We start from the raw sequence: 72,089 nt of genomic DNA on the forward strand, positions 1-72,089 counted from the left end.
TGGGCCATGCAAGGTGATATTCAGACAGATGGTGCATACCTTGGTCAAAGAGGTAGGTTTTAAGGAGCATCTTAATGGAGGAAAGAGATGTAGCGAGGCCAAGAGGTATAGGGAGGGAATTCCAGAGCTTAGGACTTTGGCAATTGGCGGCACAGTCACCAATGGTAGAGCAATTAAAATTGGGGATGCTAAAGTGGCCAGAATTAGAAGGACACAGAAATCTCAGAGGGTGTGGTGTTGGAGGAGATTGCAGAGTGGGGGTGGGCAAGGACTCATTTGAAAACAAGGATGAGAATTTTAAAATTGAATTGTGGCTTTACTGGTGGCTAGCGTAGGGAAGCAAACACTGGGTGATGGGTGAATGGGGCTTGGTGCAGGTTAGAATGTGGGGTGGTGGTGGCATAGTGGTATTGTCACTGGACTAGTATTCCAGAGATACAGGATAATGCTCTGTGGACCCAGGTTCAAATTCCACCAAGACAGATGGTGAAATTTGGATTCAATGAAAATCCAGAATTAGAAGTCTGATGATGACCACAAAGCCAATTGTTGTAAAAACATATCTGCTCACTAATGCCCTTTAGGGAAGGAAATCTGCTGTCCTTGCCTGGTTTGGCCTGCATGTGACTCCAGACTGACAGCAATGTGGTTGACTCTTACAATGCCCCCTGAACAAGGGCAATTAAGGGTGGGTGATAAATGCTAGCCTAGCCCACATCCCTCAAGTTTATAGGGGGCTGATACCATGTCTTTTAGAGTAACACTTCCATTGTTTCTACAAAATTATTGACTGAATGTTATTCCAATTGGTAAGCATTGTTTCCATGGTGATAATCTGCTGCTGTAATTGACATGGAAATTGAGGCTGAGTGTTGATAACACTTTTAAGTATGCCATGTTTGTGATCATCAACAGTGATTTTAATCTATTTTCATTCCAGTTATACTTAGAGTACAAAATGCCACAAAATCTTTGATTTCAGAACTCTGTATGGGAATGGATTAGCACGTTGTACTTCACCTCTGGGACTGGGATTTCAATAGAGCCCAGACTAATGGGATAAACAGCACTTCTCACTGCTGGCTGTAAGTGTCTTACATGAAATTAGTCTGATCACTCTCAACCCGGTGTCTGGAAAGCACAGGCCCATGGCACAAGCTGGCCATAATTCAGAACAAATGATCGATCTCACACTCAGAGGAAATGACAATAGATGCTGTGGGAGCAGAGAATTCACCCTGATGCAATATTTCCTTGAGAGTACTCTTCTGAGACTGCTGTTAAGGCATATTGTGGAGCAGTGTAGAGGAAGCTTTGTACTACATTAGGCCAAGTAACACTTGACACACTTGATCGGGAACTACTTGATGTTGACATTTCAGAATAGGTGAAAATATGCACCATTCCTCAGCACTCAGTCCTCACCTTTGCAAGTACAGAAATTCACTACATATTTAGAATTTAAATTCAATTGGGAGGCTTGAAATGCTTTAACAAAGTTTTATGTACCTCAAATCATGGAGGAAAAAAATCCTTTTAAGGTTAAAATGTAAGCAAATTGAAATCTCCCTTTGTAAATTTGAAATTAAGAAAGAAAGACTTGCATTCATATAACGCTTTTCATGACCACTGGACGTCTCAAAGCATTTTACAGTCAATGAAGTACTTTTACAGTCACTATTGTAATGTAGGAGATGCAGCAGCCAATTTGCACACAGCAAACCCCCAGCAATAGCAACGTGATAATGACCAGATAATCTGATTTTTTTGTGATGTTGATTGAGGGATAAATATACCCCCTGCTCTTCTTTGAAGAAGTCCTATGGGATCTTTTACATGCACCCAAATGGGCAGATGGAACCTTAAGAACATAAGACATAAGAAATAGGAGCAGGAGTAGGCCATTTGGCCCCTCAAGCCTGCCCCGCCATTCAATAAGATCATGCTGATCTCCCCCAGGCCTCAACTCCTCTTTCGTGCCAGTTCCTCATAGCCTCAACTCCTCGATATTTTAAAATTGGTTTAATATCCCTTGGTAAAGGAGCACCTCCAACAGAATAGCACTAGAATACCAACCTTGGCCTTTGTGTTCAAGTCCTGGATTGGTACTTGAACCCAGAGCTTTATAACTCAGAGGTAAGTGTGCTACCAACAGAGCTACTCAAAAATAATTTTTTAGTAGAAGTGCAGATATCATCCATACATGTTGTAGCACCTGCTAATTGCATTTAGGCAAATTCTAAATGCTGCTACACTGAGCAGTGAGTGAATCAGTGAATAGAATACCTGGAGAACAGTCAATCCTGCTGCTTTCACAGACCTCTTAGCATCATCTTATTGGCAGACATCTTGAATGGGGGACTTTATCCCCTTTTCCCAGCTGTAAAAGATGCAGGTACAGGGAAAAGGAAGAGAGTACAACAAATAGATAAGATGCTCACATTCATGGAACCAATTTGAAACCGCCTAATAATTTGTCAAATCAAATATTATCAAATTGGATCTTTTCCTTCTGATTGAAAAAAATGGATAATTATTTCTTTCTCCATAGACTAAAATCTCTGATTACACTACACTGCCATAGCTAAGCAGAAGGTTGTAAGATCACATTCCCCACTGATGAGATAGCTCTTCAGATGGAAATCTTCCACCTATCTGATATTAGCCTGCAATTCCTCTTCTGTTGTCTTCTTTCATTTCACTGCATCTGGCTTAAACGGTTCGCTCCAAGAATTTCTTAATGCTTTACAATTATCTTTCATGAACTCGGCAATGAAGCTGTCTCTAAGGAAAAAATTGCCCCTTAAATGATTCAATTCCTGTGTTTGGTAATTTTACAGACAAAGGTTTTTCCCTCTAAAATGAACAGAAAGAAGAAATTTACCCTATTCTTAGTTTTCAAGTTATCACCTCCTTTGTGCTACCACATTAAGACAAAATGGGGCCTGTCATTATCTCTTCCACCAGAGAATGCTCAGTTGGGTAATAAATGAATCACTCTGGTGAGTAATATTCTTGTTCTTTGGACTATTAGAATAGTATTAGAAAGTTTTACTCACACCAAGTTTTTCTTATACATTTTCCCATTGGAATGTATTTTCAGATTTATCCCATTAATTGCCAACATTTGAAAATTTTGCACAGGAAACTCCAAGTTTGATTGTTTCAAGTCATCCTTTTAATGGTATTGTGCCAGATTTTTTTTTAATTTACGAATTAAGTTCAGGAAACAGGTGGAGATATTGCGAATTTCTCTGTTAAAATAGGGAATGGTGGCAGGTATCAATTGCCTCTTTATGTTTTCTCTTTAGAAAGCACATTGTGCAACCTTCAACAAGTGATGTGTGAAATGTGAGATTACAAAAAAAAAGAACTCATATTTTCTGTATTCATTTTGATCCATCTGAAAGCAATTTAGTTTAAAATTGTGGATTTTAGAAATTACCTCTTAATTTTTACAAAGCAGATGGAACTATTCAGCATAGTTTCTCATGAAGAAAATAAATAAATTAACTCTGTCTTTGAAATTGATATCCAAATTAAACATATATGTTCATAAGGCATTATTACCTAATTGAACATGTGCTGAGCTGTATCACTTAGTTACATCTGTTTTTCTGCCTGCTACATCCAGACTTAACTTCAGGGGAGACGTAACCTGTAGAACTAGTGTAAAACTGGCAAACTTGTGAGCCTGTGAATGGTTATAGCAATAAAGTAATAAAATAAATGTGGCCTGCAAATTCTTCTTACTAGGGGAGCTGGCTTTTATGAAAAGTGAAGCATCTTGAGCCTAAATTATTTTTAAACTACACTTCGCATGGTTTAATGAAATCCAAAATTCAGGATTGTTTCATGGTGGAATATAGCACTGTTCATGAGGGTTATACCTTACATTTTATCCTAGATGATAGATAATAATTGATGCATTATTTCTTAACTCTGAAAGTGCACTGCTGATGTCACATGACCTCAGGTCAGCAGAGTCAATACTTTCACTATTTTTACATTACTAATTTACTGGTATCTACATTTTTAAATTTTGCTACTGCACTAATGGGTTATTTTGTATGAATAAATAAAATGTTAGAAATGATTGGATTTGTTAATATAACTCAACCAAATGGGTGGCTTATAGCCCTTAAACTTCAAACTTAAGAGCTACCTGGTCCTTATAGAAACATAGAAAATAGTAGCAGGAGTAGGCCATTCAGCCCTTTGAGACTGCTCTGCCCTTCGTTATGATCATGGCTGATCATCCAACTCAATAGCCTGCTCCTGCTTTTTCCCCATATCCTTTGATCCCTTTTGCCCCGAGAGCTAAAACTAATTCCTTCCTACAAGGTTTTGGCCTCAACTACTTTCTGTGGTAGCGAATTCCACAGGCATTTAACTCCTGAATCTATTTTCCTTGTTTCTTTGCACACATTTTTTAACTGAGTCTTGTATGTCACCAGTCTTCTTTAAGTTTCTTTGCTTTTTGTAATTCCCTACTACTTCTTGGTTCCCCTGAGCCTTGAAGTATCTCCAGTAAAGAAGGCAGTGGAGAAAGTGTGAGCAGGCACTTCACTACCTCTTCCATTGATAGGCAGCATCTTCATCATCCATTCTCCAACTGAGATGGTATGTTATGTTCACCTGCTCCCAGGCCTTGGTCAATGACACTTTACAACAGATAATAGATGTACTTGCTCTCTGATTTTCATCTTCCTCTCTTTGAGGAAGTGCTTCCCAGACGGGTCAATTGAAATGAGAACCTCATTGTTAAAATGTGCAATTCTAATTGTTAAGCTACTGCAATTGGAAGAGAAGATAGATTAACAAAGAACTTGCCAAATTGTTGGACAGTGCTCCCACCTCATTTTACACTGTTTGGCTGAGGTTTGGGATTGCAGGAGCTGGAGGAAAATGATTCCAGATGGAGTCAACAATTGAAAGTCTGCAAAATGGAGGTGACAGTAAGAAAATAGTGCAGAGGGAGCACCAGTATAATAGGATGTTGTTCTGGTGGATGTGGGTGGGGAACATTTGCAAGAGGGAAAGTGCGTGGCTGAGATATCCATCCAGAAAATACCACTCAGGGGCCACATGGCATAAAGGTCACTCTATGAAATTAAAAGAGTAAAAAGCTAGGGGCAGAAAAAGATTTCTTTAATAAAATTGCTTGAAGTTAAGGGGTTGAATAATTGAAGGCATAAAAAAAATAAAGAGACAAACGTTGGGATGGTAGAGGTGCAAACTGGACCACAGGGTTGGTATATGAAAGATTCAGCAGAGAAGAAAGCAGCAAACGTTATGCAAGTAGAGAGACAAGGAAGGGGGTTGGCGGGGCAAGAAAAAAACAAAGGGTAACTGTGTTAAAGTGGAAGGCAGGGGAGATTAAATGGCAAAAGGGATGATTGTACAAGGCTAAAGGAGATAGTATCATGGCGAGCAAAGAAACCAAAGGTCTAGAGGAGGTGTATATGGAAGTAACAGAATCATCACCAACATCTGAACAAATGATCGTTAAGTAGGTTTGATCTGAAATGATTGAACTTAGTGCTGAGTCTAGAAGGCTGCAAATTTGTTTCTATTTCAGATTTCCAGCACCTGTAGTATTTTACTTTTGTAAACCTGTGTAAAGGTTCCTCGCTCTGAATTCTTCACTCACAGTCCTTCACCAAGTGCCTCAGACTGCTAGATACCATTCTCTTTGTCTGATTGACAAGTTGGCAATCCTTTGCCCTGCCTTTCACTTTATCTCTCTTGCTGCTCTCCTCCCTTGACTTTATCTTAATCTGTACTGTTTGTGCAAATGCTCCTTTACCTTTGTACTCAATTTTTATTTCAGACTTTTTTTTGAAGCCCAGTACGGAGGTGCTGGAGAGGCAAGACCTGGAACTGCTCAGTGAGTAGCACATGGGGTCTATGCAACTCTTCTTCCTCACTACAGATTGTTTTATCTTAATCACTAAAATGCAGTCCATATTATCACTGATGTTGTTGCTGCTGGTAAATCAGTCAGCATTCCTAAAACCTATCCTTGATATAATAGCAGCAGGGGTTAAACGTTATCTCTTATTTATCAATGCAGCTAAGGGTTTCTGCATGTCAAAACATTTACTAAATAGTGTCGCATGAAAAGCAATTCAGAGCAAGATTTTAAAGAACTGAGACATATGAACTACAGAACAAAAACTCTGCATAGAAGACAAGGAGAAATGTGGGATCACTCAGGTTCTGAAGATCATAGCCAATATAAACTACATAATTTTTTCAGACTAAACAATTGTCTTTCTTATAATTTTCTTTGAAAGTTATACTCTCTTGGTTAGTGATCAAACCCTATTATTAGTTTGGTTCAGCATGGCCATGTATTCATTTTCTTTCCAGAGGTTTTTCCAAAATTTGCTCTCCAGCCAGGTTGGGTCCGATTAGTTTCCATCCAGATATTTATTTTTTAATATTTGGCACAATGAGGAGGGAAAGAAAGTAGGTCACCAGTCAATTTTATTTCAGCAACTCCATGGGAAATATTGGTAGTTCATGCTACCAGTTTTCTGTTCATTAACTCCAACCTTGGTGTAAGCCAGACATCCTGATCAATCCACTTCTGATTTAAATGCTTTGGTCTAGATTTCGGGACATATGTTATGTAGTTAAGATCCCTGTGGGGGAACAATAAACCAAAATAACCAAATTTACTGAAGGATCCCTCCAAATTAAGAAATTACCGACAAGATTTCACTTTTTCTAACTTTTACTTTAACTCAAATCAGATTAATGTAAATCAAACATGAGTTAATAGGCAAATGATACTTCAAATAAAAAGGTAAATTTCACTTTCAATAGTCTATACGACAAAGATATGGCTTACACAACCACAAGCACTTCCCATCACTCCCCACACACATGTAGTACCATGTGCAGTTCCAAAGTACTCCACCTCGGCTCTGCTATGTAGGATCTCTCACTTTCTCACTCAATAGATTTGGCCCTCGAGTCTTGTTCACCAGCAGCTATGTTCTATCCGAGGTCCCCAGATATGGTTAACACTGACATAGCACATATCTATAAATCTTCTCTAACTTGGATCACATCAGTCCACATGGCAACTGCTCCATTTCGGATGGTGAGACAGGAGTGTAAGGGTAAGAGGGTGAGTCACCTCATGACCGGGCACAAGAGAACGTTAGGCAATTGTGAGGGATGGTGTTGCTGTATCCTCCATTGTACATGCATTGATCTGAAGCCAATTCTGGAGGCTTGTGTTAGGAAAGTCAAAACCCTTTGATCTTTATGTTCTCTCATTTATTGGCAAGGCCTTCCCCTTCTGCATCACCAGATTGTGCAGAAGACCACCATGACCCAGAAGACCCTCAATGAGGCATATTGAATTGGCCCACAGGAACAATCTCATCTTTAAGAGGTCTAAGGTCTGCTCGATGGCTCGGATCACCATGTGGCTGGGTGTTGTATTTCTCCTCTGCCTTCATCCTGGGGTTCCTCACTGGAGTCAGTAGCCATCTCTTAAATGGGTAACCCTAATTGCCAAGAATTCAACTTTGAAATTGTGTGGGGAGAATGAAAAGCTCAGACACATGGAAGTGCCTGAGTATGTAGGCATTGTGGCTGCTTACAGCTTACTGAGCACATATCTGCAGGATGTGTTAGTGGTGGTCAATGAGGGAATGGAATCCCTTCTTGTTAATGAATGCCACTAGCTGGCCTGTGAGAGCCTTGAATGCCACATGCGTGCAGTCTATCACACCTTACATCTGGGAGAATTCAGTGATGGTGCTAAATTCTTTGATTCTCTCTGATTGACTGTCTGGATCGGTGTGATAATGGATGCATTGGCTGGCCCTCCTGTAGAAAGCATTGGTCATCACCTTGATGCTCTAATGAGCTACTGATTGAGAGATGCCACACATGTCTCCAGTGGGCCCCTGGAATAAACTGGAAGCGTACAAATTAAGAATCATAATCACCTTCACCGGCACTAGCTTAGGATGACTGCCAATACCAATGGGGCTCAGCTTGTCTATCAACATGGCACAAAGAGGCACAGTCTTCAGTGACACCCCACTCCAACATTTGGAGATAGCTCATCCTTTCTGTCTCCTGTCTGTATACCCTTGCTATTGGATACCTCCTTCTCTCAATTGGTGGCTGCTCACAGTTCCCTCTGAGGCCTTCTGCTGCTTTCCCATCCTAAGGTTGCCTCTGCAGGTGGCCATGAGGTTGCGCTGTCTAAATCCCTGCGGCTGCTTCTTGCTCCCTGTTAGCTGCTCTTCCTTGCTGGATGACTCACCTCCTGAGTGGGCGATGCCCATGGCAGGTGGGCACTGCCAGTCTGAAGGACTATTTTCCCAGATAGTTCCCCCACCCAACCCCTGTCAATTCCCATTCGATGGTCCCAAGTGCCAGCAGCCAGATGGCACTATGGAAGCTTGACCGCAATGCCCTGGCACCTGAACTCCCTGTCCTGACTGCAAAATGCTCTGGCCACTCTACCCCGACCATCCAGTGATGACATGTGCCTCACCCGACAGCTGCTGAAATCAGCAATGACATAAGCTGCCATCTTCTTGCTGCCCTGATATACCTACCCGGGCTCCTGCACACTTATTTCCAAAATTGGAACAGGCCCATAAAATCCTGATCAATCACCACTTCAGTCAGTTTAACTACCTTTTTTTTCAGCCGTTCCTACTAGACATCCTGTGTCCTCCCTTGTAAAATCAATACCTGGTGTAATGACATTGGAAATCCATGCCAATATCACCCCAAGCAATTTAATGCAACCACCCCCCGCCGTTCCCCACCCCCCACCAGGCCCCCCACCCCCCCGGCACCTCCAAGGCTTTCCGCAAGGAGGCCGGAAAATTCTGACCATTGAATAAGTCCTACAATTAAATAACCCAACCTGTTGAGTTTAATGCTGGGTCTGAAGGTTATGCAGCCCAGTGCAAACTGATGAATAGGTTTTCTGCTGCATTAGAGCTACTATGGCACTAGGTTCTGAATTAAGGTTCTGATGCCAGTATGTCTGATTTCCAATTAACAATGTAGGTGGCAGAATTCCTTTGCTCTAGATGGAAGCTAACATGCAGGAAACTGATTCATCAGCATTTCGGAGGGTGAGACAGATCATCAGGACTGCCCTGCTCCCGGCCCACGTGCAGCATTTGTATTTATGCCCATGCAAATAAATTCAGAAGTGTAACTGGGCTGACCTGCTGAACCCAATATTGTTGATTAGAATCTTATTTGATTGTATTGTTAAGGTTGGATGCAAGAAGACAACCTGCTGTTGTGAACGATAAGGAGAAATTTTATGCATTTCCCCTGTTTACTCATTTTTCTAAGTTGCAAAGCTTGCGCGAAAGTGGTTTCTGTCACACTTCTGACAATGTAATCCAGGGAGAAGTGGAGCAGCTCCAAGGAATTTCCTGGCCATAGATATTTCACCTGTCTAACATAAGCAAAGCATTGGCTGTCCAGTTGGCTCCAGATGATAAAAACTAGACAGCAGTGGGCAAAGTTCACTCATACATATGGAGCTCCTTCGTCCCTGGCCATGGAACAATTCACAGCCCAAAATGAAACTACAACCTTTTAGGGTATGAATGGGTTTGAAGTTACTTTTTGGGTTTTTTTTTTACTGTCACTGAGAGTCTAATGCAGGTGAAATGAAACATAATAACAGCCAGCACAGAGGATAATATTGCAGAGGTGTGGGAGCTCTCAGCATTAAGGGGAGGACATGTAAACTATGCTGCAATATGAGAAAAAGAATGGCTTGTACATTTTTAATGCAGTTGTTCAGTTTAAAGGTCTTGGGCTACGATAGTTACATTAGTACATATAGAAAGTCACGGTACCAGGAATGATTACTGCAATTTAATTGAAGGGCTCAGATGAAATGTTAAATTCCAGTTATCCTCCCTTTTTACAGTTTTTTTTTATCTATAGCATCAGATTACTGCCTTGAAGCCATTTGATGATTTGGAGGTTGCTCAATGGTTTTATTTGCATATAGTTCACAAGGTATGATACTGACTTCACAATCAGCGAGGCCCCGGTTGGATTTCCCCCCTCCCCCATCATTATGGAGTTAGCTAGCCTCAGTTGGAGTGACAGTAAAGGGTAATATCATTGGCCTCAGGGATAGGGATGAGAAAAACTCCATCAGGGTTTCTCCTCCTATTCACAGTCCAATATGAAAAGTGCGCTCGTGGTGTTGGTCAGGTTTGCCTATGACACTCCCCTGAATAGTTTCCCAATGCTCAATATATATGCTCACACAAGAGATACATTCACTCGGGCAAGATACTGAAGGATTGGCAGAATCCCTGGAATTGCACTCAATCATGAGTGAGTGTCTTCAGAAAGGAAGGGGAGAAAATAAGAGAGAAAAATGATTGAGCCATAATATAAATGACTTTTTATTGTCTGTAAGCATTAGGTAAATAAATATAGGGTGGCAGGTAATATACATAAGGGCCTCACCCTGCCATTACTGGTATTAATCCAGCAGTAAGCAGCCTGTCGCCAAGCAGCGTGCACAACAGGTGAAAGGGTACAGTCAGCTTTTCACCTCAGCAGGGTCAAATTTTGTTTTGGAGTGTGTCTGTATTTATCTTAGTACACAGACCTGTTAATTTTTTTTTGCATGGACCTGCTCACACAGTAACTTAAAGGGGCTGACTTGTGTGCAGCCTATGTGGGGACAATCAGGTTTCATGTAGCTATACATCGGAGGGTTAAAAGTCACTAGAGCGAATTTCTGATCCATTGGGCGGAATCTTGTTGAGGCATCAGGGGTCTCGCCTGAGGGCTTGAGAGCCGGTGAGAAACCCGCTGTGCCTCTCTTTGGGAAAGTCCTCTGAACCACAGGCCAAACAGGCAGTGACGAGGCCACTGGCAGGCCTTCCCCTGGAATCAAGACTCCGGGGTGGAATTCTCACCTAGCGAGAGCTGCCAGCCAATCAGAGGCTGGCAACTCTTGCGCTCAGTAGCTCAACTGTGGAGGCTGTGGTTGCTGCTGAAAGGAAAGGCACCAGGGTCCTAGGGTTGCAGGGAACCCAGGCCACAGGTAAGTAATATGGGGATGGATGGTTTTGTGGAGGTGAGGGTCACAGGGAGAAGGGGGCAGAGGAGACAGCAGCAAGGGGGGGGGTTGGCCCTCAGCAAGTCCCACCATTCCCAATGTGTAGTTCCTCAATCGGGCACTGAGTGCCTTTGATCAAGGGCCCAACCCTGCTGAGGGGCCAAGCTGGCTATACAGGTTCACCTGTTGTGCATGCTGCATGTTGACAGGCCTGATTGTCACTGGTTTAAAACCAGTGATAGCAGGATGAGGCCTTTAAGTGGTCATTAGTTGGCCACTTAGGGGTCTCAATTGGTGGCAGGGCAGAAAGGTCAATTCTGGTGGAGGAGGAAAGACAGTGGGGTTCAGGCATGACACCATCCTGCCTAATTTCATGACCTTCCCGCCTCCAAGCTCACCACCAGTGAGAGCAGAAGATTCCGCCCTGTGCTACATTACTTCATGGCCACTGCCATTTTAACAGTTGGTTGAAGATCCTGCTGTTGGCAAGTGCGATTCTCATGAACAGTTTGCATATGGAGTACCAGAAGGTAATTAGGAACCTAACTTCATTTTGCTGCTGAAATGTGTAAATTCCACCCATTAGTTGTTCTGCTAAGTAAAACCTAGTGAGATTGGTGGCAGATGCATTAGTCTGCAGGATTATATTCCAATGAACCAGTAATCATCTCCAGCTACTTTGATCATTATGAGGTTGTTGCAATTGGAGTTATCCATGATTTTCAATATTGACCATTTCTTATAGTCTCCCAAATTTACTGGCTGTTTAGAAGTTGCCAAAGTTTATAGTGATGGTTTCTTTCGGTGCCTTGTGCTGGATGCAGGAATTGGAGGAGGGAGAACAACAGCAATGACAGCTGCAGCAGAGTTCTTAACAAGCAGCAGAAGGGCTCAGGGAGTATAGTAGGTGAGGTGGCCTTACAGGCCCAACAGGGGATGGATGCAATGTCTGAGGAGCAGAGCATGAGGAGGCTGTGCTTATTGAGGCAGGCTTTTTTTATTTGTTCATGGGATGTGAGTGTCACTGGTTAGGCCAGCATTTATTGCCAATTCCTGGTTGCCCTTGAGAAGGTGGTGGTGAACTGCCTTCTTGAACTGCTGCAGTCCATGTATGTAGGAACACCCACAGTGCTGGTAGGAAGGGAGTTCCAGGGTTTTGATCCAGTGACAGTGAACAAATGGCAATATAGTTCCAAATCAGGATGGTGAGTGTAGATGGCGGTGTCCCTATACATCTGCTGCTCTTGTCCTTCTAGGTATTAGAGGTTGTGAGTTTCAAAGGTACTGTCAAAGAAGCCTTGTTGAATTGCTGCAGTGCATCTTGTAGATGGTACACGCTGCTGCCATTGTGTGTTGGTGGTGGAGGGTGCGATTGTTTGTGGATGGGGTGCCAGTCAAGTGGGCTGCTTAACTGTCCTGGATGGTGTCAAGCTTCTTGAATGTTGTTGGAACTGCACTCATCCAGGCAAGTGGAGATTATTTGATCACACTCCTGACTTGTGCCTTGTACATAGCGGACAGGCTTTGAGGAAAAGGAGATGGTTGGCACTGACTCCAAGAATGTGACCTCATGCAACAAGACCTGCAGCCTGCTGTGCCAGGGGCCATGCCAATGAGCGTGAAGGTGACTACCACCCTGAATTTCTTTGTATCAGGCTGCTGGTGGGAGTCATCCCTCTGGTCTTGCAGTCATTGGTCCATATGTGTATCAAGCTATATAAATACACTCCATAGAGCCAATCAGTACATTTCCTTCCCAACTGATGAAAGCAGCCACAACGAGACGGCCTGTGTTTGGCAGCAGTGACTTGCTTACCTAGAGTGCAGAGTGCTATTAGCTGCATCATGTTGCCATCAGGGCACTGGAGGACCAGTTGGGAACCTGGTTATTCTCAAGAGATTTCAATTAAGGTCCAGCTAGTTTATGATCACAACAAGTTCTGATGAAAGGTCATTCGATGTGAAATGTTACCGCTGTTTCTCTCCACAGATGTTGCTTGACCTGCTTACTTTTGCCCAGGCTTTTTGTTTTGATTTCAGATTTCCAGCATCCGCAATATTTTGCTTATGTATTAGAGAATAATGTACGTCTGTGCCAGGTACCCAGGGAGCTGCCACAACTCATTCATCATGTGACTTTTGCACATCCCACACTTTCCCTCAAAGCAGGGGTGTCAGAGAATGGCTGCTGGGTGACAGAGTTACCAGCCAAACACCCCATCCCCAAACCCCTTACTATCTTGGCTCTTGGCATCCTTTTGAAACCTCACAATACCTGAGCAGCTCAGATATAACCAGAGCTGTGCTGGCTTCTAAAACAAAGGTTTAGGTTACTCGATAGGTTTGAGGGCTCCCTGCAATGTGCATTGGCCCACATAATTGAGGTCTTCTGCAATAAAGTTGTCCAGAGAGGATTACAGCTGGAGGAATCTTCATCTGACAATGAAAAGCTGGCTGAGGGAAAGGCTAAAGCACAGGGGGGAAAGGCAGCAACAGGCTTTTCAGGGAGAATGAAGCGAGGGACAATTAATTGCACAGTGGATCAGCTGAATTGTTCAGTCCTCTGTCCTGAACACTGAAACCAAGCCCGTCTGTACACCTCAGTCACCACTCCCTTAATCCTGCGTTCTCTAACATAAAAAACATTCAGCCAATTTTCACATCTTTGACTTCCTAACGAGGTAAATCCTTAAGCTGTTTCACAAACACACTGCAGACCAAAGTGCCAAAAGTGTTGAAGATTTTAATATGTATCCAAATGCAATCAGCTGTGTCAAATGTCAGCACACGGTGCCTTTTTAAAACAAGGTTTACTCACTCTACCAATTCTACAAAGTGCTCCCTCAGTGGAGCTAGTGATAACAAGCTGCTGTGAATGGTGTTGGAACACTTCAGATACTCTTAGCCGGTGACCTCTAGGATCCTGAGTTCTTGAGGTCATGGCTGCAGTTTGTAGTTCCTTAGCCTCTATGGGGGTCAGGCTGGCCCAACTGGTTTTCTGGTGCCATGGTGGGTATTGGCTGTGTGGTTGGTGAGGTAACAGACATACTGATATTCTGAGAGGGATTAATGCTTATTGGCACTCATCTAACTCTGTGAGAGAACAAACTGTAGGGGATGGGTAGACACCATCAAAGCTGCTGTCCACATGGTGCTGCAATTCATCCATCTGGTGCCCCAATCTATCCAAGGTGAGTAAACATGGGAGCCTCGAGTGTGGATTGGAGCCATCTGAACACCCATCAAAGCTGGTCACATAGACTCCAGCTGCAGGGCCCAATTACAATGACCCTGGAGGTGACCACATGCCCCAAGGTAGATGGTAAAGTAGAAAAACCACACAAGCAGTGGAACCCTCCATACTTTCTGTCATAATGGTCAATGTTTTTGGAAGGCCTACCAATTCCTCACTTAATTTCTGGTGTGCCTCAAGCATTTTACTTTTCATGGTTTGGCCCTGAGGTCTGCATCCCTGTCCCACTCATCAGAGTTAAGTCAGCCTCTGGTGAATCCACTTCAGAGCTGTCCCTGCCACCATTACCTGCATCAGCTCACTTGTCCTGTACAGGCCCCACGGCTCGCTATCTGTCCACCGGGGATGCCAATTTCTGTGCTGGTATCTGGGAGAGATGTCGTATATGAATGTGTTTCCTCAATTAGGGTTGACCTCAGTAATTAACAACCTTACGAAAGAGTCTAAAAATCTGGGGACTATCTTTCTGTTCTTTACTGCCATTTGAATGGCACATGCGAACTTAGAAGTTGACTAATTTTTATGAAAGTCAGTGAATGCAGCCTTCCTTTAAGAGGAGCATTCACCCTTTAAGTGTAATGCTGCTTCATGGCTCTTGCCAGAATTTATGCAAATCTGGGGGGCAGGTGGCCCACTGCTGAAATGATCAGCCAGTCAGCCTGCCAATAATATTATAAGGAGGCCAGCCTTTAAAATTAGCCAGGCTTCACATGGAGGACACCTCTCAGGTTCATCATCAATCACGGACCTCTCCCCAAGCACCAAACCCATTTCCTGGGAAAATAATCCTCCAGATCTCAATCACAAGCTGCAAGAGCAAATGGCCACTATATGCTACTCGTGCAGATCCCATGTTTCGCAGAGCATCAATAGAGGCCTACAAGCAACATCCTTTTATTTTGTAGTGCACGGGCAATTTGCTTAAGTGCACAGGCCCTTTTTAATTTTTTGTATGGCTGGGCACACGCAATAATTTAAAGGGGTCAACTTCTGCATGGCCTGAACGGGAACTTTCAGGTTGCTGCGTACAGATGCAGCTTAGAGGAATGTTGCCTAGGAGCAACTTTTCAGTTCATCCTCTAGGCAAAGGATGATGTTTGGGACAGAAAGACAATAGGAAGGGTTGGGGGTGGTGGGGAGGGCGATGGTGGGAGGTGGAATACGAAATTATTGGGAAATCATGGGGAAAAACTGAAGATTTTAGGTAAAGCACTCTAAGTATTTGCAGTGATATTAATACTGGTGTGAGTGTGAAGACTTGTAAAACTCATCCTCATTCAGTGTAGTTATGTTAGTTTGGTGTATTGTGGTGTGCATATCCTTTCCACTGGTCTTCAGTATATTCTGCACCATTGTGAGTTGAGAAGCACAGGATATATGAGCTGATAACACGTGGCTAAATAAGACAGCTTAATGAAGAAGGAAAACAATATACTTAACCTGAATTGAAGAGTGTCCACAATTTTTTATTTGTTCCCAATTTATTATGGTGATTTGGAATTATGTCTGGGGTAGCTCATTTCCGTTCCATTCCATCAGTGAAGACATTCTTGACCTTACTGATTATTCTGATCTCAAGTGGAGTTTTCACATTGTCTACAAAACTAAAGCTGCCTTCGAGAATCTCGGTTTCCTCTTCTGCGTCAAACATTTCGGCCAGAATTTTCCCGTTGGCATGTGGGGGCGGGCCCTGCGTGCCCACGCGTAAAATGATGCTTGGTGACGTCGGGCGAGCGTCCAGATGTCACGGCGCGCCATCACGATATTTGGGAAGGCAGGTGCGGTCTAAGTTCAGATGCGCTCCCTCCAGTTAAGGCCCTTGAGGTAGCAATTGATCTTGATTTTCCGCAGCCCGTGCGATCTTCAGGATGTCACACGGGTGCAAAGGGCAGGCGGGTAGGAGACATTTATATAAACCTCGTCCATGGGAGGGATAAGAGGGGTGAGTGGGGTCGCGAATATGATGTTTGAGGGATTTAAGTGTGAAAGTAACTTTTACTTGCCTGAGTGAGCAGGAAGACTTTAAAGCTCATACCAGCTGCTAGGACAGGAATAAAGGCCTTGATCAGGACTCTACATTGGAAGTAATTTCTGGGGCCTACAGCTTTCAGGATGCCTTCCCTTAGCCTGGGAATAGGAGCTGTACTCTCCACTGGAGGCACCTCCTCTGAGGAGGAAGGGAGGGCCAGAAGGGGAGGAGGCCAGGAGTCCACATTCAGCCTCCAGGGGAGCCACCTTTGGGGCGAGAGGCAAAGGCACAAGGGGTGCAGGACCAACAGGAAGTGCAAGGCGGAAGGGGCCGCAAAAGATGCCACTATCCTGCTGCCAGGGTATACAGGCGGTGAAGCAGCTACCTCAATATGTCTGAGGTGCAGTGCCAAAGGAGGCTCCATCTCTCAAGGGAGACAGTCAAATCTCTCTGTCAGATGATAGGCCCTGAGATCTCTGCTAACTGACACCCCATGCCAGTGGCTCTAAAGGTCACAGCTGCCCTCAACTTCTATGCATTTGGCTCTTTCCAGGGGTTGGTGGGTGATCTTTGCATGTCTCCCAATCAGCTGTCGACACTTGTGTCAAGCAGGTGACAGACGCACTATTCAGGCGTGCATTGATGTTCATCCACTACCGCTGGGATGATGCCAGTCAGACACAGTGAGCCATTGCTGGCTTCCCCTGCATCCAGGGTGCTATAGACTGTACACATGTGGCCATCAAGGCACCAGCAGGTGAGCCCGGTGCCTTCGTCAACAGGAAGGGCTTCCACTCCGTGAATGTGCAGATAGTGCGTGATCACAGGATGCTGATTCTATAAGTCTGTGCAAGGTACCTAGGCAGCTCCCACGACGCCTACACCCTCAGACACTCCCAGGTGCCGGGGCTCTTCAGTGCTCCAGCTCGGATGGGTGGATGGCTGCTGGGTGACAAGGGCTAACCCTCAGAATGTGGCTCACGACGCCTCTCCACCATCCAAGAACAGAAGCTGAGCAGCGGTACAATAGGAGCCACGCCTCCACAAGGGCTGTGGTGGAGAGAACAATTGGTCTTCTCAAGATGCGCTTCTGATGCCTGGACTGCTCAGGCGGTGCACTCCAGTACCCCCCAGATCGTGTGTCACTGATAGTGGTTGCATGCTGCACTCTGCACAATCTGACGCTGGAAAGGGGGGATGCTGCGGACGAATAAGATGTAGACGCAGTGGCTGTGGCTGTACATGATGAGTCCAGCAATGAGTCCGAGGATGAGCAGGCACAGGGAAATGCTGAGGGGGTAGACACTGACCCGGGCATACTGCAGGGAAGCAGGGTCACCCGGGAGGCTTTAATCCAAAGAACCTTCAGCTAGCACAACACAGATGGACCTCCAGGACAATCCTGGGCTGTCAGCTCCATACTCGATACCTGAGTGCTAAATCAGCCTGGATTAACTAAGCCCCTTATCAATAAAGCTCAATGTCAAACAACTCACTCATAACATCATGGCTTCTTGTACATGTGCAGAAGTAAGGAATCACCCTGAGTCATGGCAACATGTCAAAATTTATTGAGTAAACAAAAGTAAATTCATAAAGCAAAACAAAAACAGTGTTGGACATCACACCGAATCTTCAACTAAGTACTATGGGCCAACATAAAAGCACCAGTGAAAAGCCTGTGGTGTGCCTAAGGTGCCATAAATTTATGCTTATGGGTACTATGTCTAGGTGCTGCCCCCTCGCTGGCACTGGCAGCTGAGACAGCCTGCTCCCTGTGCTGTCCTGTTGGCCTCGATGACCTTGGCAGGCATCCTCTGGCCTATGGAGCACTTGATGGCCCTGCCTGGGAGGGAGCAGCCAGTTCCACAGCTGACTTCTCCCCAGTCGCCGCAGCCTCATTGGATGCCGCGGTCACTGGCAGAGTGGCAGAGAAGCTGCTGCCCTTATCCGAAGCGCCCTGAGAGGAGCCTGCAGAGACGACAGGCAGCTGCTGCGCCGACGTGAGGTCGCTTCGGACCTCCCTGCTCATCGTAGATGGATGGGAACCGAGCTGGGAAACTTGATGCCCAGACCATCTCCCACATTGCCAATGACCAGCTGAGCTCAATGCCGCTGTGAGGGCTTGCAGGTCCGAGTGCATCCCCAGGAGGACCCGATTTTTCTCCTGGAGGCGCCTCTCCATGAGAGTCGCCACTCTCTCCATGGAGGAAGCATGGCGCTCAGCCATGAGGCTCATTGCATTGGTGATGCTCTGCGTGGACTCCTCCAGCATGGGCACCATGCCAAGCATAGTCTCTTTTATCTCCGCCAGATCCTCCCCCATACCTTGCTGGACTTCCAGCGTTAGCTGCCTTACGGACGGCTCCAGAGATACATCATCAGTCACCGACCGAGCAAGTACCTGGTCCCCAGCAGTCCTCCGCCTGCCGGCGCCCTGGGCACTCTTTGTCTCTGCCCGCACCTCAAACAAGTGTGAAGCGCCCTCACTGTCATGCCCCAGAACATTAGCTGATGATCTAATTCCCACTGAGGTGCTAGTATCTGTGCTGGTGCCTGCCTGGCTGAGATGATGTGATGCTGGAGTGTGTATTTGGTCGGGGGCTTCAGGGGTGAGAGGTGGGCCCTTTGCTTCCTCCTCCTGGCCCTGCTCCGGTGATGCTGAAAGGAAGAAAAAGGACATTTGATTAGTTACAATGCAGACAATATCAACTTGCATGCCGCTCCTCCAGATCATTATGCGCTCATCCTTCCATAATGAAGGGTAAACCCACGTTGCTAACTTCAATTACAGAGCATTCAGCAGTGCCATGGTTTATGTGACACACATGGTGATCTGACTGTTGGCCAAACATACCTCCCCGTGGTACCCCAGCCTCACCACCACCGGTGGACCTGGGGGCCTGACACCTCTCAATGTCCATGGCCTGCTGCTTGAAAGCCATAAGAATGGCCAACTGGGCCTGCCTTCCGCCAGTCTGCATTCGCTCCGACAGATTGTGCGCAGTCTTTTCCTGAAAAGGAAAGTGGAGCATTGATTAGTCCAGCCTGCATCTGAATTCCCATCACATCCCTGCCAACCCAGCCAGAGTGGGACATTGCAGGACTCCAGTTCTTCAACGCCCCGCAGCTGCCGCACACTCACCCAAACAAGCCAGGGCTGACCCCCCACCCCCCCCACCCCCCCATTGGCCAAATGCTGCCTCCTTCACATGTAGGACCACAAGGTGCCGCTTTGCTAAGCAAGGAAGCACAAGCATGTGGGGCGCAAACACCAGAAGATGGATTGGTGCCACGCCAACTGGAAGCTCCCCTCTCAGCATTTTAACAACCTGACTTTGACATGCTTCCCAGTTCCAGCGCTCTGCCTAGGTGCAGGCCCTCGACTTTCAACCCCATTCTACACACTGGGTGTCAGTGTCACACATGCTGCCGATACAAGACACATCCTAGCTCAACCCTCTCAGGGTGAACTGCGCATGGGTAATATTTTCTGTCACACCCAGCGAGGGATCCATGCCATGAGGGATTCAATGACGTTACTGTACTCAGAGTTGGCAGGGGTGTGGTGATGTGTGGGCGTTGGTGGGGGGGGGGAAGGGTGATGGCTGCATTAAGTGACGAGGCAACGTGGTACTCGCCCTTCCTGAGTGCAGGAGATCATTGAACCTTTTATGGCACTGGAGCCATGTGCACCGCACCACATCATGGGAGCTAACACTCTTGGCCACCTCCTCCCATGTACATTTGGTCAGGTGGGGGTGGCCTCCGCCTCCCTCCCTCGCAAGAAGGACCTCCTGCTGCACTGCCATCTCCTCCAGGAGGGCAGCTAGGCATGTCTGAAAAACGAGAGGCACACTGCCCCACTGCCCTAACCTCCGGCCTGGCCTGCCCCGAAGGCCTACCCTCCAGCCTGGCCTGCCCCGCTGGCCTACCCTCCGGCCTGGCCTGCCCCGAAGGCCTACCCTCCGGCCTGGCCTGCCCCGAAGGCCTACCCTCCGGCCTGGCCTGCCCCGAAGTCCTACCCTCCGGCCTGGCCTGCCCCGAAGGCCTACCCTCCGGCCTGGCCTGCCCCGAAGGCCTACCCTCCGGCCTGGCCTGCCCCGAAGGCCTACCCTCCGGCCTGGCCTGCCCCGAAGGCCTACCCTCTGGCCTGGCCTGCTGTGATGGTCTACCCTCCGGCCTGGCCTGCTCCGCTGGCCTACCCTCCAGCCTGGCCTGCTCTGCTGGCCTACCCTCCGGCCTGGCCTGCCCCGCTGGCCTACCCTCCGGCCTGGGCTGCCCCGCTGGCCTACCCTCCGGCCTGGCCTGCCCCGCTGGCCTACCCTCCGGCCTGGCCTGCCCCATTGGCCTACCCTCCGGCCTGGCCTGCTCCGCTGGCCTACCCTCCGGCCTGGCCTGCCCCGCTGGCCTACCCTCCGGCCTGGCCTGCCCCGCTGGCCTACCCTCCGGCCTGGCCTGCCCCGCTGGCCTACCCTCCGGCATGGCCTGCCCCGCTGGCCTACCCTCCGGCCTGGCCTGCCCCGATGGCCTACCCTCCGGCCTGGCCTGCCCCGCTGGCCTACCCTCCGGCCTGGCCTGCCCCATTGGCCTACCCTCCGGCCTGGCCTGCCCCGCTGGCCTACCCTCCGGCCTGGCCTGCCCCGCTGGCCTACCCTCCGGCCTGGGCTGCCCCGCTGGCCTACCCTCCGGCCTGGCCTGCCCCGCTGGCCTACCCTCCGGCCTGGCCTGCCCCGCTGGCCTACCCTCCGGCATGGCCTGCCCCGCTGGCCTACCCTCCGGCCTGGCCTGCCCCGATGGCCTACCCTCCGGCCTGGCCTGCCCCGAAGGCCTACCCTCCGGCCTGGCCTGCCCCGAAGGCCTACCCTCCGGCCTGGCCTGCCCCGAAGGCCTACCCTCCGGCCTGGCCTGCCCCGCTGGCCTACCCTCCGGCATGGCCTGCCCCGCTGGCCTACCCTCCGGCCTGGCCTGCCCCGATGGCCTACCCTCCGGCCTGGCCTGCCCCGAAGGCCTACCCTCCGGCCTGGCCTGCCCCGAAGGCCTACCCTCCGGCCTGGCCTGCCCCGAAGGCCTACCCTCCGGCCTGGCCTGCCCCGAAGGCCTACCCTCCGGCCTGGCCTGCCCCGAAGGCCTACCCTCCGGCCTGGCCTGCCCCGAAGGCCTACCCTCTGGCCTGGCCTGCCCCGAAAGCCTACCCTCCGGCCTGGCCTGCCCCGATAACCTACCCTCCAGACTTGCGTCACTCTCATTGCCCCTCTGCAGAGCCCTTCACCCAATCATTGCGAACAGCCTTTCCAAGACTGCCACCTTCCTTTATACAGACCGCTGGGTCACCATTGAACCCGGTGGACCGAGCGTGCCGTCTGCCGCCTGACCACTCCTGCTATCTACAGGAGTCTTGAAGTACGCTGGGCGGGCCTTTATTGGTCTGCCTGCGTAAAATGGCGGCATGGACTCGATTGCGGGCGGTGATCGGGTCTGCGCCTGCCCGCGCCCGTTCCCGACCGGCCCGTCCGACATTGGGAAAATTCTCCCCTTCCTTTTCCTTAATTGTGCAACATTTAACTCTATAAGTACTGCACCCAGACCTGTGGATGCTGCTATTGTACCTTTCTTGAACTTCTGGACAGGTTACAAGAAAAAAAATTGTCATCTGATGATGGAATTCTTCTCCCACCTCTAGCTTCCAGCCCCCTCTCTCACATCACATATCGCTGAACATTCTTCTCTTCCTCTGATCATAGAAGTTTACAGCACAGAAAGGAAGTGGTTAGGCCCACCACGGCTGTACTGTGAAAAAATCTATCCAGTCTAATCCCACTTTCCAACTCTTGGCCCAATAACCCTGCAGGTTATGACACTTCAAGTGTGTATCCAAGTACTTTTAAAATCCGATGAGGGTTTCCACCTCTATCACTCTTTTAGGCCGTGAGTTCCAGACCCCGACCATCCTCTGGGTGAAAATGTTTCTCCTGAATTGCCCTCTAACCCTTCAACCAATCACTTTAAATCTATGCTGGCTGGTTATTGACCTCTCTGCTAAGGGAAAGCCCTCCACTAAATCTGCCCTCAGTTTCAAAGTAAACAACCCAAAGCTATTTAATATTTTCTCATAGCAAAAAATTTCCCAGTTCTGGTAACATCTCATAAATCTTTTCTGTACCCTCTCTTGTGCAATCACAACCTTCCTGTAATGTGGTGACCAGACTGTATGGTACTCCAGCTGTGGCCTAAATTAGAGCTTCATACATTTCTAGCATAACCTTCATCCCCTTATATTCTATGCCTTGGCTGATAAAGGAAAGCATCCTATATGCATCTACCAGTCCTGCTCTCAGGGATTTATGGACATGCAAACCGAGGTCCCTCTGTTACTCAACATTCTCAGTACCCTACTATTTATTGCATATTCTCTTGCCCTGTTTCACATTTCTCTGGATTTAATCCCATTTGTCACTTTTCTGCCCATCTGACCAGTCCATTAATCTCTCCCTGCGCTCTTTAGCTTTCTTCATCACTATCAACCACACAATTTGTGTATCATCTGCAAACTTCTTAACCATGCCCCAAGCATTTAGGTTTAAATTATTGATAATATCATGAAAAAAATGGACCCAGTACTGAGCCCAGTCACAAAAATGCTTGTCGACCATTGCCTTTTGTGCCCTGCCATTATGCCAATTTTGGATCCAGCTTGCCACTTTTCCTTGGTTCTCTGGGCTTTTCTGGCTATGCCACATGGGACCTTGTCAAAAGCTTGGCTGAAATCCATTGGGACTACATCAAACATGCTATCCTTGTTGATCTTTCTTGTTACCTCTTCAAAAAATTCAATCAAGTCAGTCACACAACCTCCCTTTAACAAATCCATGCCAACTGTCCTTGATTAATCCATGCTTCTCTAATTGATGACTAATACTGTCCATCAATTTTTTTTCCAATAATTTGCCAAGCATTGAGGTTAGGCTGAAAGGCCTCTATCCTTTCTCCATTTTTAAACAAAGGTGCAACATTCACAGTCCTTCAGTCCTTCAGTCCTCATGTACCTAGAGAAGAATAGAAAATGATGGTCAGAACTTCTGTTATTTCTTCCCTTGCCTCTCTTAACAGTTTGGGGTATGTTTCATTCAGACCTAGTGATTTGCCCACTTTCAAAGATAATATTTCCTCTCTCACTATGTTTATCCCATCCAATATTTCACATTCCACCTTCTTAACTACAATGTTTACCTGCATTGATCCATGCCTTTGTCACCTCCAGAATTGATTAGCTCAGAGCGTAGTGTTTGGACTGCAGCTGTGCAAGAAAGCAGCTCACTGCCAGGTTCTCAAGGGGCAATTAGGGATGGGCAATAAATGCTGGCCTTACCAGTGACACCCACAATGCACGTCACTATGTTAGTGTGCAGTACAGCAAATGGAGACAAATGGAATGTTGTCATTTATTGCAAGGGGAATGGAAAATAAAAGTAGGGATGTTTTGCTACAGTTGTACAGGGCATTGGTGAGACCACATCTGAAGCACTGCATACAGTTTTTGTCTCCTTATTTAAGAAAGGATATAAATGCATTAGAAGCAGTTTAGAGAAGGTTCTGATACCTTGGATGGGGGTGCGGTATGAGGAAAGGTTGAACAAGCTGGGTCAGTATCCATTGGAGTTTAGAAGAATGAGAGGTGATCTTATTGAAACATACAAGAATCCTGAGAGGGCTTGACAGGGAGGATGTTGAAAGGTTGTGTCCCATTGTGGGAGAGACTAGAACTAGGGGACACAGTTTAAAAATAAGGGGTCTCCCATTTAAGACTGAGGTGAGGAGAAATTATTTTCTCTCAGAGGGTTGTGAGTCTTTGGAATTCTCTTCCCAGACAGCTGTGGCGGCAGTAGTGTAAATGAATATTTTTAAGGCAAAAGTAGATAGATTCCTGACTAACAGGTGAGTAAAAGGATACTGGGGTAGGCAGGAATGTGGGGTTGGGTCCACAATCAGATCAGCCATAATCTTATTGAATGATGGAGCAAGCTCATGGGGTCGAATGGCCTAGTCCTGCTCCTAATTCGGACGTTCATATGAATGAATATAAAAAAACACATAAATTTTAAGAGTTAGGACATCAGGAGCCAATAAATAACAACAACAATATATAGCATCTTTAATATAAAGAATGTCATAAGGTACTTCATTGGTGCATTATAAAACAAAGTATGAGCTGCATAAAAAGATATTCGGTCAGATGACCAAAAGCTTAGTCAAAAAGGTAGGTTTTAAGGAATGTTTTAAAGAACGAAAGTGAGCTAGAGAGATGCGGAGGGTATTCCAGAATTTGGAGGCTAAGCAACTGTAGACAGAACACCAGTGGTGGAGCAATTAAAATTGGGGATGCACAAGAGGCCAGAATTAGAGGAGCACAATAGTGCAGCAAAGGGTACAGACTTGGTGCAGGAAAGGATATCAGCTGCAGAGTTTTAACTGAGCTGAAGTGTGTAGAAGGTGAAACATGATATGCTGACCAAGGGAGCAGTGGGATAGTTAAATCTAGAGGTGACAAAAGCATGGATGAGGTTGTCAGTGGAAAATAGGCTGAGGTAGGGGCAGGGGCAGGGACAGACAATATTGCAGTCCTGGTAATGGGTGGTCGTTGTGATGGCGAGAATATGGTTTCAAAAGCTCAGCTCTAAGTCAATTTGGATACCAAGTTTGCAAACAGTTTGTTCAGCCTGAAACAATGGCCAGAGGTAGAAATGGAATTAGTGGCATTGGCACAGAGTTTGCAGCAGAGGCTAAATATATAGCTGGTGGAAATTGCTGCTCATCTAAGACTGGATGTTTGACAAACAATCTGACAACACAGAACGGTGGCGAGGTTGCAAAAGGCAGTGGAGAAGTAGAACAAGATTGAGCCATATATTTAGCAGCACTCTGAAAATCCAATGACTTAAATTATTGATTAAAGTCAGTTACCTCCTTTCATTCATTGATTATGCATGTGTCAGTGACAAAGAATAGAAGCCTTCATTTGTTACATATTAAGAATTCAATATCACTGCTGAGGCTACTATTACCACTTTAGTTTTCTTCCACAAGATCAAATGTGTTTGATTCAGTCCCCTGAGTTCACTTAAAATGAATAATGAATTTTAGTAATTCGGCTAAGAGGAGTCACATGTCAAAGGATCCAAATTAAATAACATGGTCTTAATGCAGGAGATAAATAGCAGTACCACTTTTAAATAAAGCTTTTCTACACTTTTGCTGTCTGACATAAAGGACTGAATTTTAACCTTTGGATCTGCTCATAGTGCGGGGAAGGCCAGCAGGGGGTCAGAAACCAAAAGATCCTGGAGCAGGTTTTTGTCATATGACTTTTTATTTCAGCTATAACATTAGCATCCCATTTCTGCATTTCTTGACCATTTGGAGCAGGTGAGCTTGATGAGAACCTACAACTGACTCTTGAAACCTCAGAATTTAAAGGGATCCCAGTAAGGAACAGAATGGATCCATTCTACAATTGTCAAGAGAGAAAAAGCAACTGGAGTCTCAATGTGAATTGGCTGACCCTGGTTCTTGGAGGCATCCCTGGAGATTATGCTGTACACTATAAGGCTTTGTTGTGAATGCCTGGTTCATAATTCAAAAGTTTTAAAACATACATTTTTGTTTCATGAATTAAAGTTTTAGCTATAGAAAAATGGGAGCAACTCGTTGAGAAACTGATAAAGGCAATCCTGAAGTAAATGCAATCAAACAAGCTTGGAGTTAATTACAGTTAAAAGCTAGCCTGTGTTTATCTTGCAAAGCTTGAGTTGCAAGATGAAAAATCTTGAACAATGAATGATCCATTTTGAAGCTTGTAAAGGTGACAGAGTTGGAATTTTCAGCTCTCCCCCTCCGCCCCCCAGGGCAGGATCTCCCACGGCAGGGCTCGCAAGCCATTGAAATCTCCGTTCGCGGCTGGAAAATTTCAGCCAGGGAGTCTAGATAGAGGGCAATTACATCCATTAGAAATATATATTATTCATATGGGTCACAGAATTAGAATTGTGCTGAAGGTAAAATAACAAATTTACTTTTCTGTTTTGAGAACATCCCAAGCATGCCACATTGCCAAAGAGATAATAATTCAGAGTGGAGCCTTGGTTAGAAGGTTGTTTTGTTTACTTTATGTGTGTGTGTTTCCTGACAGTAGCAAGCAGTTCAGTTTGGGAACAGACAGGGGCAGTTGCAGCTTTGCCCTAGGTGTAGGCAGCAGCTCATTGAGTTGCGAGAGCAAAACAAAATAAATGTTAGTCAGTTAGGCCTGTACTTCAAGCAGAGAGAATACTAACTGCACCGCTTACCACATGGAAGGCGGGTGGAGCTTTACCTCAGTTTGGAATTTGTGAGAAAAAAGAAGTTGGAAGATTTGCTCTAATTTGCAGCTTGTGGAAGAAATCTATAGTGGTCCTCATAGAGCCTTGTGGCAGAAGGCAATTGCCTTGAATAGTTAGCTTGGAAACAGCTGTACAGAAGCTGTAGAGACAGATAGGTAAAAAGCAGTCTGTGAATGCCCAAAGCCAGGACAAGGAGCTGAAGAGTCCACAGTTGTGAGGCCTGCAAAGAAAATTGGAGGATTGCTTTGTAGAAGATAAGTAATGGGTGTCAGTGTGATGGAGAGATTATTGACCTTGGGAAAGCTTTGTGTTCAGGAGGTGAGGGGAGCAGTGGGTTCAGCACTGGTATTCCATTGACAAAGCATGGCCACTGGTCCATGTGGAAGGACGTTGAGAAAGTCAAGGTAATCAGGAAGAGTCAGCATGGTTTTGTGAAAGGGTAATCATGTTTAAACAATTTATTGGAGTTCTTTGAAGGAGTAACATACTTTGTGGATAAAGGCAGGCCTGTAGACATGGATTTCCAGAAGGCATTTGATAATGCGCCACATCAAAGGTTATTGTGGAAAATAAAAGCTCGTGGTGTAGGGGGTAACATATTAGCATGGCTAGAAGATTGGCTGGCTGGCATAAAACAGAGAGTATGCATAAATGGGTCTTTTATCTGATTGGCAGGATGTGACGAGTGGACTCATGAAGGTGTCTGTGCTGGGGCCCCAACTTTTTACAATTAATATCAATGACTTAGATGAGGGGAGTAAAGGTATGGTAGCTAAATTTGCAGATGACACAAAGATAGATAGGAATGTTATTAAGAGGACATAAGGATATAGATAGTTTGAGTGGGTGGGCAAAAATCTGGCAGATGGGGTATAATGTAGGGAAATGTGAAGCTGTTCACTTTGGCAGGAAGGATAAAAAAACAGAGTATTACATAAATGGAGAATGGCTGTAGAATTCCAAGTTGCAGAGGGATCTGGGTGTTCAGGTGCATGAGTCACAAAAAGTTAGCTTCCAGGTACAGCAAGTAATTAAGAAATCTAATGGAATGCTATCCTTTATTATGAGAGAAATTGAACACAAAAGTAAGGACATTGGTGAGGCCACATCTCGAATATCGTGGGCAGTTTTGATCTCCTTATATTAGGAAGGATGTAAATGCTTTGGAGGCAGTTCAGATGAGATTTACTGGATTGATACCTGGAATGAGTGGGTTGTCTTATGAGGAAAGGTTAGACAGACTGGGCTTTTTTCCACTGGAATTTAGAAGGGTGAGGGGTTGATTTGATTGAAGTATATAAGATGCTGAATGGCCTTGACAAAGTGGACATGGAAAGGACGTTTCCTCTTGTGGGCGAGTCCAGAACTAGGGGGCACAGTTTTAAAATTAGGGGTCACCCTTTTAGACCACAGATGAGGAGAATTTTTTTCTCTCAGAGGATTGTGCGACTTTGGAATTCTCTGCCTCAGAAGGTGGTGGAGGCGGGGTCATTGAATATTTTTAAGGCAGAGGTAGATAGATTCTTGTTAGGCAAGGGAATCAAAGGTTATCAGGGGTAGATAGGAAAGTGGAATTCAAAACACAAACAGATCAGCCGTGATCTTATTGAATGGCGGAGAAGGCTTGAGGGGCCAAATGGCCTATTTCTGCTCCTATTTAGTATGTTTGTATGTCATGTTCCAGGAATTGCCAGCAATGAAGTGCCGTGAAAGATTGAGCTTCCTAAGGAAGTGGTGCTCAGTCATGTTCAGAAAATTGTTTCCCTGCCTCTGTTGGGGGCATTGCCTCCTGTGAGCTAGAGCCTGAGTCAATCCATCCTGTCCTGTGGAGTGGAATGTAGCTGATGGGTAGGCAGCTGCTGTTTCTGCTGCTGCTGCTGGTGTTGCTGATGCTGTTCCTCAGTGACACGTATAAAATTCTTACAGGGTGTGAAAGGGTAGATGTGGATAGGATGTTTCCCCTGGCTGGTGAGTCTAGGACCAGGGGACACAGTCTCAGAATAAGGATCAGGCCATTTAAGACTGAGGTGAGAAGGAATTCCTTCAATCAGAGGGTGGTGAATCTTTTGAAATCTCTACCCCAAGAGGGCTGTGGAAGCTCAATCATTGAGCATGTTCAAGACAGAAATCGATAGATTTTTGGATACCAATAACATGAAGGGATAACAGGGGAAAATGGCTTGGTGGTAGATGATCAGCCTTGATCTGTTTGAATGGTGGAGCAGGCTCGATGGGCCAAATGGCCTTCTCCAATTTCCTATGTTCTTATGTTTCCCTTGTTCCTCATCAGAGGTCCCAGGTGGTTCTGCACAAGTTGCTCCCATATTGCTGAAAAGGCTGATAGTTGGAAATTGCACTCAAAAAATGTCCAAGGTAACAGAATTGACCTCGAAAGTCTTGGAAATCACCGAAAAGCAGTGAAAACACATTTTCAGAACAAAAGTCTTTCATTCAAGCAAAGGAGCAGCTGTCATAGCTCTGTATTGAAAGGTTTTCCGGTGTGTTAGTTACTCAGCTCCTGCAATGTCTGCTGTGCACTCACCTTGATAAACCTGGCAAGTTTCAGACAGCCCAAGAATCCCTCATGCTGGCAGCTAAGGGCAGAATCCAGGTTTAAAACTGTGGTCCATTGGATTTTTGCAGAGTTAAATCTTAGACCTGCACACTTACAAATATACCCTAGTTAAATAGGGTATAAAGTTGTCAGTTTCTGTTGGGTTCTGACAGGCTAGTGCTGTTAGCTTCATTAATATCCAACCCCACCCCATCCTGCATGCACGAATATCCTGATCCCACTTCTCCACACCTCCCCCCCCACTTTACAAGTTTAAAAAATGCCCCTCAAAAGCTCAGTTCTTTGACCCTTAATTGGGACATTTATGATGAGTTCGTATCAGCAAACCAGTTTCTGTATTCTTACCATGTCTTTGCACATGCCACAGCTTTGCAGGTTGATGTCACCAGTTGTTGCAAATACTAGCATCAATGCAGAAACCAGGATCTGAAGTGTATTGTAAATGAACATAGTGTATTCTGAAAATGACAGCACTACTATTATCATTTCCAATGTAATTATGGGTCAGCTTTAACTAACTGAACTTGGGTGAATCATTTCATACACCTAGATTTTCCATGTGGGGGTATTTTCTGATCTTCCACCATACCTTTGGCAGGATTCTAGGTGAAATAACATAACCATTGTCCAACCATGTGAGTCTGCACTCGCCCGGTTCAATTTTTACCTATATAATCATAGCCAGAGAATGACCAGGAATGGCTTTTCTTCCCATTCCTGCACCAATATCTCTGATATTACGTCCTTTTTCTCATCTACCTGCTGCCCCTTAGCAACATCATCCGAAACACAGTCTCAGTTTCCAGATATATGCTGACGAGACCCAGCTCTACCTCACCACCATCTCTCTCTGCGATCTCTAAATTGTCAGATTGCTTACCAAATGTCCAGCACTGAATAAGTAGAAATTTCCTCCAATTAAATATTGGGAATACCACTGTCTTCAGTTCCTGCAAACTGTGTTGCCTATCCACCGACTCCATTCCCTGGTAACTGCCTGAGGCTGAACCAGAATGTTTGCAATGTTGGTGTCTTTTTGACCCCAAGGCATGGCTTTTGAACACCTATTCATGCTATCATTAAAGCTACATATTTTCATTTCTATAACATTGCTCGACTACACGCCAGCCTCAGCTCATCTGCTGATGAAACTCTCATCCATGCCTTTGCTACCTCTAGATCTGAGTATTTTAATGTACTCCTGGCCAGCTTCCCATGCTCTACCCTCTGTAAACTTGAGATTATCCAAAACTCCTCTGCCATGTCCTAACACGTTCCAAGTTCCATTCACCTAATACCCCTGTGCTCAGTGACCAACATTGGCTAGTGGTTAAGCACACATCAAATTTTAAAATTCTCATCCTTGTTTTCAAATCCCTCCATGGTCTCGCCCCTCCCTATCTCTGTAAGCTGCTCCAGGCCCAGAACCTTCCAAGATTTCTGTCCTCTCTAATATTGGCCTCTTGGGCATCTCCAGTTTTATTCGGCTCAGCATTGTTGGCCATGCCTTCAGCTGCCAATGTTATATGCTCTGCAATTCCATCCCAATATTTCTCTTCCTCTTGGTCCTCCTTTAAAATGCTTCATAAAACAGTTTGATCTCTTTGACCATGTTTTTGGTCATCCTACCCAATTTTTCTTTTGTGGCTCTGATGAGGAACTAGAGGAACTTCTTTTATGAAACTCCTGTGAAGTGCCTTGGGACATTTTATTACATTAAAGATGCGATATAAATACAGGTTCCTGTTGTAACCAGCCACTTGCATTGTTTCTCCAGGATAAGGTCTGTTTGGCCTTGAGTGCCACTGCTGGTGTTGGCTCTTCAACTGGACCTATCTTCTCTAATTCTAATTATCTGGATTGTCCACACATGCTTTTATATTCATCATTTACAAATGCTTATTCAATTATCTTTTATGTGATGTTATATTTTTGCCTCAGCAGCCACTGGCAGTAAAATATGTAATTTTGCAATGAATGAATAAATCCTGTCACTTTTCCATCATTATTCTGTGACAGACTTTAGTCCACAACTCTTCGTTACCAACTCATCAACAAATGAAAGCAATCTTTCAGTAATTAGCCTCTCAAACCTATTCATAACTGAAAACTATTACGGATGCTACCGGTGTCCTAGATGACCACATGTGCAGGAAGTGCTGCCAGCTGCAGAAACTTGAGCTCTAGAGCTTGAGCAGCAGCTGGATTCACTGAGGCGCATCGGGAGGCTGAGAGCTACATGGATAACACATTCAGAGAGGTGGTCACACTACAGCTTAGGAGCCTGGAGGCAGAAGGGGAATGGGTGACCACCAGGCAGTCCAAGAGAAGTAGGGAGTGCAGGAGTCCCTTGGGGTTTTCCGTTTTGGAAGCTGGTGAGGGTGCTGGTTCTTCAGAGGAGTGCAGTCAGAGCCAAGTTGGTGGCACCACGAGTGGCTCGACTGTACAGGAGGGGAAGAAGGAGAAAGGAAGAGCTATATAGATAGTGGAACAAAGAGGCATTTCTGTGACTGTAGACGTGACTCCAGGATGGTATGTTGTCTCCCTGTTGCCAGGGTCAAGGATGTCATAGAGTGGCAGCAGGACAAACTTCTGGGGGAGGGTGAACAGCCACAAGTCATAGTCCACATTGGTACCAATGGCTTAAGTAGGAAGGGGGATGTGGTCCTGCAATCAGAATTGAGGGAGCTAGATATAAAGTTAGCAAGCAATATAGCAATTTCTGGATTACTCCAAGTGCCACGTGCCAGAGAGTACAGAAATAGGAGGATAAGGCATATGAATGCGTGGCTGGAAAGATGATGTAGGAGGAAGGCCTTTAGATTTCTGGGACACCGGGACTGGCTCTGGGGAAGATGGCACCTGAACAGGGCCAGGACTGAGTTCCTTACGGGCCGTTTTGCTGGTGCTGTTAGGAGGGCTTTAAACTAACTCAGCATGGGTGTGGGAACCAAGTGAAAATATTAGAGAGTAATACCAAGGTACACAAAATACTGGGAGGGACAGATAGCACTAATATAGAGAATAGTAAGTTAATAGGTGAAATTGGGGTGAGGGAGAAAGTAACAAGATCTAAATCAGGGTTACTATGCAGGTTTGTGAATGCACGGAATATAGCAAAGAAGACTGGGGAGTTACAGGTGCAGGTTGCTATGTGGAAATATGATGTTGTAGCGGTAACAGGGACCTGGCTCAAGGAAGGGCAGAACTGGGTGTTAAATATTCCCGGGCACAGGGTGTTTAGAAAAGATAGGAAAGAGAGGAAAGGAGGAAGCGTAGTAAATATGGTTTTATTTAGTGTGTAATATATCTTTAAGAATAATACTTGTTAGGCAAGATCACATGATCTATAGAAACCAATAGGAGAGTAGCTCGAGCTACCTCAGCAGTCAATGTAGAGATAGAGTTAAAGTTGAAAGCACACGTGTAGTTGCTGCTGAATATATTGCAAATAAACTTAGGGCTGAATTCTCTGTTTATCGGGCGGGTGGGCGCGGCTGAATCGATGGCGGGCGCAGAGCCAATCGCCACCGGTGAAACGGGCCGTGCTGCCATTTTGTGCGGGTGGGCCAATTCCGGCCCAACCATCACGTTTCACACTCCCATGTTCGGCGGGAAATTCAAATCTGCAGCGGGCGTGTTCAGACCGCGGGTTCCAATGGGGAACCGGCAGTCTGTATAAAGAACGGCCAGGCAGCATCCTATAGGCTGTTCCCCATGGCCAGTGACCGGGCTCCAGAGGAGGTGAGGGCAGACGAGGAGAAGGGGGGCAGGCTGCAGGGTAGGCCAGAGGTGGGAGCCACTGTGCCTGCCTTGCTGCCCTCCTGGAAGAGGTGTCAAATCATCGGGAGGTGTTGTTTCCGGAGGATGGGAGGAGGAGGGCCCCCACGTGACCAGGCAGGTGTGGCGGGAGGTGGTAGAGGCAGTAAGCTCTCAAGATGCTGCCCGGTGCACTGGAACCCAGTGCCGCAAGCGCTTCAGTGATTTGTTGTGCTCTGGAAGGGTGAGTACCATGTTGGCCTTGGCCATTTTACCTAGCAGGTAGCCTTAACCTTTGAGGCCCCCCCCGCCCTCACCCACCCCCACCACCAGCTACGTCTTAGTGTCGTTTCTGCATTGGGCATTTGGCACATGCTGGGTGGGCAAACAGATAGTGACCATGCTTACATCAGCCTTAGTGGTTGAGGAGAAGGTGGGTTCTCCCTGCAGCATATGTTGGTGTTTGTCGCATTTGAGTAGTCTGGGGGCAACCTGCAGGGGAGGCAGCTAGATACATACTCAGAACTCCAACATATGTCTTATTGATGGTGATGAGATGGTGGAAGGGGAGCCTCAATGTGTCATGGCCAAGAGCCATCTGCTGGCCTTGGCGCCACAGCTAGCTTTCGCCTCCTTGCCATGGGCGCTAAGACCCGTGTGTTATTCAAAGTGATGAACGCTGAATGTGTCCAAGGTGGCCATTGGGGGAGGGGGTTGGGACCAGCCGTACTATCTTCTGGGGAATGATCACCAGTAGTGTGGACAGGAGCCGCTGGAGGCCTTGGATGGGCCACTGTGGTTGGGGTGCGGCGTGCGCGTGCAGAGTACATGAGCGATCAGCCCCAATAAATGCTCTGCTCTGTTCTGCAGACAAAAACTGAGAGCAATATCCGGGAGTGACTGTGGACTGGTGGTGGGCACGCTGTGCAGTACCTCACCATGTATGAGGAGCAGGCCATGGAGCTGGGGAGGAGGCAGGCAGCCAGGTCGACAGGTGTCGGCGAGGCTGAGGTGCAGCGGCCAGGTATTTGAGGGTCACAGTCCCATCCACTCTGTCTCCCCACCATCCAAAGTACTGATGGTTGCTGCAATCGTTAATGCAGCAACACTGCTTATTCACAGACTGACACAGTCAGACGTGTGGGTCATACACAAAGGTACCTTGGCCCCTTGAGGATGTGCGTCTTCAGCACCTTCCAAAGTCGACTTATCCCATTTGTGATCACTTTCCCCATAGCCTAACATGCCATGGCATCGCTGCTGCACAGCCAAAGACTTACATCTCAGGAGGGTTTGTACCTCCATCATCCTTCCGGCCACATTACTCTGTCCAAAAAGTCCTCAGCACCTCACCTGTCAATCTCATGGCACTCAACTTAAATAAATGCTACCACGTTAGTCATCCCTGCGCCAAGGGGAAATGTTGCTTTCTGTCCACCTGTTCTATGCCCCTCATAATGGTAGGAAGGTCAATAATGTGACCTGTCAATCTCCTGTGCTCCACGGTAAATGTCGCAAGTATTTGCAATGTTTCCTCATCACTGCAACTCTCCAGGCCAGCATGCATCCAGGTCAGGAACCTCTACACTCTCCCCACTCCAATGCCATCACTCCCATGAAGCGCTGGTCATAACTGAACGCAGAAATGTAGATGTGGCCTCGACAGTGTTTTCTGCACTTGCAACATGATCTCCCTGTTCCACATTCTATTCCTCGGCTAATAAAGGCAAGTTTGACTTTGACCTTGTTAAACGCCTTATGTTCCTGTTCTGCTACCTTAACGGGTCTGCCCAGCAAGGTCCCTGTATTCGTCGTGACTTCCCACAGTTCTACTATTGCTCATGTATTACTGTACCTTGTTTGTTTTGCCCAAGTGCTTAACCAAACACTTATCCACATAACATTCCATGTGGTATTCCTTAGGCCATCTGACCAGGCTGTCTGTATGCATGTGTAACGTTTGGGCCTCCTCTTGACTATTTGCCACCCCATCAATATTGGTCTCCTTAGGTTCTTGAAGGTTGAGTGCATTATGAGCCTGGGGGGGGGAAAGGGATGAAAGGTGTTTGTGACTGAATGCTAACTAATGCACTGTCCTTGTTGTTAATTTCAGCATCACCACTGCATGGCCACCACCAACATGTCCAGAAACCTCCTCCACACCTGAGGGGCATCACTTGCAACTTGTGTCATATCAGTTCAGCGAGCCAGGCACCAGACCAGCGACTACCACATCGGTGGGGATTATGACGTCGGCTAGTGTCCCGTGGCACAGTGGAGAGGGCACTTCACAATCGCAGGAAGAGATGGCACGGACAGAGAGTGCCAATGGTGCCAGCAGCCGGAGGACTGCAGGGGACCAGGCACATACTGAGTTGGGCCATGATGATGTGCCTCTGGAGATGTCAGCCATGCAGCAGCTGCAGGACAAGCGGCAGGGTGTGTGGGAGCATCTGACGGGGTTGCATGAGGGTGTGCTTCAGTTGGTCTCTGAAGTGGAGGACTACAGGCAGAGTGTCAGTGAAGGCATGAACCTCAGGACAGAGCTTCAGGCTTCCTCCATTGAGTGATTGGTGACTCTCATGGTGAGGGGCTTCAATCAGATTGAGAATCTTCTGATTGGTTATGCTCTGACCTACAAGCCCTCACAGCACTAATGGCCACAGGTGGTCATTCCCAATGTGGGAGATGTTGTGGGCACCAAGTGTCGGCGCTTGGTGCCCATCCATCTGCGGTGAGCAGGGAGATCCAATGTAACCTCATGTAAGTGCAGCAGCTGCCTGTCGTCGCTGTGAGCTCCTCTCAGGGCGCTCCAGATGAGGGCAGCAGCTCCTCCACCCCTCTGCCAGTGACCGTTGCATCCATTGAGGCAACTGGGGAGGTGCCAGTTCTGGAACTGGCCAACCCCACCCAGGCAAGGCCAGCACAGGTTCCATGGGCCAGAGGACACCCGCCAAGGCCAACAGGACAGCAGAGTCAGCAGGCTGTCTCACAAGCCACTCTGAGGTGATGGGGCGGCACCTAGACGTAGCACCCGCAAACGTAAGCATAAGGCATGTTTGGCACTCCACGGGTTTGTCACTGGTGCTTTTGTGTTGGCCCTAGATTAGGGAATGTTTCATTATGTGCGTCAGAGCGATGTAAGTTGTTTACTTTGGTGGCAATAAAGTCCACTTTTCTGACCATGGCTGAGGGTGTCTCCTTTGTGCTGCATTTGTATGTTTCACAGACATCTCATGAGTGTTTGAGTGGACATTGATGTTTCTGTACTAAGCCCTTAGTTGCAGCTGATGAGGTGGAAGATGTAGCACCTAAGTGCCACGTGTGGAAGCGCCAGGCAATACTGGTCCTGCAGGTCCATGTGTGTGGAGCTAGCTGAAGGTTCGTTGGATTAAAGTGTCCCAGATGTCTCTGCCTCCTTGGTGTAGTAGCGGGTCAGCGTGCTGCCCTCATCGTTGCTTGTGCTTCCTCATCCTCTGAGCCACTGCTGAATTCATCATGTGCAGCCTCATCCACTGTGTCAAGGTCTTCATCGTCAACTGCACCCCCCCTTTCCAGTGCAAGATTGTGCAGAGTGCAGCATGCTACCACTATCACAGAGACACGATCTGGGGGGTACTGGAGTGTGCCCCCTGAGCGGTCCAGGCAAAGGAATTGTATCTTGAGAAGACTGATGGGTCTCTCCACCACAGCCCTTGTGGTGCCGTGGCTCCTATTGTAGCGCACTCAGCTTCTGTTCTTGGATGGCGGAGAGGCATCATGAGCCACCTGCTGAGGAGATAGCCCTTATCACCCAGCAGCCAAGCCAGAGCACTGAAGGGCGCCAGCACCTGGGAATGTCTGAGGATGTAGGTGTCATGGGAGCTGCCTGAGTACCTTGCACAGACTTGCAGAATTTGCATCCTGTGATCACACACTATCTGCACGTTCATGGAGTGGAAGCCCTTCCTGTTGACAAAGGCACCGGGCTCACCTGCTGGCGCCTTGATGGCCACATGTGTACAGTCTATTGCACCCTGGACATGAGGGAAGACAGCAATGGCCATGAAGCCTCTGGCTCACTGTGTCTGACTTGCCTGGTCGCAGTGGAAGTGGATGAAGGTCAATGCCCAACTGAACAGAGGGTCTGTAATGTGCTTGACAAAAGTGTGGACAGCTGATTGGGAGACACCGCAAAGATCACTCACCGAGACCTGGAAGGAGCCAGAGCCATAGAAGTGGAGCGCAATTGTGACCTTCAGAGCCGCTGGTATGGGATGTCCACCCACACAGTTAGGGGAGATCTCAGGGCCAATCATCTGACAGATATAGCTCACTGTCCCCCTTGACAGTCGGAGCCTCCTTCGACACTGCACCTCAGTCATATTGAGGTAGCTGCTTCTCCGCCTGTATACCCTGGCAGCAGGATAGTGGCATCTTCTGTGGCCCCTTCCACCTTGGACAACCTCTTGGCCCTGCGCCCCTTGTGCCTGCGCTTGGCCTCCCAAAGGTGGCTCCCTTAGAGGCTGATTGTCCACTCCTGGCCTCCTCCTTATTCTATCCCTCCCTTCCTCCTCAGAGGAGCTGCCTCCAGTGGAGATGTCAGAACCCATACCCAGGCTAAATGGAAGGCTCCAGAAAGCTGCAGGCCCAATAAAGATTACAGTCTGCAGTCTAGTGAGCTGAAGCTTCAATATACAGAGAAAGCTATTGGAAATCGATCTGAACTGGTAACAATCACACAGGCAAGTTTAAAACTCTTTCTGCAATAAATACTTCAGATAAAACATGAACAACCCCTCTGAGCCCAAATATCCCGCCTGTGGATGAGGTTTGTTAAAAAATCAGTTACCTGCCTGCCCGTTGAGCCCATGGGCTGAGCCGAAGATCATGCGGGCTCCTCAAAATCAGTCATTGCCGAGTTAAGGGCCTCAACAAGGCCTTTAATTAATGGCGGGCGCGCGTCGCACTTCATAGCACCCGTCCACCTAAATATCGCAATGCCGCGCGCTGACGTCAGGACGCTTGCCCGATGTCAGCGTGTGACATTTTAAGCGCTGACGTGCGGGTTCCTCCACTCGCACGTCAGCCATAAAATTCTGCCCTTAATGTTTCCACCCAAGAAGTGTCTGTAGATCAACTCTATCATTAACAGCAAAACTCGGCCACGCTACAACAAGAGGGTAGCCGTATTGGTTCAGGAGAGTATTGCAGTGCTGGAGAAAGAGGGTGTCCTGGGGGTTCAAGGACAGAATCCATTTGGCTAGAGCTAAGGAACAAAAAGGGTGCAATTACATTGCTCAGTATAGTCTATAGACTGCCAACTAGCGAGAAGGATGTAGAAGAACAAATCTGCAGGGAAATTGCAAAGAGATGCAAGCATTATAGAGTAGTTATAATGGGTGACTTTATTTACCCGAATGTAGACTGGGACAGTGTTAGTGTAAAGGGTGGAGAGGGGCAAAAGTTCCTAGATTGTGTTGTGGAAAAATTTCTGCAGCAGTATGTGTCCAATCCAACAAGAAAAGTTGTTGGACCTGGTTCTTGGAAATGAGGTGGGCCAACTAGATCAACTGTCATTGGGGGAATATTTAGGAGACAGTGATCATTATATTGTATGTTTTAGGATGATGATAGAAAATGACAATAGGCAGTCCAGAGTAAGAATAATTAACTGGACAAGAACTGACTTCAATGGGGCAAGAATGGAGCTGGGCCAGATAGACTGGAATGAAATATAGATGGGAAAACTGTAGCTGAACAACGGGCTACCTTCAAAAAAGAACTGGTTCAGGCTCAGTCAAGGTATATTCCATCAAAAGGGAAAGGTAGGGCAAACAATTCCAGAGATCCCTGGATGAAAAAGAAGATAGAAATTAAGATAAAGAAGAAAAAGTGCACTTACGACAGGTGTTAGGTAGAAAATACAATTGAGAACCAAGAGGAATACAGAAGGCTCAGAGGGGAAGTGAAAAAGCATATTAGAGAAGTGGAGAGGGATTATGAGAAAAGACTTGCAGCCAACATAAAGGGGAATCCCAAAGTCTCCCATAGGCATGTAAATAGTAAAAGGGTGGTAAAAGGAGGAATAGGGCCAATTTACACATGGATGAAGAGGCCATGGCTGAGGTATTAAATGAATATTTTGCATCCGTCTTCACCAAGGAGGTAGATGCTACCCAGGCCATGGTGACAGATGAGGAAACTCCATCATTAGAAGGGTTCAAAATTGTTAAGGAGGAAGTGTTGATTTGACTGTCAGTATTTAAAGTTGACAAGGCACCGGGACCGTACAAGATGCACCCAAGGATATTGAAGGAAGTGAGAGTAGAAATTGCAGGGGCAGTGGCTATAATTTTTCAGTCTTCCCTAGACTCAGGGGAGTTGCCGGAGGGCTGGAGAATTGCAAACATTACACCCTTGTTCTAAAAAGGTTGCAAGGATAAGCCCAGCAATTACAGACCAGTCAGTTTAACTTCAGTGGTGGGCAAAATTCTAGAAACAATTATTTGGGATAGAATGAGTAGTCACATGGAAAAATATGGGTTGATAAGGAAGAGCCAGCATGGATTTCTAAAGGGGAAATCGTGTTTAACTAACTTGTTGAAGTTTTTTGAATGAAGGTAATGCTGTTGATGTGGTGTACATGGACTTTCAAAAGGCATTTGATACAGTGCCACACAACAGACTTATGAGAAAAGTTATTGCTCATGGAATAAAAGGGACAATAGCAATGTGGATACAAAATTGGCTGAAAAATAGGAAGCAGAGAGTTAAGGTCAGTGGGTATTTTTCGAGCTGGAGGAAGGTTTGTAATGGAGTTCCCCAGGGGTCAGTTTTTGGGCCCTCGCTTTTCCTGATATATATTAATGATCTAGATCTTGGTGCACATGGGACAGTTTCAAAGTTCACGGATGATACAAAGCTTGGGAGTGTTGTAAACTGTGAGGAGGACAATGTAGAACTTCAAAAGGACATAGACAATTTGGTGGAGTGGGTGAATAGGTGGCAGATGAAGCTCATTGCGGAGAAATGTGAGGTGATGCATTTTGGTAGGAAGAACATGGACATACAATATAAAATAAAGAGAGATTTTGAATAGGGTGCAGGAGCAGAAACACCTGGGTGTATATGTGCATAGATCATTGAAAGTGGTAGGACAGGGAGGGTTTCAGGTAGGAAAGTGGAAAGAGCAGTTAATAAAGCATATAGTATCCTGGGCTTTATTAATAGGGGCATAGAGTTCAAGACCAAGGAGGTTACGCTGAATTTATATAAGACACTCATTAGATCTCAGCTGGCATATTGTGTACAGTCCTGGGTGCCACATTATAGGAAGGATATGAACACATTGGAGCGTGTGAAAGAATGCAAGAAGGTTTACAAGAATGGTTCTAGGGATGAGAAATGTCAGCTATAAGGGTAGATTGGAGAGGTTGGGACTGATCTCCTTGGAGAGAAGAAGGCTGAGAGGAGATTTGATAGAGATGTTCAAAATCATCAGGGGGTTGGACAGCGTAGATAAGGAGAAGCTATTCCAGCTCATAAAAGGATCAAGAACTAGAGGGCACAGATTTAAACTGGTTTGCAAAAGTGGCAAATGTGACATGAGAAAATTTTTTTCATAGAACGAGTGGTTCGGGTCTGGAAAGCACTGCCTGGAAGTGTGGTGGAGGCAGATTCAATCGAGGCATTCAAGAGGGCATTAGATGATTATCTGAAAAGAAACAATGTGCAGGGGTCCAGGGAAAAGGCAGGGCAATGGCACTAGGTCATAATGCTCATTTGGAGAGTCAGTGCAGACACGATGGGTCGAATGGCCAATTCTGTGCCATTAAAATACTGTGATTCTGTGGTATTATTTCCTTCCTTAGCCTTTCTTACAACATAAAAAAACATTTTTGTGCCTTTCTTCACAACTATAACCTCACGTTCTTGTTATGTAAAACTGCAAATAAAAAACAGAAGATAAAGGCAAAATATTGCAGATGCTGGAAATCTGAAACAAAAACAAAAAATGCTGGATAAACTCAGCATCTGTGGAGAGAAAGACAGAGTTAATGTTTCAAGTCCGTATGACTCTTCTTCAGAACACTGTGTTGAATAAAGAACAAAACTTTTATTTGTATCAATGTGCTGAAGATACCCAAGAATTTAAGTGTTAAAATTGGCTGTGTGCTATTAATAATTAACATGTTTGTATGAAACTCCCTTGTCTGCTATTTTATCAACAGCATTAACCTACAGTCATTTGGTGGTACAGAACTTGAGCATTGCTAAATAAAAGAGACAATCTGTCAAAGCTTTTCATCATGCACTCATCAGGATAGACGCAAGAATGCCAAATTTCAAAGGGAACAACAACTTATATTGCATGAGCAATGGGTGCTGATTGGTTGGCAAGTTGACTCTAATTGATTGAGGTACTGCCATGGAGAATGCAGCAGTGAAGTAAAAACAAAAAAATAAAAACAAAAAACTGCGGATGCTGGAAATCCAAAACAAAAACAGAATTACCTGGAAAATCTCAGCAGGTCTGGCAGCATTGGCGGAGAAGAAAAGAGTTGACGTTTCATGTCCTCATGACTGTCGAAGGGTCATGAGGACTCGAAACGTCAACTCTTTTCTTCTCCGCCGATGCTGCCAGACCTGCTGAGTTTTTCCAGGTAATTCTGTTTTTGTTTTGCAGCAGTGAAGTTGTTGGTCCTATTAACATTTTGCATTCTTGCATGTCCCGTTAGTATTAACCTATTTAAAATAAACAGGCCATTAAAATAACATTAACCCATTAACTGGAATACTTACTTTCACTTCCAAAATATTAGTCCTTTCTATCCCAGCAGAAAAAAATGGTGAAATCCTCATTCATGCTTTCAAATCCAATAGCAATGACTTCTTCCAGTCCTTTGTTCCCAAACACAATCTTTGCTGCACCTTCACTGGCTAACCCATTGCTTCCGGCTCCCTCTGTTCCACCACTGGGGCTGTGGGTTAAGTCAATGCACCCTTATCCCCGAAAACCCCTTCCCTATCACCCCTATCTCAGCAAGTTCCTCCCGAACTTCAAAAGGCTCCTTAAGATCACTTTCATCAACTGTACTTTTACTTCGACCAGCCCCTCTCCACCTCCCCACTTCCCCACTCTATCCCTCTTAATTACTACTCCTTGTTCCTGCGCAGTACAGTGAGATGTTGTTTTGCATCTTAATGGAATCATAAAATGCTGTTCCACAGATCAGTACTTTACCATGTAGTGCCTCTACTCACGAAGCCATTGGGAGAACTGCAGATAATCTAAGCAATGGCAAGTGACAGTCATAGAAGGGGAGGATGTGCCTATGCTGCATAATTATCACAGATTTATATATTATAATCTGATAGTCGCTGTAAGAACATTAAACATGAGACCTTCCTTTAACTTAATATTACTTTAAACAGCACCATTTTTTACACTCATGGGGAGGTAATACTTTTAACCCACAGATTAGCAGTAGCCACCAAGCCATTGATTACCAACAGTCATGTTCTACAATATCAGTTTTAGTTGGCATAATATTATAACTTCACAAAACGGAGGTATGCTTAGATGGTAAAAAGTGTCATTTTTTTAAAAAAAGAAAGACATTTTGTGCTGAAGAAAGCTGGGATTATAAATAAATGCCAATTGTTTCCAGAAAAATATATCGATTTTCTAGTGATTTTCACAGATTTCCCCATATAATCTAAACCAAATATACAATTTTTTCAAAGAAGCACTTCCAGATTCATGGATCTTACAGTGGCTTATCCTAGAATAATGTTAGTTTTTCAATTAGCTGCTTCTAAACAGGTCTAATTTGCCAAACCATAACTTTTATACTCTGTAACCGTAGGGTGCTGCTTTTCCCCTGTTGTCTTACTCTCCCCTGTTGCAAGTGAACTGCAAGCTGTAAGACTAAGAAAAATGTCTGCTTATTAACAGAATATAACAAGACGCAATGCCAGTTTTACTTTGTTAGAGTACCCTACACCAACAAGTCTGGGAACGTATGGAATTTGAAACCACAGCTGGACAACTCAACTCATTTCAAAGTTGAAAAGATAGGTAAAGAAAGAGATCTGGGCATAGGTCCAAAAACACTAAAGCAACACTCCTGACATCTGTTCAAGGGTGGACTCCAGTCACTATTTCCTCATCAAGCTGTTGTAAAACCCACTGTTGAACTTATACACACAAAAATGTTATTTTTTCATTACAAATTGGTTCATAACTCTTACAGCTCATTACTATAGTAACCTACTTAGGCTGATTAGGCGAGTAACAGGGCAGTAGTGAGCGTGACCACCTGGAATTTTCCAGTCTATGCTATGTTTTGATAAAAATAACAAGAAAATTAATTTTAATGGAAAAATAATTCCAATCCTATCGAGTTAATCTTGTTGTCCATCTAACAGTCAGGCCAATGATGTTTATACAGTCAGCCCTACCAGTGAAACTCCTCATATTATTTAATCTACTAAAAGACTCTGTTATTTACATAGAAGAAAATACTTTGATTTGTACCAGAAGTCACAAAAACCATGAGAATAATAAAACCAGACTACAGCTGTTCCTATTCAATGAAGTGAACTCCTCTTTCTCTGCTGTATTTGATCAAAATATCTTTCCATTACCTTTCTAATTTTTAAAATGTATTTATTAATTTTTTTCTCTCTGTAGCAAAATAAAAGTAATCAAAAATCAGTATGGATAGGGCAGTGGCAGTGATGCCTTAATTATCAGTGCCATGAAGTGAGACATACTTTAGATCTTAACCAGTGTCACTAAAATAGTTAATCTTGTTGTTGCTGATTGCAGGAACTTAGCTGTAATTGACTGTAAAGGTGCTTTGGGATCCCCTGGGATTGTGAAGATCTACCTTTCTTTTCTCCAACCCGAAGAGTTTTGTGTTTCCTCCAATTCTGGCCTCATGAACCCATGGTTTCCAAAGTCCCCGAATTGGTGGCCATGCCTTCAGCTGCCTAGGAATTCCTACCCAAAACCTCTCTGCCTCTTTACCTCTCTGTCCTCCTTGAAGACACTCCATAGAATCTACTTCGTTGACTATGTTTTTGGTCACCAGTGGCTGGGTATCAAATTTTGTTTGATAACAATCTTGTGAGGCAACTTGGCATGTTTTACTACTAAATACAGGGATTAATTAATGATCTAATTGTAAAGAATCCTCTAGGTAAGAATGATCATAACTTTATAGAATTTTACATTCAGTTTGAGGGTGAGAAATTTGGATCTGAAATTACTGCCTTAAGTTTAAATTAAGGCAATTAAAAGGGTATTTTTTTCATTCATGGGATGTGGGCTTCGCAGGTTGGGCCAGCGTTTAATGCCCATCCTTGGTTGCCCATGAGAAGGTGGTGGTGAGCTGCCTTCTTGTACCACTGCAGTCCATGTACTTTAGGTACATCCACTGCTGTTAGGAAGGGAGTTCTAGGATTTTGACCCAGCAACAATTTTTCCAAGTAAGGATGGTGAGTGGCTTTGAGGGGAACTTCCAGGTGGTGGTGTTCCCATCTATCTACCGCCCTTGTCCTTCTAGATGGTATTGGTCGTGGGTTTGGAAGATGTTGTCTAAGGAACTTTGGTGAATTCCTACAGTGCACCTTATAGATGGTACACACTGCTGCTTCTGTGTGTCAGTGGTGGAGGGAGTGAATGTTTGTGGATGGGGTGTCAATCAAGCGGGCTGCTCTGGCCTGAATGGTGTCAAGCTTCTTGAGTGGTGTGGGAGCTGTACTCCAGGCAAGTCAGGAGTATTCCATCACACTCCTGATTTGTGCCTTGTAGATGGTGGTCAGGCTTTGGGGAGTCAGGAGGTGAGTTACTCATTGCAGGATTCCTAGCCTCTGACTTGCTCTTATAGCCACAGTCCAGTTCAGTTTCTGCTCAATATCCTGGGTAACCCCCAGGATCTTGATAGTGGGGGATTCAGTGATGGTAATGCCATTGAATGTCAAGGGGTGATGGTTAGATTCTCTCTTGTTAGAGATGGTCATTGCCTGGCACTTGTGTGGCGTGAATGTTACTTGACACTGATCAGCTCAAGCCTGGATATTGTCCAGGTTTTGCTGCATTTGGACATGGATTGCTTCAGTATCTGAGGAGTCATGAATGGTGCTGAACATTGTGCAATCATTAGTGAACATCCCCATTTCTGACCTTATGATGGAAGGAAAGTCATTGATGAAGCAGCTGAAGATGGTTGGGCTGAGGACATTACTCTGATGAATTCCTGCAGTGATGTCCTAGAGCTGAGATGATTGACCTCCAACAACCACAACCATCTTCCTTTGTGTTAGGTATGACTCCAACCAGTGGAGAGTTTTCCCCCTCATCCCCATTGATTCCAGTTTTGCTAGGGTTCCTTGATGCCATGCTTGGTCAAGTGCAGCCTTGATGTCAAGGGCAGTCACTCTCACCTCACCTTGGAAGTTCAGCCTTTTTATCCATGTTTGAACCAAGGCTGTAATGAGGTCAGGAGTTCAGTGGTCCTGACTTCAGTGAGCAGGTTACAGCTAAGCATGTGCCACTTGATAGCAGTGTTGATGACCCCTTCCATTACTCTACTGATGATCGAGAGTACATTAAGGGGGCATACATACAGGACATACCTGGGCAATTTTCCATATTGCTGGGAAAATGCCAGTGTTGTAGCTGTACTGGAACAGCTTGGCCAGGGGCGTGGCATGTTCTGGAGCACAAATCTTCAATACTATTGCTGGAATATTGTCAGGCCCCGCAGCCTTTGCAGCATCCAGTGCCTTCAGCCGTTTATTGACATGACGTGGAGTGAATTGAATTGGCTGAAGACTGGCATCTGTGAAGATGGATCATCCACTCGGCACTCCTGGCTAAAGATTTTTGCAAATGTTTCAGCCTTATCTTTTGCACTGATGTGCTGGGCTCCCCCATCATTGAGGATGGGAATATTTGTGGAGCCTCCTCCTCCAGTGAGCTGTTTAATTGTCCACGACCATTCACAAATGGATGTAGCAGGACTGCAGAGCTTCAACCTGATCCGCAGTTGTGGGATCACTTAGCTCTGTCTATCATTTGCTGCTTATGATGTTTGGCACGCAAGTAGTCCCATGTTATAGCTTCACCAGATTGACACCTCATTTTTAGGTCTGCTTGTTGCTGCTCCTGACATACCTAAATGAAGACAGATTTGGCTAAAGAGGACTGGGAAAATAGATTAAAAGGTAAGATGTAGAGAAGCAGTGGCAGACATTTAAGGAGATATTGCACAACTTTTGACATAGATATATTCCGCTGAGAAAGAAAGACTCTAGGAGAATGATGCACCATCCATGGCTAACTAATGAAATTAAGAGTGATATCAGAGTGAAAGAAAAGATGTAAATTGCTGCAAAGATTAGGGTAGCTCAGAAGATTGGGAAAATTTTAGAAACCAGTAAAGGACGACTAAAACAAAAATAACAGCGGAATCATCCCAGATTAGCACTAAATAAGGTTACGGATGGGAATCTGATGTTTTATCTGCCAGCCGCAATGGCAGCTTCTCAAGCTGTATCATCCCAATCCCGCAGAATTAATTATACATTCCCAGGAAACACGCCGTTCCCATGGTGGGTGGGCTATCTTTCGCCTGCCATACCATCACCTCGCCGCTTCAGCATGCCGGGCACCATATTTAAAGTCCAACCATGCGCACACCTCTCACTGCTTCCAGCCCCTGACTGCTGCACAGAAGACATAGCCCCAAAAGGCAAAAGGACTGTAGTCCCCAGATTCAATGACGCATCCCTTGAGCACTTTTTGATGCAGTGGAGGCTTGGTGTGATGTGCACCCCCACTCTGGCCGCAGGATGGGCAGTAACATCATCAATCCGGCTTGGGAGGCGGTGGCAGTGGTGGTCAGCACCAACACCCTGCATAAGAAGACAGCCACACATTGTCACAAGAGGTTGAATGGTCTCCTCTGTTCAGCCAGGGTACGTTACTCTTCCTATGACTCTCAAATCACACAATCACAAACCCATCACATATCTGCAGGGATCTCACTCACTGCCAGTTCAAGGGGAATCACCATTCACTCTCTCACACACACCTTCATTGTCCTCATCCCATTCATGGGACCAATCACCACTCACACAGACCAGGCATACTTAGCATCTGGTCTGGCAGGCATCCTGCTTACACTCTCTCCATCTCTATTCATGCAGGACAAGCTGGCACACAACAAGATGGAAAGGTTGCAAATTGGCGGAGGAATGCCTGAAATCAAGGTCCTTATGGACTTTGAAAACAGATCTATCCAGCTGGCTGGTGAGGTTCTAGACTGTTCTACTGTTGATGGTGAGGTCGGTGGTGCTCTACCAAGTGAGAATCCATCAGGTAACCATGGTGTGAGTGATGTGTCCTGTTTCACGGGCCACTGCCATGCACTAATTATCTCCCTTTGCTTTCCCTGGCGCATCTAGGAAACAGCTGACGGATTCCACAACCCAGGGCCCTAAGTCAAGCCCCAAAGAAACCACTGAAGAGGAATCTGAAGGCACCCTCCTTGAAGACCTGTCACAGCGCTCACCCACACCCTCCACCAGCACAGAGACACACACCTTGGTGGGACCTATCTTTAGCGTAGTATCAGGACCACAATCTGGAGAGCATATTGCACTGTCCGATCCACAGCAGGTGGCAGCAGGGATTTCCCAAGTCCCTGGCACTCGGAGGACTGGTGGAGGCCAGAAATCTGCTGAGCTGGAGTCAGATGATGAGCCTCTGGATTCAGTCATATCGCAGTTGCAGGAGCTGCAAAGGCAAGCTCAGGAACATCAGGAAGGGATGTCCGTTGCGATTCTCAGATTGCAGGGCACGATGGAGGAGTCCATCTGCCTTCAGGCTGAGGCGGTAGCACTGGCAGGCCAACACACCGAGGTCAACACTGGAAGGACGGCAGCCAACATGGAGATCTTGGTCCAGGACGTCACTCCTGCACTACTGCGTGGGATCCATCACCGATGCCATTGTTGGTCTCCAACAGTGTGTATGCGAGAGGGTTGCAGGGCAGTTCAATCTCACTCCAGCTACCCCTTCTCCTCAAGGTGTCAGCCAGGGTCCTTTAGATACCCATACGGAGGAGGATCAGCAGATGCAAACCTCGGGACCATCCACCCAGGTGATTCCGGGAGTGTCCGGCCCATCCAAATCCTCACATTCTGTGATCCCAGCAGCTCCAGCTCCACAGCTCAAGGAGGGTGCCACTGCCATACAGCAGGATCCCGAAAGCAGGCTGGGGCTCTCCAAGTCTTGGCCCTCCAAAGGACACCACCAAGGTCATCACAGACAAGGTGTAGCAGCCAGCAGGCTGCCTCAGCCTCCGCTGTGGATATCCAAGGAGCACCGAGATGTAGCAGCAGGTTAGGAAGGTCAAAAGATGTAACTCTTGTACAGTCAAAACAATTAAACCAAATTAACAAAATTGGGATAAATCAGGCACAGCCCCTAATTCAGGTCAGCTGTAAAACCAAGAACAAAGTTTAAAGGAAACTTACAAACTTTAAACCAAAATGTGATTAAAGGGGTCGATAAAACACCCCAGTCCCCGCGGTGCCCACCGAGCACGGAAGGCTCAAAAGATGTAACTCTTTCGAGTACAAACCCATTTCCATCTGTTTCAGATGATGTTACATTGTTTCATAGTTCGCCATTGTGAGATTTAAACTCTTGATCTTGGGGTTACAAACCCAGTACCATAACCACTTGGCTATTTAGGCTTGAACAACCTGGGCACGGGTGTTAATCACTGGAACATAATGTTCACCAATGTAAATTAACTCTCAACGATGTCTCCTTTCTATGGCTCCTTGTTCTGATGAGCAGTGTTCATGTCACTCAGATGTGAAACATTTCTGCACAAGATAAAGGCAGGTGTCTCAGACAAGGCCCTCTTCCCTGTGTTTTGTGCAACCTTCAGACCACAGTGATGGTCCCGCCACACACTCCCTGGACGCATTACTGATTCCTGCACCTTGGCAGTGCTGGTCATTGCTGCCAGAATGTTGTGGGCAGGTGTCACTGTGTTCCGTCATTCTCTCTGTGTGCTCTGAGCACCTTTGAGGTAGGGCTGGCCCCCATCTTTTCAGCATCTGTGACCAGTGATGTTGTGCTCCTGAAAGGATCAGCTGCTGAAGGTGGACAAAAGATCAGGAAGAATAAAAAAGAAGTTTATTATCTAAATGTTGAGAGATTGCAGAGCTCAGATTCTGAAGGATCTGGGTGTCCTAGTGCATGAATCACAAAAGGTTAGTATGCAGGCACAGCAGGTAATTAGGAAAGCTAATAGAATGTTATCATTTATTGTGAGGGGAATTGATTACAAAAGTAGGGAAGTTATGCCTCAATTATACAGAGCATTGGTGAGACTACATCTGGAATATTGTGTTCAGTTCTGGTCTCCTTATTTAAAGAAAGATATAAACGCGTTAGAAGCAGTTCAGAGAAAGTTTACTAGATTCATACCAGGAATGGATGGGTTGCCTTTTGAGGAAAGGATGGACAGGTTAGGCTTGTATCCACTGGAATTTAGAAGAGTAAGAGATGACTTAATTGAAACCTTTAAGATCCTGAGGGGTTTTGGCAGGGTGCATGTGGAGAGGATGTTTACTCTTGTGGGACAATCTAGAACTAGGGGTCACTGTTTAAAATTAAGGGGTCTCATTTAAGATAGATGAGGAGAAATGTTTTAGTTCAGAGGGTCGTGAGCCTTTTGAACTCGCTTCCTTGAAAAGCAGTGGAAGCAGAGTCTTTGAATATTTTTAAGGCCGAGCTAGATAGAGTCTTGACGAATAAGGAGGTGAAAGGTTATCAGGGGTAGGCAGGAATATGGGGTTGAGATTACATTGTGATAAGTCATGATCTTATTGAATGGCAGAGCAGGCTCAAGGGGCCGAGTGGCCTACTCCTGTTCCTAATTCATATGTTCGTATCGGGTGCTTTTAAAGTTTCACTGCTATGTCTCCATTTAATGACCCTGATCACAGAGCACAAGTGAGCTGCCCTCGGCCAGACAGGAGTCAGACATTCTTAGAGGTTTTGTGAGGATCAATGGAATGTCCTCGCTACATGTCGTCATCATCCTCCTGCAATCAAGTAACTATTAGGCCCTCCACTTCGTCTCCATGACAGGAGCATTATCACAGAGGGTATGTGCGCTTCTTTAAGCCAGACTGGAGTCAAACGTTCATAGATGCAATGTGAGGATCTATGGTGTCTCCTCATTGTATGTCATTATCATCCTCCACAAATCTAAAACAAAAACAGAATTACCTGGAAAAACTCAGCAGGTCTGGCCAGCATCCGCAGTTTTTTTGTTTTTATCTCCACAAATCTAGCCCTCCTGAGCATGCTTGCCTCATCTAGCCAGTATGAGGGCCTCATCATGATCAGCCTTGCCTTCGAGCTCTGGAACACTTGATGGCACTTTCATGCCTCTGTGTTGCTTGAGTGGGTTGATAAGTTAGAGGCCCAACTCCATGCATGTCAATGTGGCTGCATATGAGCTGTCTCAGCTGCATAGGAGTGTCACTTTATACAAGATTTCCACTTCCCTTCCCCCCACCCCGCATGTGCTTGTGCACTACCTTCAACCACAGGGCAGCCCTTGCACCCACTCCCCCAAGTCACCTCAATCTCAGGACAGTCCTTGCCCCCCAACCCCCGCAAGTTGCCTCAACCCTGAACTGCAACAGATGCACTCACATTTGAGTTCCCCTCAGAGTGCAGCCTGCCAAGTGCATGCCTTATATATACTGTTCTGAAACACTTCAGCGTGATGGGCTGCACAGACAGACAATCCAGCATGGGGGGATGATTTTTTAAAATTCATTCAGGGGATGTGGGGGTTGCTGTTTAGGCCAGCATTTATTGCCCATCCCTAATTGCCCATGTTCAGAGGCCATAAGACCATAAGACATAGGAGCATAAATTAAGCCATTCGGCCCATCGAGTCTGCTCTGCCATTCAATCATGGCTGATTAGTTTCTCAACCCCATTCTCCCGCCTTCTCCCCGTAACCTTTGATCCCCTTACCAATCAAGAACCTATCTATCTCGGTCTTAAATACACTCAATGACCTGGCTTCCACAGCCTTCTGTGGCAATGAATTCCATAGATTCACCACTCTCTGGCTAAAGAAGTTTCTCCTCATCTCTGTTCTAAAAGATCTTCTCTTTACTCTGAGGCTGTGCCCTCAGGTCCTAGTCTCTGCTCCTAATTGAAACATCTTCCCTACGTCCACTCTATCCAGGCCTTTCAGTATTCTGTAAGTTTCAATCAGATCCCCCCTCATCCTTCTAAACTCCATTGAGTATAGACCCAGAGTCCTCAAACTTTCCTCATATGTTAAGCCTTTCATTCCCGGGATCATTCTTGTGAACCTCCTCTGGACCCTCTCCAAGGCCAGCATATCCTTCCTGAGATATGGGGCCCAAAATTGCTCACAATATTCTAAATGTGGTCTGACCAGAGCCTTATAAAGCCTCAGCAGCACATCCCTGCTTTTATGTTCTAGTCCTCTCAAAATAAATGCCAACATTGCATTTGCCTTCCTAACTACCGACTCAACCTGCAAGTTAACCTTAAGAGAATCCTGGACTAGGACTCCCAAGTCCCTTTGCACTCCAGATTTCTGAATTCTCTCCCCATTTAGAAAATAGTCTATGCCTCTATTCTTCCTACCAAAGTGCATGACCTCGCACTTCCCCACATTGTATTCCATCTGCTACTTCTTTGCCCGTTCTCCTAATCTGTCCAAATCCTTCTGCAGCCTACCCGCCTCCTCAATACTACCTGTCCCTCCACCTATTTTTGTATCATCTGCAAACTTAGCCAGAATGCCCTCAGTTCCTTCATCTAGATCATTAATGTATAAAGTGAAAAGTTGTCTTCCCAACACTGACACCTGTGGAACTCCACTAGTCACTGGCCGCCATCCTGAGAAGGATCCCCTTATCCCCACTCTCTGCCTCCTGCCAGACAGCTAATCTTCTATCCATGCTAGTACTTTGCCTCTAACACCATTGGCTCTTATCTTACTGAGCAGCCTCCTGTGTGGCACCTTGTCAAAGGCCTTCTGGAAGTCCAAGTAAATAACATCCATTGGCTTTCCTTTGTCTAACCTACTCGTTACCTCCTCAAAGAATCCTAACAGATTTGTCAGGCATGACCTCCCCTTGATGAAACCATGCTGATTTTGCCCGATTTTACCATGCACTTCCAAGTATTCTGAAATCTCATCCTTAATAATGGACACTAAAATCTTACCAACGACCAAGTTCAGGCTAATCGGCCTGTAATTTCCCATCTTTTGCCTCACTCCCTTCTTAAACAGGGGGGGTTACCTTAGCGATTTTCCAGTCCTCTGGGACCCTCCCTGACTCCAGTGATTCCTGAAAGATCGCCACTAATGTCTCCACTATCTCTTCAGCTATCTCCTTCAGAACTCTGGGGTGTAATCCATCTGGTCCAGGTGATTTATCCACCTTCAGACCTTTCAGTTTTCCTAGCACCTTCTCCTTGGTAATGGCCACCATACTCACCTCTGCCCCCTGACTCTCTTGAACTTTAGGGATGTCACTCGTGTCTTCTACTTGAAGACTGACACAATGTACTTATTCAGTTCCTCCGCTATTTCTTTGTTCCCCACTACTACTCCTCCAGTGTCATTTTCCAGCGGCCCAATGTCCACTTTTGCCTCTCTCTTACCCTTTATATATCTAAAAAAACTCTTGCGATCTTCTTTTATATTACTGGCTAGTTTACCCTCATATTTAATCTTCTCCCTCCTCATTTCTTTTTTAGTTGTCCTCTGTTAGGCTTTGTAGGCTTCCCAATCCCCTGGTTTCCCACTGCTCTTTGCCACATTGTATGCTTTCTCTTTAGTTTTTATGCTGTCCCTGACTTCCCTTATCAGCCATGGTTGCCTCGTCGTCCCTTTAGTATGCTTCTTCTTCCTAGGGATGAATTTTTGCTGTGTTAAGAGTCAACCACATTGCTGCAGGTCTGGAGTCACATGTAGGCCAGAACAGCAGATTTCCTTCCCTCAAGGACATTAGTGAACCGGATGGGTTTTTAGGACAATTGACAACAGTTTCATGGTCATCATTAGACTTTTAATTCCAGACTTTTATTGAATTCAAATTCCACCATCTGCCATGGTAGGATTCAAACCCAGGTCCCCAGAGCATTACCCTGGTTCTTTGGATTACTGGTCCAGCGATAATACCACTATGCCAACACCTCCCCGTTTCAATAGGCTGACCTTATGCAGATGTATTACAATGAAGTTCCCGATGTCTGACAGTGGCAAATTTGGCCCACCATCAACGGGCTGAGCGGACAATCGCAAACTGGTTTCACGACATCATGAAGCCAATTGTTGGCCTTGCCATATTGTCTGCTCACCCTGCTGAACATGCCTGACGCCAGCGGGAATTGAAAATTCCACCCAAAGAGAGAGAAATTGGTGGATGAGAGAAAACCAGCAAGAAATATCAAAACAGGCAGTAAAAGCTTCCACAAGTGCGTAAAAAGGAAGAGAGTTGCTAAAGTAACTGTTGGTCTCTTAGAGTGTGAGGCTAGGGAATTAATAACAGGAAATAAGGAAATGGCAGAGACTTTGAACAGATAATTTGTATCTGTCTCCACAGTACAAAACACAGAAAGAATTGTGGAAAATCAAGAGGCAATCACAATCACTGGAGAAAATGTACTAAAAGATCTAATGAAACTAAAGGCTGACAAGTTCCTTGGACCTCATGGCTTGCATCCAAGGATTTTAAAGGAAGTGACTGCACAGACAGTGGATGCAATGCTTTTAATCTTTCAAAATTCCCCAGATTCTGGAAAGATCCCAGTGGATTGGAAAACTGCAAATGTAACACCACTATTCAAGAAAGGAGAGAGACAGAAAGCAGGAAACTATAGGTCAGTTAACCTGGCATCTGTCATTGGAAAAATGCTAGAATCCATTATTAAAGATTTAATAGCAGGACATTTAGAAAATCATAATAAAATCAGGCTGAGTCAACATGATTTTGTGAAAGTGTAATTATGTTTGACAAATTTATTAGAATTCTTTAAGGGTGTAACAAGCAGGGTGAAGAAAGGGGAACCAGTAGAAGTAGTGTATTTGGATTTCCAAAAGGCATTCAATAAAGTGCCACATGAAATGTTACTGCATATGGTTTTGGGAGATAAAGGATTAGCTATCTAACAGTGGGCGGAATTTTACGGCCTTGGGATTTTATGTTCCCGTTGAAGTCAATGAGGTTTAGAATGTCTCACCACATTTTACGGGGCTGTAAAATTCTGCCAAGTAAGTTGTATTAAATGGATCAGTTTCAGGTTGACAAGTTGTAACTTAGTGGGATCAATGCTGGAGCCTCGAATATTTACAATCTATATTAATGAATGGGATGATGGAAGAGACTGCATCGTAGCTAAATTTGCTAATGATACAAAGATAGGTAGGAGATTACAAAGAGTCTGCAAAGGAATACAGATACGTTAAGTGAGTGGGCAAAAAACTGGCAGATCAAGTAAAAGTTAGGAAGATGTGAGGTTGTCCACTTTGGCAGGACGAATAGAAAAGCAGAATATTGATTAAATGGAGAGAAACTGCAGAATGCTGCCATACAGAGGGATTTGGTTGTCCTTGTACATGAATCACAAAATGTTAACCTTCAGGTACAGCAAGTAATTAGGAAGGCAAATGAAATATTAACCTTTATTGCAAAGGGTCTGGAATATAAAAGTAGGGAAGTCTTGCTACAGCAGTATAGGGGCATTGGTGAGACTGCACCTAGAGTCCTGTACACAGTTTGGTCTCTTTACTTCTTTTCCTTCTTCAATTTTCTGCCCAAAGGCAGGTCTGACCCACAGCTCCATGGCCTCCACCATGAGTATGGTATGAAGGCAAGGATCCCAAATCCAGCCCAGCTGGAACAGGGATTGAACCTCATGCTGTTGGCGCCAATCTGGTCCACACCAGCCATCCTGCTAACTGAACCACCAGCCTCACTCCACCCCAGGTCCCCCACTCCTCAAGGATCTGAATCACTGTGGCAACATGCATTTTTACATATATGTTGTAGTCTGGAGCTATGGATATTGATGGTAGAGGTTCCAATTTTCTATCACATGGCTGACCAGGAATCTCTCCTGCTCTTACCACCTGCCATTGACATATGCTGGAAGGATTTACAAGTTGGCACCCAATCTATTTGGCTACATTATGAATGCACCTTCCTTGGACATAAAGTCCATGGTGTGTGACTTGAACCTGGAGCTTCTGGCTCAGAGGTCGAGACACTACCCACTGCTCCATAAGACCTCCATATTCTCATTTTCTAAGGAGGGATATACTTGTATTGGAAGCAATTCAAAGAAGGTTCACTAGATTCCTGGGCGAAGGGGTTGTCTTACGAGGAATGGTTGAGCAGATTGAGCCTATATTCATTGGAGTTTAGAGGAATGAGAGATGATCTTATTGAAACATATGAGATTCTGAAGGAACTTGACAGGATAGATGCTGGAATGATATTTCCTCTTGTAGGGGAGCCTGGACCTAGGGGACATAAGCAGTCTACCATTTAAAACAATGAGGAAGAATTTAATTTCTCAGGATTCTCTTCCTCAGAGGCTGGGTCATATATTCAAGGCTGAGTTAGACAGATTTTTGGACACCAAGGGAATTAAGGCTTGTGGGAACAGGAAGGAAAGTGGAATTAAGGCCAGAATCTGATCAGCCATGAGCTTAAGGAATGGCAGAGCAGGCTCAATGAGCCAAGTAGCCTACTCCTGCTCTTATTTCTTATGATCTTATTGCTGCTTGGTTTCTACTTGAACTGCATCAATGTGAAGCATCAAAGGCTGTGGAATCTCTTAACTGGAGGGGAGGGAAAATCAGAGGAGTCTACCAAACTGGCATCATCCAATGGCTTGCTTGAAGGGTAAGCATGGCTGGCAACTAGGGCCTTCAGTGTGCTACTCTCCTTGTTCCAGATATCAGCTAATAAAAAAGATACAAAATGCAAAAATAAATGGCAGAACTTATCTGCACAAAAATGACTGTATAGCTTCAAACAATGGAAAGAAATCCTAAACAGGCAACAAAAGCACAGCACCACAATGTCGGGATATGAGTTCTAACACCTACTTGGCTGAGTTCCTGGAATCAGAGTTATCATTGTTTATAAGCCTGGTATGTCCTCACAGGAGGAAGGATACAGCGTGAGGTTAATACCATTTATGTGCCATCTTTGAGATGACTTGAAAACTCATTAGGAATGGAACTTGCAAGCAAGTTATGCGCATTCCTTCATGCATTTTCTTTGTTTAGCACATGTTGGATAAGTGACTAAACAGTTAAAAATTCAGATTTTCTCTTAAACTTTGGCGAGTGCAACAAAAGCCTGGAGGCCCTACCACATCCAGTGATTGTGCAAGAAATGTGTAATATAAACAAGTTGCTGTAGGTTCATGACCTGGTCCATGTGGAGCTGCTCTTTTGTTGCTGGGAAGCCTAGGTTAAGGGGCAAGACCCAATTGAAGGATACTATCTCGAAAGATTAAAGAGAGAAAATAAAATAAATCAGGGTAAAGCCTCAAGCGGAGGGTTTATGTAATGGAAGAAGGGAAAATTGAGGAAAGTAAGGAGTTCTTCAGTTGTGACTTTCTGATAAAGAATGAATTAGGATAGGAGGTGGTGAGATGAGTCTTGGATTCAACACAAACTTACAGAAGAAGGAACAGCATGCAAGATGAAACATTTGGAGTTAGGAGGAAGAAAGGAAGAATGTTCAGAACAAATATGATCCCACACTGAAAAATGGTGGGACTCCAAAAATTAAAGTCCCTTGGACGTAAAGGAGCATACAGGGTAGGATAAGGTAAAAAAAGGAAGACAATGTCTGATACCAAGAGCTCAATGCTACAGTAAGTTTACAGGAGTATAGGAAGTGCATGGGTTACATTAGAAAATAAAATTAAAAAAGCAAAGAGGGCATAAAAAATTAGCAAATGAAATCATGGAAACCGAAAAATACTTTATAAATGCACAAAAGAGCAAGAAGATAACTAAGAAAAGAATAGGGCCTATAAGAGACCAAAAAGGTAACCTATGTGTGGAGGCAGAAAAAATGAGAATGGTTCCTTTTTTTTGTTATTTCATGGGAAGTTGCATTGCTGGAAATGCCAGCATTTGCTTCCCACCCCTGATTGAAATTCAGAAGGTGGTAGAGAGCCTTCTCCTTGAACCACTGCTGTCTATCTAGTGTAGGTACACCCACAGTGCTATTAGAAAAGGTATCCCAACCCAGCGACAATGAAGGAACCGGCATTATAGTTCCAAGTCAGAATGGCGTATGATTTCTAGGGGAACTTACATGTGGTGCTGTTCCCATGTCTTAACTGTCCCTGTTCTTCTAGGTGGCATAGGTTGTGGGTTTGGAAAGTGCTGTCATAGAAGCTTTGTTGAATTGCTGCAATGCATCTAGTGGTACACACTGCTGCCACTATGCACCAGTGGTCAAGGGAATGATGCTTAAGTTGTTTGATGGGGTCTCAGTCACATGGGTGCTTTGTCCTGGATGGTGTCGAGCTTGTCGAGTGTTGTTGGAGCTGCACTCATCCAGGCAAGTGGGGAGTATTCCATCACATTACTGACTTGTGCCTTGTAGATAGTGGTCAGGCTTTGCAGTGTCAGGAGGTGAGTCACCCGTCACAGGATTCCTAGCCTCTGACCTGCTGTTGTAGCCACAGTATTTACATGGCTGGTCCAGTTCAGTTTCTTGTCAATGGTAACCCCCAGGATGTTGGTAGTGGGGGGGTTCAGTGATGGTAATGTCATTGAATGTCAAGGGGAGCTGGTTAGATTCTGTCTTGATGAAAATGGTCCCTGCTTTGCACTTGGGTGATATGAATGTTACTTACCACTTATCAGCTCAAGCCTGAATGTTGTCCAGGTTTGGCACATGTGGGCAAGGATTGCTTTAGTACCTGAGGAGTTACAAGTATCACAGAATTGTTACAGCACAGAAGAAGCCATTTGGCAATTCCCCTAGTGCCATTCTCCCGCCTTCTCCTCATAATGCTGCACATTCTTCCTTTTCAGATAACAGAGTAATTCAGTTCTGAATGCCTCAATTGAACCTGCCTCCACCACACTCTCAGGCAGTGCATTCTAAATCTTAACCAATTGTTGCGTGAAAAAGTTGTTTCTTAGCACTTTTGCTTCATTTGCCAATTACTTTAAATCTGTGGCCTCTCGTTCTTGATTCTTTCATTAGTGGCAACAGTTTCAACCTATCTACTCTATCCAAACTCCTCATGATTTTGAATACCTCTATTAAATCTCCCCTCAAGAGAGGAAATTTTTTCTCCAAGGAAAACAATCTTAACTTCTCCAATCTATCTTCATGACTGAAGTTCCTCATCCTTGGAACTATATTCGTGAATCTTTTCTGCACTCTCTCTAATGCCTTCACATCCTTCTTACGGTGTGGCATCCAGAATTTAACACAATACTTCTGCTGAAGCTGAACTAGTGATGTATACAAATTCAACACAACCTGTTGCTCTTGTACTCTATGCCCATATTAATAAAGCCTAGTATATTGCATTCTTTATTAATTGCTCTCTCAACCCACCACCTTCAATGACTTATGTACATATACATCCAGGTTCCTCTGTTCCTTCAGCCCTTTAGCATTGTACCCGCTATTTTATATTGTCTCTCATGTTCTTCCTACCAAAATGGATCACTTCAAACTTCTCCACATTCATCTACAACCTGTCTGCCCATTCCACCAATTTGTCTATGCCCAATTGAAGTTTTACACTACCCTCCTCACAGTTCACAACACCTCAAAGTTTCGTATCATCTGCAAACTTTGAAATTGTGCCTTGGACACCAAGGTCTAGGTCATTAATATATACCAGGGAAAACAAGGGTCCCAACACCGGTCCATGGGGAAATCCACTACAAACCTTCCTCCAGCCTGAAAAACACCCATTAACTACTAAAAGAGAGTTCTGTCGAAGGGTCATGAGGACTCGAAACGTCAACTCTTTTCTTCTCTGCCGATGCTGCCAGACCTGCTGAGTTTTTCCAGGTAATTCTGTTTTTGTTTTGGATTTCCAGCATCCGCAGTTTTTTTGTTTTTAACCCATTAACTACTACTCTGTTTCCTGTCACTCAGGCAATTTTGTATCCCTGTTGCTACTGTCCCTTTTATTTTATGAGCTATAACTTTGCTCACAAGTCTGTTGTGTGGCACTATATCAAATGCCTTTTAGAAGTAAAGCAGGGATTTGAACCCAGGACCTCTCACACCCTCGGCAAGAATCATATCCCTAGACTAACAAGCCAATGTGATGGTAGAACTGAACACCATGCAATCATTAGCGAGCATTCCCACTTTTGACCTTATGATGGAGGGAAGATCATTTATGAAGCAGCTGAAAGTGATTGGGCTTAGGATACTGTCCCGAGGACCCCTTCAGTGATGTCCTCCAATGATTGACCTTCAGCAACCACAATCATGCTTTTTTGCGCTAGATATGAATCCAGCTAGTGAAGAGTTTTCCCCCGATTCCCATTATCTTCAATTCTACTAGGGCTGTTTGATACCACACTAAGTCAAATGCTGCCTTGATGTCAAGGGCAGTTATTCTCACCTCACGTCTGAAATTCAGTGCTTTTGTCCATGTTTGGACTATGGCTGTAATGAGGGCAGGAGTTGAATGGCCAAACTGAGCATCGGTGAGCAGTTATTGGTGAGTAAGTGCGGCTTGGTTGCACTGTTGACAACATTTCCCATCACTTTGCTTATGATGGAGAGTAGACTGATTTGATTTCAAATCCTAAGTACTGAGCAATTGTCACTCCTATCATGGATAGATGCAACTTGGTGATTACCAGGTCAAGCAGGTTTGTCTCCCTTGTTGGGACCACTCTGTCAGTTATGTCCTTCAGGAATGTCCAGCTCAGCCAACAATGGTGCTACCAAATTGCTTGTGGCGATGGACATTGAGACCCCCCCACCTGCTACACCCTCAGTGCTTCTTTCAAATAGTGCTCAACATGGAGAGTACTGGCTCTTCAGTTGAGGAGGGTGGTAGGTGGTAATCAGCAGGTGGCGTCCCTGCCCACATCTGACCTGATGCCACGAAACTTCATGGGACCCAGGGGCAGTGTTGAGAGTTCCCCCGGTCCCTCCCTCCTAACTGTATACCAGTTTGCTGGAACCTCTGGTGGGTCTCTCCTGCCTGTGGAATAGTACATCCCATCCCCAGGGATAGTGATGAAGGAGTTTGGGATGTTGGTTGAAAGGTATGATTCTATGGATGTGACTAATTCAAGCTGCAGCTTTATGAGTCTGTGGGATGGCTCTCCCAATTTTGACGGAAGTCTCTACATGTTAGTGGCAAAATCTTTGCAGGGTATACCTTTGTACATTCTGCTACCTAGTTCAATGCCAGTTGGGCTGTCCAGTTTTCTTCTCACTAGGTTTTATCATGGTACTTTAATAAAATTGAGGGCATTCGTAAAGTGGGTAGATTTTTATGGCAATCTGGTAGTTTCATGGTTACCATCCCTTTACTACTTTTCATTCCAGATTTATTTAATTAACTGAAGTTATGTTTCCAGCCATGTGATGGGATTTGAACTCATAAGCCCTGACCATTTGCGCAGGCCTTTGAATTACTAGGCCAATAACATAAGCACTATGCTACCGTATCCACTAAATTCTCATTCTTTTGTTCAAATCTATGCACGACATTGTCCTTGTCCCTCCCTATTTCTATGAACAGCCCTGACACATCCCCTTGGACTCTTAATTTTTCTGATTCTGGACTCGTGAATCCTCCCTGCCTTTAAAAGCTGTGCTTTCAGCCGTACAGATCCCACCCCTCCCTAAACCTCTCTACCTCCCTCTCCTCTTTTAAGACTCTATTTAAAACCCATTTCTTTGATTAAGTTTTTGGCTGTCCCTGATATCTCTTTCTTTGGCTTGACATCAATGTTTTGCTTTATGCCTCTGTGAAGCAATTTGGGAAGTTTTTGAATGTTACGGGTGTAATATAACTAACTACAAGCTGTTCTTTTATAAAACACAAAGTACTTTACAAGATTTTGTGTAGGAATGGTGCTGACTGAACTTGCAAGTGTTGCCGAATTCAGATCGAGTTTCTTATATTGTAGTGCGCTTAAGAACATAAGAAATTTTAGGAACATATGAAGATAAACTTGCATTTATTGGGCTGATTTTACTTGGCCTCATGTCCATGTGCTTCAGGGTGGGGGAGGCAGGTAAAATAGGGGTTGGCTCTCTGATGCATTCCTGCTGCCAGGGAGATTTCCCAGGGATGGGCTGGGTGTAGGATCAACTGGAGGGATTCCCTTCCATTCCAAGGGGCCTAACAGCTTCACCCTTCCTAATTTTAATGTCGTTTCATACCTACAAGGGGCCTCCATGTTCAGGCATGTGGTCTCCAACCTGCCTCAGCAGTGTCCAGTTCTCTCTTTGAGACTCCAGATCTGCTGGCTCTCTGATTGCTGTCAAGTTCAAGTGTTTCAACAGGCTAGTGGATTTCTGGGCTCGCAGCCAAGCTTCATTATGTATTCTTGGCTGAGAGCACAGACATCTATTAGAGTACTAGAACACCTGAGCCCAGAGAAAACATTGCTTGATTGACAGTTCTAGCTCTATGATCCATGCTATCAGTTTCACAATATTTATTTACACAAGATATAGAGATTTCAAGTGCTTACAGTTTTTGCTATTGATTCATTAATAGGTCTGGATGATTGATACTTTTATTGGGCTCTAGTTAAAAAAAGTTTTTGTCTAACAAAGTGGAAAGTTGTCAATGAATCCAGCCTAACCCCACTTTCCAGCTCTTGGTCCTTGGCACTTCAAGTACATATCCAGGTCTGGATTAAATTTACACTCAGGACTGGAAGTGAAAAGTTTGTATCCGAGTCACAATGCCATTCAGTCCCTGAATAGCGTTAAATAAAATTACATGAGAAAGATAATTATATTGTCATCATCAGTTCTGAGCCGATCAGTCTGTAAGACACAGGTTGATTTGCTGTGTTCAAAGATTTCAAAGAAATGTAACACTATTGTTTAAGATATGGAGGTGTTCGAACCTTTTGAAGCAGTATTACACCTCAATCTTTCACAAAAATATTCTTTTCAGTGGAGATGTGTCTGTTAGTCACAGTTATTACAAAACTGTTTCTCAGAATCTATCCAATGCATGCATCATGAATGATAAAGTGATCTTTAATCTTTAAAAAAGATTTTTTAAAGCTTTTTTTACACATCGTACTCGCACTATAGAGTTAACTGGTCCTACATAGTGTATAGTGGGTGAATTGGCATGGGAGTGCCATAACTTTACATGGGGGGCATGAAGGGGCATAGAGGATGTTTGGAGGGGCATAATTTGGCATGGAGGCATGAGGGGCCGTAGGGGATGTTTGGGGGGGCATTGATTGGCGTGGAGGCTATAGAGGGTTGGTGGGGGGCATGAGGTGGCATAGACAGGGCCTGGGGAGTGTATGGACGTGTGGGGGTGAGGGCTGAAGGGGCTTTCTGCTTTTATTATAACTGGGATGACAACCCACAGCACCAAGGTGGGCCTTTTAAACAGACCACCTCCGCACCCGGCAACAGCCCTTGTGGCTGCCTCTGCACTTTTTCCCGGGTTGGCTGGCCCAACTCCAGCCCACACCCACTGCTCACCCCCCCCTCCCCCCACCACTGTAAAAATCCCATTCTTGTGGGCACTTTTTCCTTAGGTGGGCGGGCTGAGCCAGTAATTTCCCCCACTCCTGCTACCCACCCCAAAGGTAAAATTCCAGCCCGTTAACTCTGTTGTCGCTAGACCTGCTAAGTATTTCTGGAATTTTCTGTCTTTCCTCCTGGTTTTCAGCATCTGCAGTATTTTGTTTTTGTATTAGTGACATAAAGACGGTGTTCCTTTAAAAATAATAAGATCATTTTAGAGCCAAGTATCGTTCATGATGCGTGCATTGGATAGCTTCTGAGAAACAGTTTTGAAATAGCTGTGACTAACAGACACATCTCCACTGAAAAGAATATTTTTGTGAAAGATTGAGGTGTAATGCCGCTTCAGCAGGTTCGAACACCTCCATATCTTAAACATTTCTTTGAAATCTTTGAACACAGCAAATCAACCTGTGTGTTACAGACTGATTGTCTCAGAACTGATGGTGACAATATAATTATCTTTCTCATATAATTTTTTTTAACACTATTCAGGGACTGAATGGCATTGTGACTCGGATACAAACTTTTCACTTCCAGTCCTGAGTGTAAATTTAATCCAGGCCTGGATATGCACTTGAGGTGCCAAGGACCAAGAGCTGGAAAGTGAGGTTAGGCTGGATCATTACTTTTCGGCCAGCACAGACACAAAGGGCTGTAAATTCTCCATGTTCCTATGTTAATGGGCAACATGGCTGGAGGTGCTGTGAGAATCCTTTCAGCAAAGCGAGCTTGGAGGTTTTAGTTGAGAATGTTGAGGAGAACAGCAATTTTATGGACACGTCAAGCGAGCATGGCAGCAGGCTACCCATCATGTGAATGTTGTCTTCTCAGTGCATCACTAACAGCGGAAAATTGGAAAAAATGTTCTCTGGACTGAGAAAGAATGCCTAAGTAGGGAACAGTAATGAACCCCCATTAAGAGCAAGAGCATGGCTCTAACATACAGGTCTCATGCATTCAGTAAACAATGTGCCGCCACATCGGCGATGTTGGCTGGCCTCTCACTTCTGTAAACCTCCTAAATATTTGAAGCTGCACCTTTAACTTGGTGACTGCCAAAGGGATGAGCTTCCTTTCACTCGCACATCTCTGGCATTCTCTTCTTGTATAGCTCCTAGAGCTACTTGCATGATCTTCGCTTATCTTTTCATATCAAACGCAATATTGTCTACTCATCAGTGTTTCCCAAACCCTGGTGCTTCCAGTGCTCAAAGTGTCTCTGTCTCTTTCAAATAAGAAGGCTGTACATAACCAATGGTAGCAAACTCACAATTGTAGTCAAACTGTAGATTATGCTTTAGGGTGCTGTCAAGCTTTCATTTTTGCAAACTGGTTTCTGCTGTCTATTGATTGAAGTGTAGAAGTGTAACTTTAGGATCAGGTTCAAATCTGACTCTGGAACACATCACTCACATCCATTTGCAAAGGAGTTCTGCACTTGGACAGGTTGTAACACAAGTCGCCCAATTGAAACTTTTGAGGCATTATTAGGATTTTATCTATAGAGCACCTTCTTCCATGTGGGTTGCAACCAAGGCTAAGGAGCTCCACCTACTCTTTGCACCCACCAGATGCAAGTACCTCTGCTGGAAGTCAACTCAGTATTCAGAGCGGGTCTTCTGGTTTCCATACATTGGGACTCTCTGGGTTGGGGCTCGATCCCAACCCTCTGGCTCAAAGGCAGGAGCCAGTGATCACTCCATCTGGTCGTGTGAAACCCATGGGAACTCAACCCAATATTCTAGTCTTGACTCACCAGGGATGTCCAGAGTGAGCTTTGAACCCTTCACCTTATCATTCAAATGTTCCCACAATGCCAAAGGCTCACTCTAGATCAATACAATGCAATGTGAAATCCTCTCAAGAAGACATCAGTCTCAGCTTGGTTTTGACAATGCATGGAGCGTAACTTCAGTGTAATGTAAAGCTACATTTAATAAATAAATTGCCTGTAACTGCTGAGTGTATTATAAACTAGTGTATTATAAACTTAGTGTAAAGTATTTCCTTAACAAAAACATAAAAAGTAAGGAAGCCCATTTAGCTCATTAAATCACTCTGTGCAGAAAAAGAAAAGAACTTGCATGGATATTGTGCTTTTCATGACCACCAGAGACATCTCAAAGTGCTCTACAGCCAATGAAGTACTTTTGAAGCATAGTCAATGCTGTAATGCAGAAAACTGAGCAGCCAGTGCACGCACAACAAACTCGCAAACAGTAATGTGATAAGACCAGGTAATCTGTTTTTTATGGTGTTGATGGAGAGATGAATATTGACCAGGACACCAGGGATTACTCTCCTGCTCTTTTTGGAAATAGTGCCAAGGGGAATACTGCCTGCTCTACTAGAGCAGGCAGATGGGGCCCTTGGTTTAACATCTCATCCAAAGGACAGCATCTCCAACAGTGCAAGCATTCCCTCAGTACAGCATTGGACTGTCAGCCTCGATTTTAGTACTCAAGTCCTGGATTGGGACTTGAATCCAGAGGTGTGACTGTGACTGACTGAGCTATGGTTGATTCACAACCCGACTTTAGAGTGATAGAAAAAAAGCAAGTATTTCTAGCTTGCAGCTGGGGAGAGAACCTTACCCAAGTTGTAGTATTAATGTCCTGAGGAAATAAAGCTCCCCTGCATAGCTAACACACATTCAGAAACATTGAGATCAAAAACCTGCTTGTGTTAATGTGACAAGAAACTGTTACATTCATGTTACATAATACTGAATATATTGTCAGTTTAAAATGTATATATTTAGGAGTAATGGTCTACAGCAAGTGGCTATGGGCCAGATTCTTATCTGCATCATATGTTAGTTGAATGTAATAAACTAAGACTCTATAGTTTCATAATATATATAACAAAAGCAATCGCTAGGAAAAGGCGTAAAATTTAGACATGAAAGACCTTGTTAGGTATATTTGAGCCTTGTACAAACTGTGCATAAACAGAGGTGGGTACTGGAATGTGAAACCTTAGAACAGTGGTGTTACATAACTTGCCCCTTATTAATTCATAAAATGAAAAAACAAATTGCAGGACATTTTTGTCTACCCTGACTCTGCAAATGAAAGAGCTTTTTGAGAGGTTGATAGCTACTCATTTATGTTGTAAGATGGAACTCCATTATAGGATCCTGGTTAAGTATCAGGAGTAGCTCCAACAAGAACAAAAGCAAATTCCAGAAAACACTACAATAGGACTCAGACAAGATCAAAAGGAATTCTGGAACAGAGTGTAGTTTTATAAAGCACACTTACGTTTTCTGCACTGCTTTGTATGCTTCCTACATTTCTGAAGTGAAACCAAGATTCATTGTACTGCTTCATACTACATTCATATTCTTTCCCAAAAGCACAAAGCTGTGGAATTTCTTACCTGCCTTGATCATCCCTCCCTCTTGCTACCTACAGGCTTTTAAACACTGAGCTTGGCATCACCTAATCACAACTATTTGATTTATCTCTTCTTCTCTCAGCTCTCTTGGCCTCGGTGAGGCTTCATTTTATGGGCTTTGATCCTTCATCTATGTTCGTCAATTGAAGAAAAACATGCATATAAAATCATAGATGGAAATTATTGGTGATGATTGTTTTAAAGAACAACGAAGTCAAAAAATGAATGCCATTTATTTAATTTGTCATGGAGAATACAATAAAATACTGCATTAGATGTATTGAGTCCCCAAACAAAGTAGTATAATCTTAAGGAATGCAGCTTTTAGTCCAATGTGAAGCTCTGTAGCACAGAGCCTTTAATTTACAACTGGGTTCTGTAACAGGAAAAACCTGACCTTACGTAAACTCAAGTGCAGTTGCTGTTGTGTGGATTGGAGCCGATGGAAGCCAGGGTCTTTGCATTTTTCCATCGGTTGATTTTTTTTTTAACCAACCAGTTAAATGAGGTATGCTTTTTTGTGACTCATTGAATCTAGTTATAAGGCAGATGATTAACCTGACTAAGAAAAAATGTTAGAAAAAAAATCTGCAAAAAGGTTGGGATGACCGTGTGCACAGCAGAAGCTATTTTGTTAATACCAGTAGATGGTGCTAAAATGTATATTTTAAGGAAGCATTTCAAACGCAGTATCTTTAAAATCATAAGCTGTCACAGGGAAATAAATTGAGATGCATTAGTTAATTGCTGAGTGTAACAAACATAAATAAATTAAAATTGGTGTTTTTTGTGGGCTGAATTACTATAGATTAATATTATGAATGATCTTATCATTTAGCATCGCAAATATTTAATTTTCCATCCATATAGAAAGGAGGAAAGGAAAATATTGCATTTATATAATGCCTTTCACAACCTCAGTGCCCAAAGCACTTCACAACCAATAAAGTACTTTTGAAATGTAATCACTGTTATAATGTAGGAATAATTTAAGGCAGATGGAGACCGGTTCCATTGGTAAAGGATCATATAATCAATTTCTTTTTCTAGAAGTCCTTAACAAGGCAGTAATATTGTTACTTTAGTGAAGTAATATATTTAAAATCTCATTTTTGTTCTCCAGTCAGACAATGGAGGAAATTTTAACATGGGTGCAGTGTTGGAATTGGCTGTGTGTAGGGGTGTGGGATGGTTTCATGGGCAATATTTCCATGAATGTTGGGAGCCTGGTTCCAACCTACTGACTTCCATTTTTTGCTGAATCAGGACATGGAGGTGGGTTGACATTTTAAATACAGAAATGAGGTTGCAGGCTTCGGATTAACCTGTCCTGTAGCTTTAACTGTAGCTAGCTGGGTTTGCAGTAAGGTGAGGACAGCCTTGGGGAAAAGCTAAGTGACCTCACAGCACTCTTTGCGGGTCAAGAGGAGCAGTGACGAATAGCTGGTTATTATCAATTAAGTGCCTGATTAGGGGCAAATTGATGATTCTGTCGGGATTCCCTTCCATACTGATGGCTTAGCAGCTACAACTACAATCACTTTTAACAATTAAAGGAGTCTTCAGAGGGCGGCTCCATCTTGGGGCACCCTCACTGTCCCCCACCTACATCAGCAGCACCCACCTCTCTCAGAGATGCTGCCAGCCGCCCAAAGCCTCAGGTGCTCTGATTGGCCCTCTCGCCTGTGGAATCTGCTCATGTCCCTAATTGGACTGGGCCACTGGAGGTGACAAATTAGCAGGTGGCCTGTTGATTTGCCATCCATGAGGTTGGGACCCAGAAATGCCCCTAATGTTGCAAGCAAATCTTCTGGCAGCAATGCTCCAAATATGGCAACTGGTTCAAGTGTTTGGGTTTCTTCAAGATAAATCTTGTAGTTAATTTATTCAGAAGATACAATGCTAAGATAAGCAACACTTGCTAAATAAGTTATGCTCGTGCATACATTAGGTAAAAGGAATTCCATGGAATTACATAGAACTTACAGCTTACTTACGGCTTTTTCCTTTGTTAATGTAAATAAGTAATTAATAAAGTAACACACATCAGATGATGTAATTCAGGGTAGGTCTTCGGACCACTAACTTTGTGACCGGCTTCCTGGTTTCATCGCTACCTAAGTGGCAAACATCCACGCTTGCCAAATTTTAAATTCGAATCAGGCCATTCGGCCCAACTAGTCTATGTTGCATATGTTGAGGTAATGACATTAGATAAAAACAGGGTGGACCACATGGTTGTCATCTCCCATGACAGCCTATGTTGGTGTTTATGCACCACATGAGTCTCCTTCCACCCCTTTTCATCCAACCCTAACAGCATATCCTTCTTTTCTCCCTCATGTACTCACCTAGCCTCCTCTCAAAGGATCTGTGCTATTCACCTGAACTGCTCCATCTGATAGCGAGTTCCACATTCTAACTATTCACTGGGTTAACAAGTTTCTCCTGAATTCTAACTGGATTTATTAGTGACCATCTTGTATTTACGGTCCCTAGTTTTAGCCTTCCCGCGACAGGCAACATTGGCCTGAACTTTACCTTCGGCGGATGAACCCGCTCAGTGGGTCCGGGAGCAGTTGGGAAACGGGCTGCCGACCACGATCGCACCCCCCCCCCGTCCGCGATTTCACGCAGGCGGGCCAATAAATGGCCAGCCAGCGTGAAATGCACACTGCAAAGCTCAGCGCTGCCAGGGTGGGGGTGGGAAGAGGGCGGGTGATGACGTTTCCGCGGGTGCGGGGTGAGCGCTGTGAGAGAGCTCCCTGAAGGCAGAGAGCCGCCTCAGGGAGCTGCAGGCTTGAGGAAACTGAAATAAAGGTTTTAAAAGCTGAAAAAAAGTGTCCATGCGTTGCAATCAAGCACCTGAAAATATAGCTGATAAAAATGCCATCCACAGAAATTTATTATCATTTTATTTCCTCAGGGAAATTTCACCCCGCCCTTGGATGAGGTTTGGTGAAAAATGCAAAGGCCGTCTGGCCGATTTGCCCGTCCGCCAACTGTAAGATTGGATGGGCTGTGAAAAATCGGAGTCAATTGTTGCCGTTAATGGGCTTAATTGCCCTCTTAATTGTCAGCGGGCATGATTCCAACTTTTGCGCGTGCCTGCTGAACGAAAAATCACCCTCGCCTGGCACCCTCTCGTGCGGTTTTATGCCTGGTCAGGTCAGGCACAAGCCTGCTCACAGGATGTAAAATTCTGCCAATCATCCCTATGCCTACCCTGTCAAACCTTGTTGAAATTTTAAAGACTTCTATTCAGTCACACTCTGCTTTTTCTTTTCTAGAGAGAATAGACCCAGCCTGCTCAATCTTTCCTCATAGTTATTGCCTTCATGTTTGGAAATCTTTTTTGAACTTTATCCAGTGCCTCTATATTGTTGCTATAATATAGGGCTGAGAACTGTGTTTAGAACTCTGAGTGTGGTCTAGCTAAAATTCAATAGATAACCTTTCTGCTTTTCAATCAGTTTGCTCTAGAAATAAACCTCAGTGGTTTTTTTGCAATTTTAACCAGTGCTGCTACTAATGATTTGTGAATCAGTATTCTTTGATCCCTTTGTTCCTCTGTCCCTTTTGGACTCTTGTTTTATAAGGAATATGTGGTCTTCTTGGTATTCTTAATGGTAACCCAGCACAATTATTAACTTTTCATTTTCCTCCCATCTGCCTGAAGGCACTGACCGATTTTTGTGGTCATTTTATTGGTGAGCCTGGATGGTAAATTCCATCTGATTAGCAAGCCTTTCAACTCTTTGTCAGTTGGACGGAGAACTGAGCCCAATCCCGTGCTCACCCAAAGTCCACAGGTATGTACTTTCCAGAATGGGTCATTTTACTTTCCCCCCTCCTTCATCCAGAAGCACAGTCCACTGCTGCAGTAGCTCATACTCCGAGCAGCATCAGGACCAGGCAACAGACACATGTATAATGTTGTTATTGCCAAAAATATAATTGAACATTTCAGAATTTTATGGCTGTTTTATTTTGTGTCTCTGAATTTGATCCTAGAGATTGCTGGGAGTCCATGACAATGTTGGACTGTAGCAGTGCTGGCCGTCTCAACATTGGCCTCATTGTTTGCTGGTCAGTGGAGGTGTGCAGATAAAGGTCAACCAGGCTTCCTTTGCCCTACCAGTCTATTCCTACAGTCGAAGAACCTGCCGATACTAGCCTTATGTGAAGAATGAGCACCAGCAAGAGTTCATGGAATCATAGAAGGAGGTGGTTAAACCCATTGTGCCTCTGTTGGATCTTTGAAAGAGCTTTACAATTAGTCTCATGCACTTGCTCCATCCCCATCAATATTTTCCCTTTCAAGTGTGCATCCAACTCTCTTTTGAAATTACTATTGAATCTGCTTCCACCAGCTTTTTAAGCTGTACACTCCAGATCATATTGACTCATTGTGTTAAAAAATGTTCTCCTCATCTCCCCTGTTTTGTTGCTGATTTTCTTAAATCTATGCCCTCTGTGTATCGACTCTCCTACTAATGGAAACAATTTCTCCTTATTTACCCATCCAAACCCTCATCATTTTGAGCATTACTATGAAATGTCCTCTTAATCTTCTCTGCTCCAAGGACAAACTGCCCAGTTTTTCTCACATCTCCACATAATTGAAGTGAATTAAACAATCACAGGTAAGATAAAGTTGGAAACAAAAATTAAATTTGCTCAGAAATTTGCTTGAAAGGCAATAGTGGTTTGCACTGATCATTATATGTAACTAATACCTTTATCGTGACTTCATAAAAAAAAATCAGATCTTGTCTAACTGCTAAGTCAGTGGTGGTTTTAGGATGCACTGACCAACATGACTTCTGGCCATGGTAGTTGGAGAGTGATTTAATTCACTGTTACCTTTAGGAGGTTAAACAAAAGACCCTCATTATATTGGAATTAGGCTGAAAAGGAAACACTTTTAATCATTTCATGCTAAAACATACCAGCGTTACTCCAGTTGAGAAATTAACCAGGCCTCTCAATTGTATATCGAGTAATGGATCTAAAATGTTGGAAAGGGACTATGGAAATTATAATTATTTAATTGGAGTTATTGAAAGTACAATAAACATGTACATTTCAGCTATGACAGCTATCAGAAATGTGGTCTTACCTGCCTTTAGTGCCTTGAGGTAGCTACCATGCATTCCTTATTCCACTTTTTTTCTAAGATTTGTTTTCATTGCATTGTCGAAAGAAAGGAACAGATACATTTCATGATTTACAAAAGACATTTAGATCTTGACCTAATTTTTACATAATTTCCACTCTCTTTGGCCTCCCATATCATTTCCAGATGGAAAGGCTTGGGTTGTGATCTGTTCCTCACTACCTGCCAAAACTGGCCTAGGTACTTGCCAATTCTCAATCTTGATTTGATTGCTAGAAGGTGTGGAAAAGTGGCTCCTGTGTGAGTCCCGTTGATTTTCATTTCTTCAATATGACTATGACACACTATCCTTCCTCATTCTTGCTTTACTGGTAGACTGGGTTAACCGTGCCTTCCTCTCTGCTGTCTCTCTTTTCCAATCTTACTTCCATTGCACTACTCTCTACTGATTCTATTTCTACCAGCCCAAATACAGTCAGCTAATCTCCAATAGTTTTTCCTCCTATCCATTCAAGTGCGCTCCAAGGTTTCTTGCTTGGCATCCTCCTATTCCACAACCTATATGCTGCCAATGACATCAAGCTTTTTCTCTCCACTACCATCCTTGAATCTGCAACCAGCGTTATATTGTCCAATCACCTGACACCAAATGGCGCATGAGCCAAAATGTTCGCCCAGTTTATGTTCAGCAAGAATA

This window comes from Carcharodon carcharias, chromosome 9, assembly GCF_017639515.1.
Source record: "Carcharodon carcharias isolate sCarCar2 chromosome 9, sCarCar2.pri, whole genome shotgun sequence".
Lineage (NCBI taxonomy): Eukaryota > Metazoa > Chordata > Chondrichthyes > Lamniformes > Lamnidae > Carcharodon > Carcharodon carcharias.